The sequence below is a fragment of the Lactuca virosa genome, chromosome 5 (genome assembly GCF_052849685.1).
Source record: "Lactuca virosa cultivar CGN04683 chromosome 5, Lactuca_virosa_CGN04683_v6, whole genome shotgun sequence".
NCBI classification, from domain to species: Eukaryota; Viridiplantae; Streptophyta; class Magnoliopsida; order Asterales; family Asteraceae; genus Lactuca; species Lactuca virosa.
In genome coordinates this window covers 177,167,594-177,239,682 of record NC_136430.1, presented here as the reverse complement: position 1 = coordinate 177,239,682, position 72,089 = coordinate 177,167,594, and the positions used below count along the sequence as shown (strand labels likewise).

Genomic DNA, 72,089 nt, shown 5'->3' with positions numbered 1-72,089 from the left:
TAGCATGATTGGAGTCAACAAAAGGTATGTAGTCCTTTTATGAATTTTGATTTCTACTAGGGTTTATAAGTTTTGGTTTTTAATAGTATGTTGCTTGACTTGCTTCAATAGTGTTATGACATAGATCTATTAGGTTGCATGTACCCTTAGGAGTATAAGGATTTTTCCGATTTATTACATGTCAAACCCATCAGTGGTATCAGAGCATTTGGTTGTCTAACAATTGAATGTGCATTAGTAGAACTTGAACAACAATTGAATGTGCATTAGTAGAACTTGAACAAATTAAAGAAAATAGAATCGTCATTTTGTCGCAGCCACGACGTGGGCATCTTTCTGCCACGTCGTGGTGATCTTCTGATCCGTGTTTTTCCTTTCTGTCACGACGTGGGTTTTCCTCTGCAACGTCGTGAGGAGCATCTAATCATCAAATTTTTTTTATTTGATTAATTCAAATTGATTAGGATAATTACCTTAGTTGATATTATTTTAATTGTATACAATTTGAATATTTAACTGGATAATCAGATATCCTAAATCTTGAATTTGTGAATTGTCCTCATAATTTAACTACATTTAATTATTTGATTAATTAAAAGTTTATTATTGATTAATTTAAATGTATAACTTAATTAACATTAAACCTTGTGATTTTAAAATGTTTAAAATACACCCTTATACTTATATATTAAAAGTTTAATACTATATGTATAACATGAGTCATTCGAGTCACTAGTACACTACATTCACGAAGCCATGCTGTAAAGAGGGTATAAAGAAATGGCCTATAAAATGACCGTTGAATGAGTGTCTCTTTTACCCACCACTCTCATATGTGGTGGGGGGTCATTAGCTGAACGGGTTCGATAGGACATAACGTCATTAAAAGTGGAATGATATAAAGTACTAGAACTTTCTTTAAAATCTCACCCTAGTTACCTTAGGAAAATGTGAAATTGTATGCTAATCTCTGTAAACAAACATCAATCTTTATGAGTCGTTAGTGGAGCGTGCGTGGTTAACCAACACACTAATTTGGGACTATAAAGTTGTTATGATGGAACAACTCGAAAATTATCATTAATTGATGGAGCGTGTGTGGTTTATTGGCACATCAAATTTGAGATGTTAAAAGACTTCGAGGTTGTCAAGCGAGTTTGCATGGTTATTCACATCTTATTTGTGATCCTCGGCATCCCAGTCACAAATCGAAGAGCATAATCCGAGATTAACACGCCATTGATTGTTCCATGATCTCAATAGATCTAGGAGTTTCATTTTGATTTAAATTGGTAAAGTGCTTCACCTACCTAAAATAGATTTGTGATGTTATTACGATATCCCTCTTCATGTTACGAATCGTATTTATGGATCCTAGCCTTAATTTCAAATAGGGTTAATAATTAAGGACTAAATTGACTTTGTTGGGTATTTAGTGTTGCGTCATTGGGCTTATTAGTTAGTCCAATTTCTGTATTCGGTATTGGGCCTGTCCAAGCCATATCATTTATTAGGGTTTAAGTATTAATAGTGCATGCATGCACCGTATATCATTAACGTTTTTGATAGAGATATTCTTGTAAACCCTAGCACGCCTCTACAGTTGAAATTCTTCATCGAGTTCATCTGAGGCGTGACTTTTAATCATTCGACACTATTGTTGATTCATTCTGTGTTCTTACTTCATTTCGTGTTCATATTATACTTGTTCAGAATCTATTCGATCTATAAAGATTTTAGTCTTATCAATTGGTATCAGTGCAGGAGACTGTGTAAATCATACACATCTCTTCTGTTTGAAGAAATCATTAGGGTTTCCACTATTATCGAATCTGTTGGACCCGTCATTACTTTGTTGATGCCACTCCATGATCTTGATATTACCCTAATACGATCGTACAAGTCTGATTCTTAACATGTACGAAAATCAAGTCAACATGTCGAACGACGATTCTCAAACCAATCCAATCAACATCTCAAACAACATAGGATCACCCACAAGGATTCCAAGTCTATATCCTCATGAAGATGAAGTATGAGCTCTTCATTTTGAAGACTATGTTCTTGGCTCAGAAGATAATGGGTACTTGATCTGGGAAGCTATTACTGAGGGTCCTTTTGTTCACTCTGAAACCAAAAGAACTATTAAAACTCAGAAGGAATACAACTAGTTGCTCATTGATATGAAGGAGGTTCCTCAGGATGAGAAAGACAAACTCACCAACAATATTAAAGCAATGAGGGTTATCAGGTTCGCTCTACAGTCCGATACATTCCGCTTGGTGAGTTCTGGTGAAAATGCGAAAGAAATTTGGGATAGGCTTAAAGAGCTTTATTCCACAGATGAAGATATCGAACATTCCACCCAAACACTCTTGCTTTCGGAGTTTGGTGACTTCAATCAAAAGCCAGAAGAGAATCTTAGCCAGATGTTCAACCGATACAATCATTTTCTCAGCAAGATGATTAAGCATGGAATAGGACGAGAGGTGATCGAGCAGAAGGTCACATTCATGAATGGACTTAGACCTGAATGGATGGCAGTAGTCTCAACTGTTAAAGCACACGAACAGTTCAAGAGTTATTCATTGGCCAAACTTGTTGGAATTCTTAAGTCACATGAAAGTGTAGTGACGAAAGAAACAAAAGTTGTGTCCGGTATGGGGTCCTTAGCTCTCATTTCGAAGGGCAAGGGTGTTGCAGAGGAAGAACTAGAGACTGATCTCTCTGATAGTGATTTGACGAGCGAAGAATATGCTTTGATGGTTTCAAACCCCAAGCGGTTTGCAAGAAAGAAATTCCCTACCACAAAGAACCGAAACTGGCAGGGAAGTTACAGCTCCGAGAAAGCGAAAGAGGAGAACAAAAGCACTCCTCAAAAGGACGAAGAGAAGAAGGAAAACAAGCTGGTTGGTGACTTAGGCTATGACTGTAACTATTGTCACGAAAAAAATCATTTGGCTAAGGAATGCATGTTGAGGAGGCTCAATGAGAAGAAAGAAGGAGAGGATGATGAGGCTTACTACTTGTGTAAGCTGGAAGAGATCAAGAAGAAGAAGTCTAATGATAACTCAATGCCTGCTTTAATTGTGCAGGAAAATACAGCTGAGAATGAGTTTGGAGGAGTACAGATCTGGTCTACTGATTCGGAGGATGAAGAAGTTCGCAAGCCCACACATGGCAGGGCATTTGTTGCGAAAGAAGATGGATTGGAGTTCGCTGGAAGGTGTCTGATGGTGACCAACGGCGTGTTACAGATAAGAGGCTACACAACTGATGGTGGATATGAGGAAACGAAAGAGAGCAGAGAAGATAAGCGCTTTGCAGCAAAACCAGTCTATGAGCAGATCAATGAATGTGATCAACTGATCAAGAAGGTAAATTCCATTCTCGAATATCTTAAAATACCCATATCTAACTATGAAACAGAATTAAATGATCTAAAATTTACCTTTTCTAGCATTAGTGGTAGCTTAAAACAAACTCGTCTGACGAATTCTAACCTAACTGATCAAATCAGCAGGATATCATCCAAGAGTGAGGAGCGAAGGATGTGGATAGAAAAGAAAGAGTCAGAGATGTCTAGATTTAGGGACGAACATATTTATTTGCAACGTGATAATTTAATGCTTTTGAAACAAAGGAATATTTTTTGTTTAATTGCTAAACGGCTTTATAGTAATATTACTCAGTTGCAGTTAGATTGTGAAATTTGGAAAAAGATTCACAAAATGATCTTGCCTTTCCTTGAATTAAAGGAAGACGAGATTGATGCAGATTGTTACAATTGTGAATCTATCGTCTCTTCAGATGAAACCTTTGATGCTTATAGAATTGGTTTGGATAAAATTGAATCCTTCATTAAGTCCAAAGACCACAAGGACATGCTGAAAAACTTAATTGATGAAAATGACAGGTTGAAAATAAAGCCCGAAACCGTACAGAAATTTGACTCATTAAGTTCTAAGTTGAGTTCAGAAAAGAAAATAAATATTGAAAGTACATCTGAATTTGATGAGGACAGTGACATGAGTGAAATATCTGTAGAGGATGAGGTTGATTGTTCCGAATTTGTTAAGAATGAACCTGAACCTGTAAAAGTCCTTATCTCTGAAAATTCAGTTGAATTCGCTCGGATTTCTCAAAATCAACCAAAAACACTAAAAGCGAAAGCAACTGTTTTTCCAAAGGTCCAAACTGTACCAAATCAAGTGTTTGCCACTGGTGGACTAAACAAAAATCAAACCATCGAACTAACGTCCATCGTTAATGAAGACAACAAGGATGGCTGTGATGAATTCTTTTGGTTAGCACCAATTGATAATGCAGACGAAACGAAGGGTCTGTCTGAAAGAACCTCCTGGAGAGTTAAGCAGATATGTGGCTGAACCAATCAACAAGCCATCAAGTTTTGAGAAGGCTAGTACAAGTGGTACAAAGGAAGTTCAAAGCGAACCCACAATGGAGACAAGCGAATCTCCGTCAGTAAAGAACAAAACTCAAGCAAGTAAAGCGAAACCAAAGGTGAATATTCACAAATCCTCTAAGAAACTTGCAGAGCAAAAACGTCATAGGAATCGGAGATATCAGAAGAATCTCAACGAAAGGAAGCAGTTTTGGCAATCCCAAAACTCTAACTACATTTGCAAAGAAAAAGCTTCCAATCAAAAAGCGAAAACAAGTTCGCAAGTGAATCCCAAACAGTGTTCACACTGTCATTCGTGTGGTGTACAAAAACAAAAGGGGAGTTTCACTCACAAATCATCATCTTCTAAGAAGTTCCTTGAGAAACCCAATTCTCACCATTATCAACCAATGAAAGCTTCTGTCAAGGATGTCAAAGGAAAGGGAAAGTTGATCCTAAGTTCTGAAGTTCAAACTAAGAAGTCGACAACTAACCCTAGGAAAGATAACAAAGATCTCGTCAAAAATCAAATTAAGTAAAAACAGACTAACTCTGATAAGACAAAAATCAAAGTTTTCACAATAAATAAAAAAGACGAAACCACCCTGATTAAACGAACCTATATGCTTGATCGTTCCATTGTTTTTCCGCTTTCTGTAAAAGGCTCACCAGGACCCAAGCAACTTTGGGTTCCTAAATCTGCTTAATTTTTGCAGGTTATACGTGACGAGTAGTTCGACAACGAATGGTACATTGATAGTGGCTACTCACGTCACATGACAGGAAGGAAGGCAAAGCTGAGAGAGTTTCGGGCTCTCAAAGATGGTGGATGTGTAAAGTATGGGAATAACTCCTTTAGAACATTTAAAGGCTACGGGATGATTACAAATGGAGATTTTTCAATCCGAAAGGTGGCGTATATGGAAGGATTGCAACACAACCTAATTAGTGTTTCACAATTAGTTGTGGGGACTGGCTTGAAGGTATCCTTTGATGATGAAGGATCAGAAATAATAGAAAAGGAAACGAAAAGATTTCTGTTGAAGTCACAGCGAAATGTATCCGTTGAACTTAAATCCAATACGAGGGAAGCCTGCTATATGCCTTCTAACAAAAGCTCGCTTGGATGATAGCTGGCTGTGGAACAGAAGACTTTCACACCTCAACTTCAAAGACATCAACAAGCTTGTTCTTGGTGATCATGTGCGAGGGCTTCCTCTCTTAAAGATTGATAAGGATCATCTATGCGCCGCATGCGAAATGGGGAAGCAAAGTCGAAAAAGTAATCCAACTCTTGTAAACACAAAAATCATCGAACCTCTTGAACTTCTACACATCGATCTTTGTGGACCTTCTGCAATCGAAAGTGTCGGTGGTAGTAAGTATATTCTTGTAATTGTTGATGATTTTTCTCGTTTCACTTGGGTGTATTTTCTTAGACGGAAATCTGATGCAACTCCTAAGCTCAAGAACTTTATAAAGCAAGTGGAGATTCAAATACGAAAGCTGGTTCGTAATGTTAGAAGCGACAATGGGCTAGAATTCAAAAACAAAGAGTTTGAAGAATTTCTAGCTGAAAAGGGAGTAACACACAACTTCTCTGCTCCCTATACTCCACAACAGAATGGTGTAGTTGAAAGGCGAAACCGTTCCTTATGTGAAGCTGCACGAACCATGCTCAGTTTCGCTTGTCTGCCTCTGTATTTCTGGGTCGATGCCATTGCGACTGCTTGTTTTACCCAGAATAGATCCATCCTAAATAAGCAATTCTCTCTTACTCCATATGAAATCATTAATAATCGTAAACCTAATGTCAAGTATTTCCATGTCTTTGGTTCCAGGTGTTTCATCTTTAATTCCAAAGAAAACCGAAGCAAATTTGATGTGAAAGCTGATGAAGGTATCTTTTTGGGATATTCGCTAACCTCCAAGGCATATAGGGTTCTAAATAAACGCTTAAAGAAAATAGAAGAAACCTATTATGTCACGTTTGACAACAATTACATGAAGAAAATTCAATCAAGCGAAGGTCAATTGGAGGAAAATTTTCCTAAGACAGGTCAAGGTACTGTTCCACTCTCCAATCTGTATGAAGAGTACATGCTACTTTTTCATGAGCTAGAGAAAGCCATCACCTCTGAAGCAAGAGCAGCTGATAACAAAGTAGACGAACTGAAAAAGATAATTGATGCTGCTTCTAAAGAATTGGAAAGCGAACCTCAGAGTCCACACGAACCTCCACAAGATCGCACACCATTGCAGGGAGAGGGTTCGTCTTCATTCTCTAAACCTGATTCGCCTTTCCAGGAGGAGAACCCATCTCCAACCATGATCCACGAAAGTCCACTAGAGGGGGAGAATTCTGAACCTGATATTGAAATCGTTTCATCATTCGAGGGGGAGAATCACAATACGAATGATGATTCAGACGTTCAATCAGAATTCGAAGAAGTAAATGCTGAACTGGATCCTTCCTATGATCCAAACTACCCTCCACTGAAAAAATGGACATGAGATCATCCGAAAGTTAAAGTTATTGGTGAATCATCTGCGGGAGTTTTTACACGTTCTCAACTAAAAGCGAAGCAAACTGCTTTATTCTCTCAAGTGGAATACTGTATGTTTAATTTGTTCGTCTCCAAGATAGAACCAAAAACCGTTAAAACTGCACTTGATCATTCTGATTGGGTACATGCTATGTAAGACGAACTCAATGAGTTCGAACGAAACAAGGTTTGGAGATTGATTCCCACACCACCGGATGCATTTGTAGTCGGTCTGAAATGGGTATTTCGCAATAAGATGGATAAAGAAGGAAATGTAATAAGGAACAAGGCGAGACTTGTAGTGAAAGGATACTGTCAGGAAGAAGGGATCGACTATGAAGAGAATTCGCTCCAGTAGCAAGGTTAGAATCCGTTCGAATCTTCCTAGCATACGCAGCACACAAAAACTTTGAGGTATTTCAGATGGACGTCAAGTGCACATTTCTAAACGGAGAATTAGAAGAAACCATATACGTTGAGCAACCACCGGGTTTTGTGAACGAGAAGTATCCCAATAACTGCTATATTTTGGACAAGGCAGTTTATGGTTTAAAGCAACCGCCAAGGGCCCGGTATGAAACTCTAACTCGCTTTCTTAAAATGTCCAAATTTAAACAAGGTTCGGTTGACCCAACCTTCTTTCGCAAGAAAGAGGGTGACCACTTAATGATCGTTCAAATTTATGTCGATGACATCATCTTCGACTCTACGAATCCTAGCTTAACAACTGAATTCAGAAAGTTGATGGAGACTAAATTTGAGATGAGTTCCATGGGTCCAATTAACTTTTTCGTTGACTAAATATAAGACAGGGACTAGAAGGCATTTTCATAAATCAGGAAGCTTACACAAAGACCTTACTGACCAAGTTTGGAATGATGGGAGACTCAAGAGCGAAAGTTCCAATGGCATTCGGAACGAAACTAACACCATCTCTGGAAAAACCGGCTGCTGATATGACTCTTTATCGTCAAATGATAGGCTCATTGATGTATCTAACAGCTATTAGACCAGATATTATGGTTTCCATTTGTTATTGTGCCAGGTTTCAAGCAAATCCACGCGAACCTCACATGGTGGCTGTCAAGAACATCTTTAGATACCTGAAGCGAACCTCATCTCTTGGTATATGGTATCCAACGAAATCAGGGTTCTTCGTTCAAGCATTCTCAGACGCTGATCTTGGAGGATGTGGGTTGGATAGAAGAAGCACTACTGGCAGATGTCAATTTCTCAATGGCAAACTCGTTAGCTGGCAGTCTAAGAAACAAACATGCGTATCCTTATCCGCACCGAAGCTGAGTACATCGCTGCAGCATCATGTGCTTCACATGTTATATGGATTCAAAGTCAATTAAGAGACTACGGCCTGAACATGAAGCGAATCCCACTTTACTGTGACTCTAAAACCGCAATTCGCATATGTCACAACCCAGTGCAACACTCAAAAACGAAACACATCGCACTGAGGTATCACTTCATCAAGGATCATGTGGAAGATGGTAATGTCGAGATTCATTTCGTTCGATCTGCTGATCAGTTAGCTGACATATTCACGAAAGCCTTGCCTGAAGCAACCTTTAATAGAATACTCCAAGGATTAGGAATGATGGAAGCTGAATCAGTTCCGAAACCACATTCGCTTCCATGATTATCACTTTCGCTTTCGCTCCATAAGTTTTTATCAAGCGAAATAAGGCGAACATTCGCTCTATTTCGTTTCCGATTTTTTTTGGGACACGAAATGGAACGAACTCTCGCTCCTATTCGCTTCACTCATTCTTTATAAGCGAATGGTTGGTTAGTGACTTCACTTCTTACTCGTGGTTTGGAACTCCTGTATCTTTTGTATATTATGCATTCTAAAAGTTTGTTTCTCTTATTTTATGATTTTATTTATTTTCAGAAAATCCAAAAAGATTTTTCTTTTTGTTTTTAATTATTTTCATAAAAATAAAATACAAAAATATTTTCCTTTTGTTTTATTTTGAAAATCAAAAATACAAAAACATTTTCCTTTTGTTTTATTTAGAAAATCAAAAATACAAAAATATTTTTATTCTTTGTGTTTATCTTTACTTTTTAACTTCTTTTTACTTTTCACAAAATCTAAAAACCGAATATTCCTAGATGACTGAGTTGTTCACAAAAGTGCTTATTTGTTGCTGATCTCAATTCGCGTTATGAGGCAGATATAATTTCTTCATCTTTATACTAGCTAGGCGTCCCAAGATGCATGCTGCAACATGTTGTCTAAAGCCTCAACGACTCTAAAGTGAAGCCTTATCGATTCGATATATACAAATCGTTTCTTCCCAATCAGGCTGCTAAATTCACTTAAGTCATGAGCTACCTTACTCTTCTCACATTGAGTTAAGAGTCGTCAACGTGACCCTTGAGACTACCACTGAGGTTTACGGTTACACAACATCTGTGTTGATGATCTTAGTTTCGTTTTACCACGTGCTGAGTGAAACCCACAATCCAACACCTTTAATGAATTGACGGTGAACAATTGAATGTTCTAGTTTTTCACCAACACGCCAAAAATGACCACTTTTGTTTGGTGTTTCACGGAATCTCTTTTATTTTTGCGAGATCTTTATGAAATTGTCTAAAACTAAGACATTTCTTCCCAAAAGATCCAGTTTCGTTTTTGTTGTTGAGATTTCAAACATTTTACCAAGTCACTGAAAAATTATCAAACCTACTTGATGTTATAGGCTACACTGGCCACACAAGTACTTCATCCAACTTTCGGTCTTATATCAAGTTCGTAGTTTAGTTGAAGCGAAACACACCTCACAAGCCTGAATTTAAAAAGATGCCTTTCAATGTTTCTTAACAAACATTTGATCGTACTTCAACGAGAAACCACACAGACACTTCTTAGTCTCTCTTGACTTTGAAGGAAGAGATTCGTGCCCGGGATCCTCAGTTTCGTGTCATATATGACATCACTAAATCCCACAGATATACTTTGCTTTATTTCTTTTTCTTTGGCACAGTCTTGCACGAAGATCTTTATGATTTTCCAAAAATCTAGTTCGTGGTACTTATGGTGTTTTTCATATTCACAGTTTCGCTTCCTGATGCTATGATGGTCTTGTATTTCAAAAGACAAAAGGTGCTCAGATTATTGGAATATGAAGTGTTAGGTAAAAATATGAAGAGGCGGAGGAATGGATAAGATTTCAAACCACAAGGCGCGTGAATTTGAAACGGTTCCTATCATCACGCCGCCTGACATCTTTTTCGGAGTAAAAGTTGTCACATCGCGCTTTTTCAGGCGTCTTTTAAGAGAAAATCATGCAAACTTCATCAAAGATCTTTCTCTCTCCTAGTAAATCATATAAAAGGATTTCCCAAATCCGTTATTTGTCTTTACCACTCTCAATACTCTCAAGAAACCTAAAGGCGATTTCTCTTACGGTTCATCTTCTTCTTCACAAACCTACAACAATGGTCGATTCATCATCTGTTCAAGAACACACTGCTCAGTCTTCTTTCCTTACCATCAAGCCCAACCAGAACCTGATACTCGGCTTGGCTCCGTTCAAATATGACGCGTCCATGCTTCCCATTGTCGAGTGCTTGAAGTACTCACCTTTGGTTACTGCCTTAACCAAGGTTGAATGTGTTCCAATGTCACTGTTGTCGAAGGCCTTTTCATCTGCTAAGTATGTCAAGGAGGAGGAAAAGATCGTCTTTGAAGTTCTTGATAAGAAACACTCAGTCTCGAAGTCTAGGTTTTTCTCTCTTCTAGGGCTAAACTATGTCGATTCATTGGTGAATCCGTAGTCTATTTCTACTGCCCAAATCTTCGACATGTTCTACCAAATGGGGCATACTGATCTTCTTACCACTATCACCAAGTTCAAGAAGTCATGTCTTCCACCCCAATGGAATGGTCTATTTACTCTTCTCTTCAAGGCTTTCTCTGAGAGAGTAATTGGATCCGACTGTGCTAGCAAATCATTCATGAAAATCCTTTATGGCCTCTACCATGGGATTAACCTTGATTATGGGTCCGTTCTTTGGGCTCATTTGGTGCAGAGTATGAATTCTCATCTCTACACAGCGAGATCTCTTGCGCATGTTTTTGAACGATTGTGGTGCAGTGGGCAATGGAAAAGTTCAATGTTCCGGTGCTGACGGACTCATTAATGTCGTCGATTGCCACCTTCCACACTACGATGATTATTCTCGCTGATAATTCGAAGTTTTTATTTGTGGGGAATATTCCGGAGACTATGTACAGATGTGTTTCTGGGGCTAGCAAAATTATCACTGAGTACAAGAAGCACCCTACTTCGGGTCCTAGGGAGCTTACTTCTGAGATGCAACGCTCCATAGATGAAGCTGATAAACCCAAAAAGGGAGGCAAGAAGGGAAATAAGAATAAAGGGGTTCAAGAAGGTCAATATTCTCAAGCTCCAATTCCTAAGAAGCGAAAGGCTCAAGGTGAAGCTCCTTCGGCTCCAAAGAAGCGAAAGCTCAGAAAGGTGACACTTCAGCCTAGCTTATCTTCAATAAGCGATACTGAGTACGTTCCTTCTGATCCAACTGGAGTAGAATCAAGCGAAAGCGAAAGTTGTCAATCTGCGGGTTCGCTTCGTGGTGATTCGCCTCCACCTTCCCCACATCAAGAGGTACCTGTAAACGATTCTGTTCCAACTCCACCTCCTTCTCCTACTCACACTACTATTCCTATTACCATCGCTCCTTGCCCACCACCAATTTCATCTCAACCACAACCTGTTATTTCTAAAACAACCACCTCTACTACCCAGTCGCCACCCATCTACACTGAAACCACTACAACAACTACCACAGGAGAACCTCTCGTCAATGTCAACACATCTGATGCGGGGGCAAAGACTTCAGGTTTTTTCACTACCTCAATCCCACCTTTTTTTTCAGTCAACGTATCTGATACGGGGGCTCAAACTTCAGGCTTCTCCACTCATGTTTCGCCTCCCATTTCCCCTCTTAACCGTAATGACCCAGACATGGTCTTTTGTGATGACGAAGACGAAGATGTTGGGGGTTTTACTTACAGTCCCTTCCAAATCCGGACTGAGAGTGAAGATGAGGTGCACGTCACGAAAGGGCAACTCCAATCCCTCCATGAAAAGATTGACCAACTGATTTTCTCTAACAAATCTTCCTCTACTGATGCATACGCCAAAGCAGCTGTTGAGTCTCTCTTTGAGCGAATCATGAAGCAACACTCTGCTACTGTTGAAACATCGAGTAAAGCTGTCGCCGATTCTGCTGAGGTTTGCAAGTCCACGACCGAAAAAGTCGATAAACTAATTGCAGAAACTAAGGGGCTTTTTGATACCCATCTGACCCAAACCGAGTCAGATAAATCAGCTTTCTCGGTCAGACTTTCGTGTTTGATACGAGCTGTCTCGGTCAGCTTGTCTGGCCCAAATGCATGACTCGCTCAGCTGTGAAGATGTTGCTGACTCGCCCAAAAGACTATCCTGCCCTCTAAAATTTTTCTCGTGACCTAAAAGAGACCGCGTCCAAAATCAGACGCCTCCTCCATCGCCTCCATCGAACAGCTCATTCCCAATCGCTGCCTCCATCAACATCGAACAGCTCCCTCCCAGTCGGATCTTCGTCTTCTCCAGCAGGTAAGTTCTACAATCAAAATCGTTTGTACATAACCTTTAAAATAAAAAATTCATTGTTTATAAGCTCTAAAATCAGAATTGTTTTTGTGCTATTATTATGAAATTTGAATCCTACCCTCTAATTTCTACTTCTTTTCGATGACCTATAAGCTTTAAAATCTGAAATCTTGTAGTTCAGCCGACCAAAGCAATGAAAACAGGTAATTAATGTTTAAATTTATTATTCCTTTTTAAGGGCTATCTTATAAATTATACTATACTGTTCGTATGTGTATGAGATATTGAGATGTATATTATTCTTGTGTTTTGTGATTAGAAATTATTTTTTATATGAAGGACAAAAATCCTACCCTTGTAAAGTCTAGTCTTGATTGAGAGCCTGTAGTTTGGTGATATTTTTATTTTTTAATTAAGTACTGATGTATGAAATAGTTTAGTTTGGGTCTTCCAATTGATAATAATGGTTTTAGTATTTGTAAAAAGGTTGTAGCTTCTTGTGTGGTTTGATGGTTTTTATGAGATATAGGCAAGAGGGAACCAGAGGAGAATATTGATAAGAAAGTAGTAAATAGCAATAAACAAAAGGTAGACGAGAGTGGTGTGGCTGAGGAAAGTTGTGATGAAGAGCCACAAACTGTGAACGTATGTAGATTTCTATTTTTTGGAATTTCAGTCTTGTTTACTTATCTTATTAATTTAACCGGTAGCCTGCTGCAAAGGAACATATGTTCTCTTTTTATATCTATAGCTGATTTGCTTTTAATCTTTGATTTCCTTGATGTCCATCCGTAACCCCAAGATACTCGGTCAAAAACTTTGATTATGGCCAATCTAAGCTCTCAAAAGGAATTGGTTAGTAGGTGAAACACAAGAAGGTGATAATGCATTTAGAGATTGTAATGTTTTCATTAATGGTGATGATTGTTGAGAATTATAAGAGTGTAATCTTGGAATATTTAAACGAATTGGTTAGTGTAATCTTTGAATATTATTCGGATATATGTTGCCAATGTTGACCTTAATTGTGCTATTATTATTTAGGATGATGTTGGTTTCATTAGTAGAAAATTGTTTTATGTTTAAAATTGTTCTTGATCATGATGAAAGTTATGATAAATTACTTTAAATATTAATGTTTTAGCATGTTGGTTTAGAACGAGGGTAAAATGGTCATTTTTCATCAGTCAGCACATCCAGTCAGATGTACAATCAAACAACATGATTTCTTACTCAGTCAAGATTTCTTACCTAGACAGACCTTTCCCAGTCAGCACTTTCTCAGTCAGAAACTATCAAACATGGCCTAATTCTTTCATGGAGACTTTTCAAACCAGTTTCAATTCCAACACCACTTCAGCAAACGAAGCATTGAAGAGTCTGGATTCTTTCTTCAAGACTGAGAAGACGAAACTCCAGGAGATTCGTACTGGTATTAAAACTGATCATGAATCATTTCAAGCCAATATCTTGTCTCAGCTTTCTCAGCTTAAAGACGAACTGATGAAGGAGAGTACCTTGAAGGACTCTCTCGCTCTCAAGTCAGAAGAATCCAAGGTGTTAAGTACCAAACTTGAAGCTTCGGAGAAGCAGGTCCATGGTCTGTTATCTGAGAGGGCAGTCATGCGAAGCTGTATAACTGATGTCACTAGCATGCTCTCGGATATCATTGAGACCAAGGATTCCATGATCACCATCACCATGCGTAAGCATCTGGCAGAAAAGTTAAGGCCAGTCTTTGCCATGCTTCACCGCCTTGAAGGTGTTTCTGATCAAACCTTTAATCCGTAACAAGGGGGAGAAAGTGTGGCTGGTGGATCAAGAAAAGAAGGTCCTAAAGCTCCAGTCAAGCCTATTGTCAAGAATGAACCCAAAGGCAAGAAAAAGCTATTCCGTGACGACCCAATTCTTGATAATGAAGACGAAGAAGAGCCTACTGAAGAAGAACTAAAAACGCGAAAAGTTCGTGAAGCTGAACTAGATGAGCACCAGCGAATCATCCGTGAAGCTGAAGAAAAAGAAAGGACTGAGAAAGAAGCACATGCTACTCTTTAGAGCAAAAAGCTCTTGTTCCCCAAATGGACCCTGAAGCAAATCCAGCGTGATGCTGTTGATCTTCCAAGCCAGTATTGGTTAGAACCAGTAGTTTTGTTTAATCTTTAGAACACACGAGACTCATAACTGGATCTGCCAATTACTCCAAAAGCCTTCAGATTTCGTTCTTTTGTTAAAGTGGCCAACGCTCCATTCACAGACAGCGGAGCTGATCATATGTTGTTTTCGTTTTATCTGAAGCATATGAAGCCACAATACGAAACCTGGTCATTGAGCAAAATTACCGGTGTGAAGGTTACATGGCCAATCGAGACTGATAGCTTTCCAAACGCCAAGTTCAAAGTGGCTCAAGGATCAGCCAGCCAATGCTACGAGTTTACTCTCGTAGATATTCCATGCCTTAACCCATATGACTGATTTGTTCTTTACAACATATTACTGAAGGACAAAGAAAAATATGAACCTGTCATGTCTCATCTCAAACACATGATTAAGTGCTATATTCAGGAGATTGGGGAAATGGATGTTGAGGTTGCTGTGATCCTGAAAAAGAAGCCTTCTGCTGTACTTAAGGAAACTCCCAAGGATTTTGAAAAGTTGAAGCCAGGGAAACTTTACAGTGGAGATTGGTTCATGGTTTACTCTGCTAGGGAACGAACTGGAGTAGACTTTCGTAAATGATGTTTTTATCTTTCTGATAAGCATCTCTATACAACAACCTTCCTTGAATACATTTTGGAGCAAGTGAGCAAGTTCAAAGGCAACTAGAAAGATGATATCAAGTGCTTCTCAGATATGGTTCTATGGTACATCGAGATTCGCCAAGCAATTTATGCTATGATTCCGAAGGTGTATTATGTGCAGAAGTTAATCCAAGGCTGAAGGGTTCGGGCCTCAATTGACGCAAAGGGGGAGATTGTTGGGTATTTAGTGTTGCGTCATTGGGCTTATTAGTTAGTCCAATTTCTGTATTCGGTATTGGGCCTGTCCAAGCCGTATCATTTATTAGGGTTTAAGTATTAATAGTGCATGCATGCACCGTAGATCATTAACGTTTTTGATAGAGATATTATTGTAAACCCTAGCACGCCTCTACAGTTGAAATTCTTCATCGAGTTCATCTGAGGCGTGACTTTTAATCATTCGACACTATTGTTGATTCATTCTGTGTTCTTACTTTATTTCGTGTTCATATTATACTTGTTCAGAATCTATTCGATCTATAAAGATTTTAGTCTTATTAGACTTAATTATACTTTCTCATTTAGGTTAAATGGAATCCTCTCCCACCTCCTCACTCACCTTTTAATTCTAGCTTCTCTTTGTTCTCCCTCATGAATGGCACATTTGTTATGGGATCTTTCTCGTTTTTGATATTGGGAAAGATGTGCATAATGAGAATATCCCTTAAATCAATAATGCATCAACTTTAGATAAGTTGTTATTCCCATAAAATGAAGATTTGTCAAATAACTTCTCTTGTAACATTATGTTTATGTCCTCAATATTCCAAAAGAATTTTGTGAACATGTGAACATATGATATGAATTTGCATTTGAGTGAAATGGTTCACCAAAAGGAAAGATAAGAGTGATTTCGAAAAATCATTAAAAGTTCCTAATGACATTCGAATTGAAGAAAAGAGTTTTGTATGGAATCAATAAGAGCTACATAGACAAACTTGAGAATGGCAGTGTTACCCTTGAAAAAAGTCTTACTATAGATCTCGTGCTTGGATATTTCATTAGTTATTATGATAACATCTACTTGATTTATCATATGAATAGTATGGAGAAAACATTGATGAGATTCTGAAACCTTCTCTAAACTGAGAAAATTGGAAAGGAATTAGTTTTCTTGTCCAAATCTAGTTATCACTTTTGAATGTTGTTGGAATAAATAGAAAATGTTAGAATCCTAATTGGAAAGGAGCGGTTTCAGCTAGAACTTCCCATTATTAAGGAATGCAATTGGTGTGTCCTTTATTCCATGTAACCATGATTCAAAAGAGGCCAGTTGCAATTATTACAAAGACAAGGATCATAGGAAACAAACTTGCACTAAGTATTTTGGGATGGTAACATCAAAAGTTTAACTCTACATCAAGTAATTGTATAATTAAACTCCAATTACTTCCAATTCAAGGTCCCTTGATGCATGATGTGGTAATCACATTTGGATGACATTGTAGGATCTATAGGAACGAAGGAAGTTAAGCGTAAATAGCTAAACCTAATCATTGGAATGGACGAATGTTGCATGTGTCAATGATTGAGGATTTTGAGCTTGTGCTTGGTAATGGAGATAGGATAAATCTAGTCTCTTTCTGTTACTCTTTGGAGATGTATAGAAACCAAAATTTCATCATATGCGTTGTATAAACATGAATTTCAATTTTCATTTTATAATGAAAAGTTGACAATCCTAGTTTATAAAGATGATGGTTTTATCTCTAAAACATCTTCATGCAATTAGCATTCATGAAATTGTTATCTGTGTTTCTAATAATAGCAGTGATGACTTGGGTATTGATTCCTCTAATAGTTTAGATCGCGCTTGTGGCATGATTTCCTTGGCCACATAAGTGAGAATCGCATCACCAAGCTTCATTTGGACCAACATGGGAATAATTTGAATTTAAGTTGGATGATGTATGCGAGTCTTGTAAGTTGGCAAGACGACTAGGTTACCATTCACATGGACATGTAATGTTGATAAAGAATTATTGGATCTTGTACACACTAATGTGTGGACCCATCACATTCACCATAAGGTACGATATATACTACTATATCATATTTATTGATAGGTTCAGTAGATGTGGTTATATTTATATAATTAAGAATAAGTATGACACTTTGAAAATTTTCAAAGAGTATCAGAACAAAGTAGGGAATCAATTGGGCATGAAGATAAAGGTTCTTCAATCTGAAAGGAAAGAAGAATGCCTTAGTATCAGGTTCTACGATCATCATAGAGATTGTGGAATGATTTCCATAATTGGCTTCTCCAAGGACACCATAATGTAATGACGTTACTAAAAGGAGAATCTAATTCTATATGGTTCAATCTATGATAAATCGTGCTTTGCTACCATTCACAAAATATGGGAATATACACTTGAAATAGTAGATCATATTTTGAACCTTGTATCCAACTAAGTAGGTTTTGAAAAACACCTCATGAAATGTGGAGTTGGAAAGTTCCCTCACATTCAGATCTGGTGTTATGAGGTCTTTCGTTAGACTAGAAACCAATAACCCATTTGAATCGAGAATTATGAAGTGTTACATTATCGAGTATTCAATAAACACTTTAGATATAGCTCAAAAGGAATGTCCCTTGAGAAAAATAACAAATAGATATCAAGAAGTCAGTGGAAGTCATATTGAACTTGAAGAAATTCAATATGTGACCGATAATGAACCTATAGTTAGCACTAGATCTCAACCTGAGGTTGGAAAAACCAGTTGAGTCAAATGGCATTGCCTTGTCTAATCGCAAGATATAGTAGATTTAGAGCACCTTCCAAGTTTTATGAGTTTTATCTAACTGTGGAAGGAGATTCATTGATTTGTGATAAACCATTGATCAATCTAGATAAGCCTAATAGATACTAGGAAGCAATGGTGAGCCCTATGGCTACCATTAGAAGACTCTACGGATAACGATATTTTGTTCATGAAGGATAACTAATTTTGAAATTGGTTGATGTAAATCCAGTCTTATGATAGTGTGTTGAAATTACATCTTCAATATGAAGACTAACATGGATTGGAATATACACACATTCAAAGCTAGTATGGTAGAAATGGGTTTCGCTCAGAACTCAAGAAATAAATTATGAGAAAACATTCTCACCAGTAGCTGAGAAATGTCTATTTGGTTATTTGTTACCATTGTTACCTTCTTTGATTATAAATATGGTAAAGTGAATGTTTAAACGAATTTCATCAATAGGAAACCTTCAAAGAATATATAAAATCTTTTGAAAGGATTTAAACATACAAAGTGTCCAAATAAGGTGTGTATGCTTGATAAATATATTCATTTAGGCGAGCATCGTGTAGCAGGAATCTGTTCTTCCATGAGAAAGTCAAAGAGTATTGTATTTCTAGAAGTCCAGATGAGTCTTGAGTACATGTCAAAGCTAGTGGCAGTGTCATTGTCTTCCCAGTATTGCATGTAGATGAAAACACTTTTCATAGGAAACATTATCCTAAGTTGCAATATGCAGAAGCTCGGGAATTGTTTCGCTATAATGGACAAGGAGAAATGACATTGATACTTGGTATTTGGATCAAAAAGTATAGATCAAAATGTTTAATAGGATTCTTGTCAAAGCACAATGTGTTGAAAGGTTTCAACATAAGAAATTCCAAGAAAGGGATTGTTTATATGCTTCATAGCAAGGACTTGAGTGAATCCCAAAGTCTTATGTCTAGACATGAACTTGATGGAATGAGTCGAGTACCATATTCTTCAGATATAGGATCGATCATGAATGCTATGACATGTGCTTATTTTGATTTCTCAAATGTCTTGAGCATCGTGAGATTATATCGGAAATTTGTTTGACCAAAATGCTAGACAACTGTCAAGAACATTCTGAGGTATTGAAAGATACCAAGGAATGGTTGCTTGTAGACAAAACAAAACATGATTGAAAAGAGTTATAGTGACATGAAGTTTAGATGACTTTGAGTCATATCTAAATGGACATTCATTTTTATTTGTAGCATGAAAGGTTTCATGTAAGATATGGTGGTAGATTCGGCAATGTAGGTAAGACCACATTAGTGCAAGTGAAGTATCCAAGGAGTGTACTTGGACTAGAAAACTTCATAGTTGACCATGGACTTATTTTGAGTAACAAATTCCCATTAGAAACATTCTGTGAAAGTGCAGTCATATTGACAAGGATTCTTGAGATCACAGAAGGTCAATGCATAGAAGGAGAAAACATCCAAGAAATGTTGAGGATGGAGATATAAGTTCTGAAGTGAATATCTTTTAGATGATTCATTCACAATAAGTAATGACCAAAGGAAAACATGATTGCATTTTAAGAGAATTGGCATGAGCTTTGTTGACAAGTTTAGTTGTTAAGTCGATTTCCCAAAATATTTATACAGTGGATAAAATTTGTAATTGTTATGGTGATTAATTAATAGGGAATATTTATGTTTAAAGAATGTGAATCCATAGAACAGTTAGTTTATTATTGTATTTCACTTTGCGTGTTACTTCCTGAATATTAATATATTCAAAATGCCATAGCCAGTCACACTTTTGGGAGTAGGAATTGATTTAAGACTCTCATGAATTGATTGTAGATTGTCCATAGGGATTAGACATTGCATAGAGATTGCTGCAATATTCATGAGTACTTTGAAAATAGAGTTTTAAGTATTGGTTAAACCCACACTTAGAAATTACTTCATGGATTCAATCATGAGTAATTGTAAGACGATAATATCTTCTATTCATCAAACAAAGATATATAAGTCATGTTTTGGAAATTTGTTGTGCATTGGTTTACACCAACGCATCTCGTAACTATGTTATAAAGTGTAATTACATACATGATTTGGTGGATAAATGTATGATTATATAGTCAAAGTTTATTCGTTCCTTTTTCCCTAACAGGAAAAGCAATATATTTGGGCCCCTTGATGATTTGTTGTTGACATCTGAAGTGCTTGGTCGAGCCTAGACTAAATTGATGTGTTCAATAGGTTGTCTGAATTCAAACGTCATAAATTGGGAAAATCAAGAAACAGAATCTTGGACAATGAGATTGATTCTAATTCATGTCTCGTATCCATATTATATCATGTAGAACGAAGGGATAGTTGATCACTTATATTAGGACCAACGTTTAATCATAGTTTGGCAATGTCATTCAAAAACACGCTTTAGTGGTTATTAGGAGTTGTACTTGAAATTGTAGTTATCAACTTATCTAAGTGGGAGACTATTGGATTAAGTGTCTAAGGTCCTAACTAAATTGGTATATGTTGATGAAATAAAGTAAATCCATTTTTGAGTTGTCATCATAACCAGGAAATGGCTTAGATTGATCAAAGAAGAGAGAGATAAAATGTTTTGTTAATATAGTATGTGATTAATATATTAATTAGAAATTTTAATTTATGATTTGTTAATTTATTATATGAATAATAAATTAATTAGAAATAGGTTATAATTGATTACTTATTAATTAGAATTAATTTGGAATTAATTCAAGATTAATTGGAATTAATTAAAGGTGCAAGCGGTGAATTGTAATTATTCAATAATTGAACAAAAGAGGCAATTATAGAATCTCCCATGGCATTGACAGTTTGGAGCCTTTCCTGGGGTTTCCAAAAGCATCCTAGTTGCTAATAAGGAAAGGATTTGGGTTGTGATTAAATCTATTATTTAATCCTTCAAATCTTGCTTTGTCCCTAAGTTACATAGACTATAAATATGACCCGTGGGAACCTAATTTTCGTGGCTCTCTCATACCTAAAGGGGGAGAACGAAATTCCCCTCCCTTTCCCCTCTCTCCTTCAATCCTAGGGTTTCTTGCGTTTTGGATGTGAACCATTAGAGGCTCGCACACTATTGGAGCTAGGTTTTCCAAAGAGACAAGTAGATTTTGATTAGCATGATTGGAGTAAAAAAAGGTATGTAACCCTTTTCTAAATTTTGATTTCTACTAGGGTCTATAAGTTTCGTTGTTCAATAGTATATTGTTTCAATGGTGTTATGACACATATGTATTAGGTTGCATGTACCCTTAAGAGTATAATGATTTTTCCACATTATTTCATGTCAAACCCACCAACTAAGACATTTCGAAAGGAACTCAACAACTAGCAATAACCCCGATGCCGAAATCAGAAGATTAAGCAATTTCATGAAAGTCTTGAAGTTGAGCAATCTGGCTAAAAACTACATGTTGGCATGAAGTCTTTTCGCCACAAAATCTCCACTCTCCCGCACTTAGAATATCCAAATCATCTGAATGCATCCCAAACGAAACTAAAGCTCTAACTCGAGCCAGCTGAAGCACTACTTATTCCTTCTCCTAACGAATAACCCGAAATGGAGTAGGATAATCCTTCGAATCGCTCACTCAACTCTTAAAACCTTCATAAAAAAGAACATGTAGAGGGATCAATTTGAAAGCCCCGAGTCGAATCACCCCAACAATGCAGTCCATCGAGAACCTTGTAACACTTCCAACTCAAATGTATACACAGGTTAACATTTATCTAGAAGAAAACTTCCAAAAGAAGAACCCAATTCATAAATGCAAAAAAATAAGGAAATAAATATGAATTGAAAACATAGTCGCCACACCTGGATCCTCTGCAACAAATTGGTAGGTTCTTCCTTCAGTCCTAGACACCTCAGCCCTCCCCTGGCCTCCATCTGGCATCTGCCATGCTAAAGGTGTGGGATTATGCACTTCACCGAAAACAAGAAGGGGACAATGGGCTCTGATGTGGCCAACCTGATCGTAATGGAATCAAAACCGTACACTCTGCCTGCAATCCTTGATACACTTGCAACATGAAAAATATCGACACCTTGCATCATGAAACTTCCAACACTTATCACACCCGGAACTCCTCCACTCTATTGGTCATGTTCTCGTGTTAGCAGACATGAACCGCTTGGTCGCCTGCTGCAACCACACTGAAACTGACCTCTCCTCCTTTCTTTGGGTCTCTAACTCCATCTCTCTCCTTCTGGTATTCAACTGCAACTCAACCAATGTCTGATATTGGGTGTTCGCCATAATCTCTCTAATCTCAGTCTTGAGCATACTTAGGTATTGCGAAATTTGCGCATGCTTTGAAGCAGCATATTCTAGGCAGAAAAGAGCTCTCTCTGTAAACATCTTGGTGATCTCTGTCACCGACTCGGTTGTTTGCTTGAGTGACAGGTATTCCTGTGCCAATCTTTCTCTCTCTCCACAAATGGAACATACTCAGCACGAAACATCTCCAAAAAATGCTCCCAAATCACTACGGCTTGCTCTACTATAGAATTCTATTCATTACTGAATATGAAGGTGACCGTTATAAAAAACGATTAAGTAAATAATCAATCATTTAATAAATTAGTTGAGACATATATGTATGTAACAATTGACAGAAATGGGAATAATTGTACAATGCATTTTATTAAACATTATATAATATGAGTTTTATAAACTAAATAAGATCCCTAGGGGTTATGAGGTTTGCATCATAATTGACCCATTTTGAGGATCACATCCAAGTCTAAGAATCGAAATTTGAGTTTCGAGGTGGAATCGTATCAGAAGTAGACTGTGAGGGATTGCGATCAATCACATTTGGTCGCATCCGATCGCAACTTGATCCCTGTTCGCATCCACCACTCGTTCGCATATTGTTGTCATTATGAAGTGTTTCATATTCGCATCGGATCCACAAATGACAAGGCTGGCTTGCGAGCATTTTCACTCAGTTACATCCCTTCGCATCCATAATCATCGGACTGTGATTCGTTGCGACCGCTCGCATCGGTTCACATCCATCCAATTCTCACTCAACATCATTTCACATTTAATATCACTTTTGCATCCGATAACACTATATTGTGACTCAGTTGCATCCCTTCGCATCCCATAGCTTATTCACACTCATCAGATTATTCACATCCATTTGCATTATATATCACATTCACACTCCCTACTCCTTCTCAAAATATTTTTTTTAATGAACCACTATCTCTAACTAACTAAATATCTCCAAGTAACTAGACTTTATCCTCAGGAAACTAGACTTTCAAGTGCGATACCATTTGCAAGATATATAATATATTATCATTACTAAAGATACTTCCATCGCCATTCCTTCCCCTATAAATACCAAGCCTTCCTGTTTTTTCCCTCTTCTTTACAACCAAATCGTCTTTAAATATCCACCACAACTCAGCCAAAATTTCCCTACTTGTGAACTATCAAGACCAAAGCCAAAAACAGGGCTGCTACCCCTCAGTTTTCAGCCACCATTTTAGCAGTTTATATAGTCTTTTGTTGGTAATTTTCACTCCAAAACAACCACTGTTTTGGAAGCACTCAAGCATGGGTGGGACCAAAAACAATACGTACTCTAACCATCTAACGTTACGTGACAAGGGTGAGTTTCTAGGGCTCCTTTTTTTTAATGTTTTAAACATTTCCACGGGAGATTACACATAAACAATGGTTTAAACTTAAAATATGGCTACATAAGTTTATAGTTATATTTGATGTCACATATATATTGTGATGAATATTTGTGGTATATTCAAACTTTTATTTCAAATTATAATCATATATATAGTTGTATTTATAAAAATCATCAAATATGTCATATAAACTTTTGATTTCAAGTTTAAACATTTTATAAGAACTTATGAAAACCTTTAAATGTTTAATAGACATAAACAAGGATTTTTTTTATGATTTTATTTGTTTTTACAATTTTAGGAAATAAAAGTGTCCTTAGAATGAATAATATGTGTTGTACACAAAATGATCATAAAGTCTAGATATACATATGGTCAGACGATTTGATTAAAATCACTTACATTCGGGGTGTTGTCGAACTTTTGGTAGGAAACGGTATTGATTTTAAACAAGTTTCCAAACATAAACAATTGTTGAACCGAAATTGGAATTGTTGTGGGAGTTTTTCTCATTCATCAAAACTAAGAACACCAACTTAGTGAAGTCCTATGTAATAACCATTAATCCTTTGTGAGCGAAGAATGTTGTGTATAGATCTATACGGGTTGACACCCCTGTCCGTGTGGTTGCAAATTACAACCTTTATGTGACTAGACAAACTGGACGATAACTTCTTGTTTTTATCTTATTCTTTTCTCATGAAGTCGATGAAGCGTCGTTAGGAAAATAAGCACCACCCTATTTAGTGTGCTTCACAGAGGCGTGAACAAGTCATAGATCGGTTATTTACTCAACAAAATCTCGGATACATAAATACTAATACAAACTTCGGCAAGGTTGTATGTAGTATAAGGTTTCACTTGTAGGATGTTAAACAATTTGTTGTATTTATTTATATAAAATAAATACTTTATATTGCACCTCACGAAAAGATGTTGATTATTACTTTTGTGTTATAAGTAAGTTAACATAAATACTTGGATCGGTTTACAGGTATATACTTCTCAGTAATTATACCAATAACATTTTTGGTTTGAACATCTTTCTACAAATAATCCAAATTTTATTAAACTATTTTATATAAAATCCACAGAGTCAAAAACCTGTGGAACTCACCAACAAATATTTGTTGACTTATTTTAAATGTGTATTATCAGGTAAGTAAGAAGTTGGAGGTAATTCATCGGTTTCAAGGAAATTATATTTCCTTTCTTTTGTTATAAACTTAATTTATTTTATCGTTATGTTTGAAAAATTACGATGTTGTAATCGAAACTAAAGTTTGTAATATATTAATTTATGAATGTATATATATATGTGGTTGACTGTGGTTCCAATTGTAAACATCGCAATCCCAGCGTTTCCGTCGATGGTCGGGGTATGACAGGTTGATGTCAGAGCTAACGACTATAGAGAACTAAGTATTTTTGTTTAAAATACAACTATAGTCCAGAGCTTGCTCTAGTAGGTATAGATATACCGCTATCCTACAAAAACTTTAATATAGATTTTTTATGAAACATAAATAATAATTATTATCGATTTTATAAAGCTTCATACAAACTCATTTATGTGTGTAACGAATTATATAAAAAACTTAAAACACAAGTATTTAGATCAATTAATCAAATAGGTTTCATAATACATAGGCTTTATCATAACTAAACCTAGCTCGCGCACCTAATTTTTATTATGATTGGGCGTTGTGCATTATCCAACCTAAATGAAATAATTGATAAACTAAAAACTTGGAGTTTTAAGAAAAACTAAAACCAGTCAATAGACACGAATAATTGATAGTTTCAAATATTATATAAGTATAATATTTTTTTTTATAATTATCGATGTACCGTAGATTCTAATATTTTTCAATACCTATTTTAGATGGATTAACTGTGGAGGATGGTCCAACCCCCAGCCGACCAACCCATGTTTCATGTACTCCTTGGAGATCCATATTACCATGAATTCCCTGTGGCATACAACCCAATCCCACAAGTTGAGGAGGCAACGATACAACATGAGGAGATTGAGATCGAAGAAGAAGAGTCTGAGGAAGACATGGAGGAGGATCCAGAAGAAGACCCACGAGAACAAGAGCCTGAGGAAGATATGGAAGAGGATCCCGAAGAAGATATGGATGAGAATGATGCTGCCGAAGTGATCATGATAACTGATGCAGAATCATCTGTCACACCTCCATCCAACCAAAATTGCTCTTTCACTACAGTTCCAAGTCGACGTCCCAAGAAAACTGCCAGGATATCCATTCCAGATTGGCGACCCACAACTCTGAGGCAAAACAAGAGGTTTTCCTACACCCAAAAGAGGGTGGATCAACCTGCTTGGGAGAGTAACAAGGTGAATAAGTGGATATCTGAATGGAAGGCCGCATGAACTTTCAAGTAAGGTCAAGCATCTGGAACTGCACCCCCATCTTCCATAAACATCGATGACTTGTCTTTCCTATTTGAACAAAACACCCTCTTGCATGGACAAGTATGGTATACTAGTGATGAACTAAGTGCCATACAGGGAAAAGTAGCGCAAACGAGAGGAGGAATGACTCGTATGGAGAGTCAGCAAGAACAATACCAGATTGATCTGGATAACCTCCACCAAAGGATGAACTACCACCATAGCAACTGGATGAACTGCAATGCAAGGATGACTGCTATGGAGAATCAAAACGATATTGCTCTGTCTTGCACACGGAATAAAATAAATACATGTAGCACTCGTTGAAATCCATGAGAAACTCGAATAAAGGCATGCAACTCTCATATCATACCACACAGAACTGTTTGCAAGGCACACTGAGTTGTCCAATGCGGTGACCCAATTCATTAATTTATGGTGATAAGAAGGATCGGGTTGTAGCAGGACAAGTTGTTAAACTTGCAAAATTTTGAGTAACTCTTCAGATATGTTAAGTTATGTGAGCATCGTTAGTTTTGCTTGTTTCACTTGTATTATAGCAAAATCTAGGGATTTTGTACCCCTAAAAGTTAGGTCTTTATATTTTGTACATGTAAAGAGCAATGTAAACGGATAGTAATGTTTAAAATGAAATATATGATGTAATTAGTTTTAAAACTTTGTTGAACTATCATATGAACCATTTTGTGAACAATAATTGTTATGAAAAGGTTACAAACAAAAATAGTCATTTAATATAAATGCTTGAAATGAATAACACTAACATCGCAAACTTACAGACTGTTATAGGACGTTAATATGCCGCCAAGAAAGAGCACTCATTTAAACCCAGGCGTCCCAAAAAGGGTCGAACAAATCCAGCGGTGACCCCGGTAACAGAAACACCATCTTCTAACACACCAATGCCACCACCCCCTGAGGCAAGGCTTCCCCAAACGACCGCAAAAATGGAACAACTAATATTTGAACGCATTTCAATCGCATTGGAAACTACTACTAACCTGGACTCTGGAAGACCTATCGTGGAAGTGAATGGGCTTAGGAACGGACTCGGAAGCACTCTAAACTCAAATCCCAAAAAACCTCAAAGGACTTGTTCATACAAGGACTTCATGAATCGCAAACCAAAAAACTTTAATGGAAATGAGGGAGTCATCAGTCTAACTCGTTGGATCGAAAAGACGGAAGGAGTCTTCGAGATCTGCTACTGCCCTAAGGGCAGCAAAGTGCGGTTTGCCACATGTACCTTGATGAATGGAGCCTTAACTTGGCGGAATGATCATCTAAAAACTCTGGGAGTGTCAGTTGCAAACTCCATGTCTTGGGAAAACTTTGAGGCTCTTTTAATTCAAGAATACTGTCCACAAGATGAAGTGCAGATGTTAGAACACAAACTATGGAACCTAAAAATGAAAGGTTCTGAAATCAAAGCATATACAACTCGGTTTAACGACCTTGCACTTCTCTTCTCGGGAATGGTGACCCCTGAAAGCAAGAAAGTCGAACGTTACATTTGGGGCTTAGCACCCCAAATAAAAGGGATGCTCATTTCATCGAAACCTACAACCTATCTAAGTTCTAAGCGGCTGACACTTCAATTGACTAAGATTGAAATATATCAAGGGACGATGATAGATAAGGTTGAAACCCCAAAAACTGGCAATAATCACCACAAACGGAAGTCCAATGGAGGAAACCAGAGCCAACAAAAGAAACAACAGATTGAAAAGGCGTATGTTGTGACTTCGATCCCAATTCAAACCCAACAAAAGGCTTATGTTGGAAACAACCACTATGCACCAAATGCAACCGACACCATATTGGGGAAATTTTCCACTGTACCATATGCAACAAGAAAAGGGAATACTGTAAAAAAAATTTCGAAGCACAACACTTGTTGCGACAGTACAAGACATGGACACTAGATTAGGGTCAGGAGGAGGAGGATCTTGTTTCGAATATGGAGAAAAAGGGAATTACAAGTGACATTACCAGAAACTAAAGAAAGGCGATGGCAATGCTCATGGTCGGGCTTTTGTGATTGGAAGAAAAGATGCTATACAAGACCCCTCGGTGGTTACTGGTATGTTCCTCATCAATAACTTATATGCTATAATTCTCTTTGACTCCGGTCCTGATAGAAGTTTTATAACCCCATCATTGAAACAACTATTAAATCACGAGTCTAGTAAGTTAGATGTAGCATATGAAGTAGAAGTAGCAAACGGTCAGATAGAAAGCACCACCGAAATCCTACGTAACTGCATCCTAATTCCGAAAGACCACACATTCCAAGTCGATTTAATGCCAATGACAATAGGGAGCTTTGACATAATTATCGGTATGGATTGGCCATCTCCTCACCATGCTGAAATTCTGCATTTCAAAAAGGTTGTACGACTAACACTACCTAATGGGGAGACCATGATTATATATGGTGAAAAGTCGGGTCAAAAATTAAAGCTTATTTCTTATACTAAAGCTCTGAAATATCTATACAAGAAGTAATATGCCTTATTGGTGCATGTATTAGATAAGAAGAGCAAAAAAAAATAATAAAGACATACCTCAGGTATGTGACTATCCCGACATGTTTCTAGAAGACCTTTATGGATTACCACCAAAACGCAACGTCGAATTCAGAATCGACTTGATTCCAGGAGCAAAACCAGTAGCAAAATCCCCTACAGATTGCCTCCTTCTGAGATGCAAGAACTTTCAAGCCAACTACGGGAACTTCTTGATAAAGGTTTCATCAGACCAAACTTCTCGCCTTGGGGAGCACCGGTCTTATTTGTCAAGAAGAAATATGGATCTTTCAAGATGTGTAAAGACTACCACGAATTGAATAATTTCACGATCAAGAACCGTTATCCACTTCCCATAATAGATGACTTGTTTGATAAACTCCAGGGATCCAGCTACTACTCAAAGATATATCTAAGATCTGGATATCATCAACTGAAAGTGCTAGAAGAAGATGTTCTAAAAACTGCATTTAGGACTCGACACTGTCACTATGATTTCCTAGTTATGCCTTTCGGGTTAACCAATGCACCAGTAGTATTCATGGATATCATGAACCGCGTGTGCAAGCAATACTTAGATAAGTTCACGATAGTTTTCATTAATAACATTCTAATCTATTCACGCACTAAAGAAGAACACGGCCAACACCTGAAATTGATCTTGGAACTGTTGAGGAAGGAGAAGTTGTACGTAAAATTCTCCAAATGAGAATTTTGGATCAGAGAAGTACACTTCCTAGGGCATGTAGTATGTAAAAAAGGGATACACGTGGATCCCACAAAAGTTGAAGCAATTAAGAATTGGGAAACACCAAAGACGCTAACGGAAGTACGCCAATTCTTGGCCCTAGCAGGATACTACCAGAAGTTTATTGAAAACTTCTACAAGATAGTTAAGCCTCTCACTACATTAACACAAAAAGAAACTAAATTCGAATGAGGAGACAAGCAGGAAACTGCATTCCAGGAACTAAAACAGATGTTGTGTAATTCACTAATTATGTCCTTACCTGAAGGAACTAAAGATTTTGTTGTATACTGCGATGCGTCACTTCAGGGTTTGAGGTGCATATTCATGCAGAGCGACAGAGTCATTGCATATGCTTCATGACAACTCAAAGCCCATGAGCATAACTAAACAACCCATGACCTTGAATTGGGGGCAATAGTCTTTTTCTTGAAGATTTGGAGACACTATCTCTATTGAACCAAGTATATTATTTACACTAGATCATAAAAGTCTCCAACACAACTTTAATCAGAAAGAACTAAATATGAGGAAAATAAGACTGGTTGAGTTAATTAACGATTACGATTGCGAGATTCGATATCATCCAGATAAGGAAAATGTTGTAGCAGATGCTCTAAGTCGTAAAGAACATGCGAAACACCGACGAGTAAAGGCACTGACTATGACCATCCATTCCAACCTCAATGCAAAAATTTGTGAAGCTTAACTAGAAGCCCTGAAAGAAGAGAATGTTAAGGAAGAAACTTTGCGAGGAATGGATAAGTGTTTTGAGCTTAAGTATGATGGAACTCATTATTTTATGAACCGGATCTGGACACCAAAATTTGGCGACATCAGAAACGTAGTCTTAGATGCAGCCCACAAATCACTATATTCAATACATCATGGTTCCGAAAAGATGTATTTGGATCTGAAGAAATTGTATTGGTGGCCTAATATGAAATCTGAGATTGCCACTTATGTGGGTAAATTCCTGACATGTTATAAAGTCAAGACAGAGCATCAAAATCCCTCAAGATTACTTCAACAACCTGAGGTTCCTGAGTGGAAATAGGAACAAATGAGAATGGACTTTATCACGAAACTGCCCAAGACCGCTAGTGGTTACGATACCATTTGGGTAGTGGTAGATAGATTGACTTGTTGGATTAATGTCTAAGTCCATAACTATAATTGGTAAGACTTGACCCGACCCGGCATGGTCCATTTGGGTTGCATGGCATCATGCATTTGGATAGACTATAATGAGAGAAATAACACTTAAGGTTGGTTAATATATTATAAGTTCTAATATATTAATAAGGTTATTTAACTAGTATTAATCAAGAATTAATTTGGAATTAATTAAGTGATCAAAAGGAGACTAATTAAATATATGGGTTGATTGTGTAAATCATTCATTCTTATATATGTGGGCTTGTGATCCAAGATTCCTTATGTTGGACTAAGTCCATGGGGTGACCCATGGATACTCCATGGAGGTTAAAATCCATGGAGCATAAGGAATGGGTAAAGTTATGAGTTACATGGTGTAACCCTAATAGCCACCATATAAAAGAATCCCATGGCTCAAGAAATCGTGCACTAATGTGTGAGTGTGAGGGCTAGACGATTTCAAGGAGTGTTCAACTTTCTCTCAAGTTATTCCAAGTGTATTTGGTGTTGTGTGAACCATTTGAGGTGTCACACTTGGGGCACTAGGCACTCAAGCTTCATGAAGACATTCTACATCAAAGAGGTATGTATTCTATCTTGTTATATTTATTATTTTGTATGCTAGATTAGGATAATACCTTGGATGTTCATAATTGTATGTATAATAGAGAAAACATAGATCCAAGGTATTTAGGGTTGCATGTACACTTAGGAGTGTTAGAATGCTCATAACCCAACAGTGGTATCAGAGCCTAGGCTTGTTTTCTTGTTATACTTGCAAAAGCAGCTGAAAAATCGAGTTGGATGCATATATTCGATTGTTTTGGCTGGAATTGGACTAGGAACATTACCCTAAGATGTTTTTGGACTTATAAACTTGTTTTTGATGTGGTAATGTTCATGCTAATCCAATTTCTAAGATAATTATCATAATTTGAAGATTTGTATTAGTTTGTATGTTCATGCTAATTTCTTGAAGATTGATGATTTGAATTATCTTGTTCTTATGAGGTTCTTAGATTAATAGAAAAGTTGTGTGAAATAGTTGTTTTCAATCCATTTTAATCTAAGAGTTGATTCCAAAGTGTGTTTTTGTAACTTGTCCTCAAGTTATATGAAAAGTCACATTTAAGAATCATAAAACTCATAAAAGTTGGCAAAGGTTACAAAATGAAGAGTCTAGTTCTAATTAAATGGTTTTATGACTCCATAACTTGTCCTCAAGTTATGGAGGTTCAACAGTCTCTTCATTAAATTAAAAAAAAAAGTGTAACCTTAATTAGTTCCATAAGTTACAATAAAAAAAGTTATTTTTTTTATTAATTAGTTTAAAGTCTTCCATAACTTGTCCTCAAGTTATGGAACTTGAAGAGTTTTTTTTTTTTTTTTTTTTTTTTTAATTAAAACTACTTTAAACTCATAAGTTATGGAATTAATTAGTTTTGAATAGTTTCAAAACTTGCCCTCAAGTTTTGGAATTTGAAAAGTTTTCACTTATGAATACTTTAATTCCATGTTAGCCCTTAGAATTTTAAAAGTTAAAATTCAACCCTTATACTTTATAATATTATAAGTTAATAATATTTATATATATATATATATGTATAAGAGTAAAGTCAGTCTTACCGTTAGTAGGCCTCAGTCACGAAGCCGGTCTATAAGGGGGGTATAAGGTTACTGCCTATAAAATGGCAGTTTAATGGGTGTCCACTCTCATCCACCGCTTCCTTGACTGGTGGAGGGTCGTTAGCCGAACGGGTAGGACAAGGACTATAATTCTCCTTTCATTAAAAGTATTAATGATAAATACTAAGTAACTAAACTCTTATTAATACCCAATCTTAGTTACTTAGGAAAATGTGAATTTGGTGCTAACCCATGAAATTACACTTTGCACTTTGCTTAAGTCGTTAGTGGAGCGTGTGTGGTTAACCGGCACACTAACCTGGACTTAACAAGGTAGGCAAAGGGTAACTTAATATTTATCATAGTATCGGTGGAGCGTGTGTGGTTAACCGGCACACTGATTAAGGGGTAAATATTAAGGGTACCAAGTATATTTGCATGGTTATTCACACCTTGTTTTGTGATCCTCGGCATCCCAGTCACAAAACCTGAAGGGCACACTCGAGATTGAAACATGCCTTTGAACAGTTCAATGAATCTCAAAGATCTAGGACTTTCAAATCCAATTAAAACCTAATAAATTATTTCATTTTTCATGGTGGAAATTGGTGAATCGTCATTCACCTACCTTCAAATATTTTATAGCTTGGATTACGGCATCCCTCTTCTAAGTTATAATATAGTTTGTTGGGTCCTAGCCTTAATATTTCATATTGGGTGTCATATTAAGGACTTTAAATCAACTATCTTGAATATCTCCCAAAAAGATGTCTGGTATAGACATTTATGATCTTCCCAAATCTCTTGAAACAAGCTTTCCTAAATGAAGATGATGTCCCATGGATATCATACTTCTTTCACCTCCTCCAATTATTCTCCCTAATCCACAAGTTCCTAAAAAGTTTAAGGTCACTCAAGCCCTATTGGCAAGGCAAGGTCTAGGTGTGATCACATCTTGGAGATGTAGTCACATATTGACAAGCCGGGAGAGTTGGGTGTCAAAGTCTTGAAAAAGTTGGTGGCTCAACTACTTTCTAAGTCACATAGTGAATTCTTTTGGGAATCCTATGAAACAGACTAAGACAAGACCCTTAATGATCTTATCTATTTGCTAAGATCAACTTCCTAAAACGCTATGGACACTGACAATGATGACATTGGATATCCAGTAAAGCTCTCTCTTCCCAATGGAAAGGGATCGGCCATAGTCAACTCGGTTGACCCAATGGTAAAGAGAGAGGCGAAGTCTGAGATAGTCCCATTATCAAGGGTCCATAGGTAACTATTGCCAAAGGAAGGGGTATTGGTTACGAAGCTGCCTAAGGATGTTAAAGTCAATAAGTTTGGCTCTACTTCAGGTAAAGTCCATTGTCTAACTCTATTAAGTACATGATGATTCTGATCGCGAAGATGGATTTCAATCGCATGGTTCGGTGATCAGAATTTTGGGCTATTACTTAAGAGTTATGATATTTATATTGCTTAGGAATAGATAACAACAAGGTTTTCATATGGATTGTAAGGATAAGTTTTTCCGCAAAGTTTTAAAATAAAAGAAAAAGGTTTTGATTTTATTTATTTTAAGTATCCTTACAATGGCATTTGTGAAAAGTTGTTGCTTATAAGATTCCATTGATAGCAATATTGGAAAAATGGATTTGATTCTTTCGGTTGTGGTACTGTCTAATATTACCAAATAAGGAAAGATTCTCATCACCCAAGGTTCAATTGGACCGAAACTTGGAATCATGCAAGTTGTATAGTATGATGAATGAGAACTTTCAGCTTGGAAAATTAAGACTAATTCCTTATGTGAATAAGGAAAGGACTAAGGGATCGAGTACACATTCTTGTGCACTGGTCAAGTCCACCACAAAAGATCAAGAAGACTATTCGTCATGATTTACTTAAGTTCAGTAAATATGGTTATACTTATAAGTTTAAGTATAAGTCTGTAGCATTGGAGAAGTTTCAATGTGAGACATAACGAATAAGAAGAATCAAAGTATGGCAGAAAGATAAAAGTTTCTCAAATCTGAAAAGATGGGAGAGTACTTTAGTATCATGTTTATGATCATCTTAATGATTAAGATACCATATCACAATTGGTCCTCTAAAGTCATCTTAGTGCATTCTTATGACTAAGAAGAGGAGTCATGAATTGTTGAAATGGTTAAATCAAAAAGATGAGTCATACTTCATTCCAAAAAAATTCTTAGAGTCATACTCCAAGATTGTAACTTGAGTGACATATCTTAAAGAGGGTTTGTTAACAATAGTCAAATGTAAGAGTAAAAGGTTATCTACTCTTGTACATTTGAAATTGGTAAGTTGTGATGTTTTGGATAAAACAGAGACCAACTTAGGCCAATTGTGTAAAGTGTTAGTCTTGATAAAGAATCCGCACTATCTCTTGAATATTTGACAAGGGAGTCTTATATGTCAAGAGGACAGTGGGAGTCTTAAAGCTCTTGAAAGTTTCAAGACTTAATCAAGAATAAAACCTAAAGTCCTTCACTAGCACACGACTTGAGGTTTATAACCTATCGTGTTGAAATTTTTGTGCCTATTCAAGTTGGCTTTGCATAGGAGTTCTGAGAGTTCTCAATTGGTTGCACAACTACTTGGAAGCAATGGCAGGCACCTGAGCTGCAAAATGGCAAGAATTTAAGATTGCACAAGTTTAATCAATATGAGTTTGGATTTGTCACTAACCTTGTCTTGTGATTATGGTTTTGACAAATTCACATGGATAAGAACACATACACTATTAAATCTAAGTGTCATAAGGTTTCTCTCCGATTCATGAAAATGATGGTGAGGAAACACTTTCACTAAGTAGATTTTAGCTAGATAGCAATTGTGATATTTGCATTCTCAAAGTCGTTAGTGGAGCGTGTGTGGTTTACCGGCACACTAACATGGACTTGTGAGAAGTGGCAAAGGTCTAAACAATTGAGACTATGATTACGACATCCCTTTTCATAGTTCTAAAATTGTTTAGACACACATGTGAGCTATCTAAGAGAGGTGTATGATTTTGATAAAGTTTTATCAAAACTATCTAGTATCACAAATCTGAACTTTGGTAAGAAAGTCAGCTGATTTCTGAGTACATGTCAAAGCTAGTGGGAGCATAAGTGTTATGCTAATAATCATCATGTTAGTGGGAGCATGATAATTATGACAAAGGTTGCAAGTTAGCAATGTTAATTATAGAAAACAAAAGTTTCAATTCGTGAGGTTGCAGGGGTTGAAAAAGTTGTTTTGCTATAATTAAGGGAGAGGAAATTATACTTCATTTCAATTCTAAAAGCTTAGATTGAGATTTTTATCATATTTAATCAAGGATATATATATATATATATATATATATATATATATATATATATATATATGAATTTCATGTTGGAATGGCTCAACATAAGGAAATTCTATATATGGGTCCATTATTTGCGTTCTAAAATTCGATTATGATTACGGTATCCCTTTTCATAATCTGAATTTTGAGAACTTGGCAAATTGAAATGGAAATATTATAGCAAAAGACTGGTTTAGTCTTTATGTGAGACATCATGAATCGTGTCCCATATGCTTCGGATATAGGATCGATTACATGTGCTATATTCATCCTTTCTAAAATTTTCCAAATGCCTGGGGCATTATGAAGGGGAAAGGTCTAGAATTGGATATGACTAAAATGATTAAGCAATTGTCGAGGACAATCTAAGGTTTACCAAAGATTGGTTGCTCAAGGACAGTTGGAAGTATAATGTTAATTCTGGAAGGACCATATTGACATAATCTGTAAGGAGGCAACTCTTGTTCAGAAGTGATAGTCAAAATGGAATATGGAAATGTTTCAAAGTTAGAAATTATTCAATCTGTGTAAGATTAGGAAACTTAATGAAAGAAGGATGTTTCCAAGAAGCTGATCTCCTTTGGAATGCTCTGTAATGATTGTTGTCAAGTCTTTCTGACTTCGTGCATAATCATTAAGAGGATCAATGCATATAAGTTTAGAATCTAACAGATTTCAGTAAATGGCATGAATTTGGAATTCTTGCATTTGCAGTAAGGATTTGGGACTGTGAAAAGAGGATCATTGGAGTGATGTTCAATTGATCTATTTTACAAAGTAAAGATCATAGACAAACATAGTATGCATACTTGGTGTATGGCATGACTAGTGTTTAGAAAACATAGTGTACATGCTTGGAGCATGGGACAACTATTGTTTTAAATTCAAGTATAAAGTTGATAAAACCGAAACAATGAATAATGAGTAATCAGTATGGTGATAAATAAAAGTGTTTATTTATATTCATAGGGTTTGATACCATATTTGATTCATTTATTCTTGTGTTTCACTTTGCATGTTTTGACTTCCAGAATAACTAAGTCGCTCTTCCTGAATGATTAAGTTATTCAAACCATCCACAGTCGGTCATATGTTGGAAGTAGATATGAATCAAGACTGTCATGGGTTGGTTTGTAGAGGTCCAAGTTGGTGGACAAAGTGGTGCTACAACACTCATGAGTGCTCATAAGTTCTGAGTATTGGATTCAACCCGCGCTCATTTGAATCACTTCATGGATTTTATCACGAGTGATCATGAGACGATAATATCTTATATTCTTCAAACCTAGAGATATGAGTTGTTACTATGAGTTGGTTATACATTGATTGCATGAAAACGCATTGGTAACTCGATGTTATAAAACGTGCCTTTGTGTATGATTCAACAAGTAGTAGAACAAGCCATATGAGTCGAAGTTTATCCATTCCTTTTACCTTCGGGATAAAAACGATATATGTGGGCCCCTCGATGATTTAAAGATGATACATGTGAGTGCTTGGCCAAGCCAGGACTGATTTGATTTGTTCAATCAGTCAGTCATCATGAATCGGAAATCGGGAAACAACAAATGGACAGAGAGAATGATTGATAATCCATGTCTCAGTCCATATGATATCTAGAATGGAGGAATATATGATCCCTTATCTAATGGACAAGTCATTGACAAAGGTCAGAGTTCATCGACAAGGTCAGAGTTCGACAGAAGCTTTTGAGAGCTACGATTGCTGATCGGTTCCTAAAGTCATACGCAATAATAGTTTTAGACTTATACAAGTGGGAGACTGTTGGATTAATGTCTAAGTCCATAACTATAATTGGTAAGACTTGACCCGACCCGGCATGGTCCATTTGGGTTGCATGGCATCATGCATTTGGATAGACTATAATGAGAGAAATAACACTTAAGGTTGGTTAATATATTATAAGTTCTAATATATTAATAAGGTTATTTAATTAGTATTGATCAAGAATTAATTTGGAATTAATTAAGTGATCAAAAGGAGACTAATTAAATATATGGGTTGATTGTGTAAATCATTCATTCTTATATATGTGGGCTTGTGATCCAAGATTCCTTATGTTGGACTAAGTCCATGGGGTGACCCATGGATACTCCATGGAGGTTAAAATCCATGGAGCATAAGGAATGGGTAAAGTTATGAGTTACATGGTGTAACCCTAATAGCCACCATATAAAAGAATCCCATGGCTCAAGAAATCGTGCACTAATGTGTGAGTGTGAGGGCTAGACGATTTCAAGGAGTGTTCAACTTTCTCTCAAGTTATTCCAAGTGTATTTGGTGTTGTGTGAACCATTTGAGGTGTCACACTTGGGGCACTAGGCACTCAAGCTTCATGAAGACATTCTACATCAAAGAGGTATGTATTCTATCTTGTTATATTTATTATTTTGTATGCTAGAATAGGATAATACCTTGGATGTTCATAATTGTATGTATAATAGAGAAAACATAGATCCAAGGTATTTAGGGTTGCATGTACACTTAGGAGTGTTAGAATGCTCATAACCCAACATGACTAAGTCTGCCCATTTCCCACCAATCAAAGAAACTGACCAGATAGAAAAGTTGACGAGAACGTATCTCAAGGAAATTGTCGAACTTCACAAAATACCAATTTATATTATCTCCGGCAGAGTTAGTAGGTTCACATCGAGGTTCTAGCAATCACTACAAAAATTCCTGGGAACCCGCTTAGATATGAGTACAACTTACCATCCCCAGATTGATAGCCAAAGTGAGCAAACCATTCAGACACTAGAATATATGCTCCGGTCTTGTGTGATCGACTTTGGAAACTCTTGGGATACACACTAGCATTAAAGCTACACCATTTGAAGCTTTGTATGGATGCAAGTGTCGATCACCTATATGTTGGGCAAAGGTCGGCGATACACAATTAGCCCGAGAACATACAAATGACACTCTTCGCACTGGGCCATAAATAATCCACGAAACAACCGAGAAGATAATTCAGATTAAAAATCGACTTAAGGCTACACGTGATTGTCATAAAAGTTATGCTGATGTGAGACGTAAGCCTCTGGAGTTCCAAGTTGGATACCAAGTGATGTTAAAAGTATCACCATGGAAAGGTATGATTCGATTTGGCAAGACAGACAAAGTAAGCCCAAGATACATTGGACCTTTTGAAATCCTTAATAGAATTGGTCTCGTTGCTTATCGACTAAAGCTACTACAAGAACTAGAGAAAGTGCACGATGTCTTTCACATATCAAACCTGTAGAAATGTCTTCCTGACGATACTAATATAATACCCGTCGATGAAGTTCAACAAAACACCAAACTCCACTTCGTGGAAGAACTAGTGGAGATCATGAACCGAAAAGTCAAACGATTAAAAGAAAGTCGTACCCAATTCGTAAAAGTACGCTGGAACTCTGTGCGCGGACCATAATTCACCTGGGAACGTGAAGACGAGATGAGGCAGAAATACCCCCAATAGTTTAGCGATGTTATATTTACAAAGTGAATTTCGGGACGAAATTCTTTTTAACGGGGGGATAATGTAACAATTGGCAGAAATGGGAATAATTGTACAATGCCTTTTATTACCAATTAAATAATATGAGTTTTATAAACTAAATAAGATCCCTAGGGGTTCCGAGGTTCGCACCATAATTGACGCATTGCAAGGATCGCATCCAAGTCTAAGAATCGAAATTTGAGTTCCGAGGTGGAATCGTATCAGAAGTAGACGTAAGGGATTGCGATCGGTCGCATTCGGTCGCATCCGATCGCAAATTGATCCCTGTTCGCATCCACCACTCGTTCGCATACCACTGTCATTCTGAAGTGTTTCACTTTCGCATCATATCCACAAATGATTGTGATGGCTTGCGAGATTTCATACTCAGTTGCATCCCTTTGCATCCATAATCATCAGAATGTGATTTGTTGTGACCGTTCGCATCGGTTCACATCCATCCAAATCACACTCAACATCACTTCGCATTCAATATCACTTTCGCATCCGATAACACTTGTGACTCGGTTGCATCCATTTGCATCCCATAGCTTATTCACACTCATCAGATTATTCGCATCCATTCACATTCTATATCACATTCGCACTCCCTACTCCTTCTCAAAGTATTATTTTTTTAATCAACCACTATCTCTAACTAACTAAATATCTCCAAGTAACTAGACTTTATCCTCAGGAAACTAGACTTGCAAGTGGGATACCAATTGCAGGATATATAATATAATATAACTACTGAAGTTGCTTCCACGACCATTATTTCCCATACAAATACCAAACCTTACTTTTCTTTTTCCCCTCTTCTTTACAACCAAATCCTATCTAAATACCCACCACAACTCCCTACTCCTTCTCAAAGTATTATTTGGTAAGTAATTTCGACAACCCCTAGTGTTATTACACATTATGTTGTTAATTTCACCATATTCACACACATTTTCGTGTGTTAGCTTTTCCTAGAACACCAACCATTTCAAGGAGTTCATCAAGAGCATCTTAGTGCTTAGGCTCCAAATCTCTTCACAACACTTCAAATCATCCACCAAACCAAACCAAGGTGAGATTCATATCCCCATTTTTTCAGCTTTCATGTTTTTAGGAGGGGAGGGGGGAGGGAATACAAGTCAAAACATGTTTATCTATGGATACTTTCTAGTTTCATCTTTATTATTTGAATTTGAACTAGTACATGCATAAGATATGGTTAACACTACTTTATCTACCCAAAAATTGTGATTATGAGTTTGGTATGCAAAGATATTGAAAATATAACTCATTTTGTGTTTAACAAACATCAACAAGGAAAATATGAGTTGTATCAACTACAAGTTTTTTTTTTGGTGATTTTTACTACAAATAGCTTTTCTAGCAAAAATTGTTATATTACTAGTCACTACTATTTGGGTGGGTTAAAACCCAAGGATTCATGTTTTAGTAACATACACTAGACAAGATATGCAACTCAATATTTATATAAGTCTATATAAATGGTTTACACCAAAAGCATACAAGGCAAACTATAAATGATGTAGTTTGGGTGTCGTAAAACACATGTCATAAATCTTAATAGTATAATTATTTCATTATACAAGAAAAAGGGAGTCGGAGTTCACGTAAATCCGTTAATGCTCTAGTGAGACTTATTCACTTCACCGTACCTACCTAGCGTACACTTTAAGTCCTGCATTATAACCAGAGTCTCCTGGAGGGAGAGCGAGATAGTTGTGTATAGATCTATACGGGGATTGACAACCCCACACCTAAGCTGTTCTCTACAGCTAGACGGGCTAGTCTAGGGTGACAAATATCTTACCGATTCCGACGCCTGAAGAACGTCGTACAGGCATAAAAGTCACATTAGCATGGTTATAATAACTCAATTAGGGATTAACAATACTATCTTGGTTTACAGGAAGCTTACACTTCACCGGTTTTATTAAAATATAAAACTACATATCATTTTTCAGTACACAATCGCTTACATTTCTGGTCTTAGGGTTTAAGACTACAGTTTACTTATAAGAAAATATTGGATTTTATTGGAACATACATACACTATCATTTTGCAAAGAAAGATACAAGCGTCATACACACATTTTTCTTAGTTTTGGATATAAGACTAACAACACAGCTTATAGAAAATATCGGATTTTCTAAAACTATACGAAAACCATTTTAAACAGTTACAAATCCATTTTTATACAAAAATGCTTATGAACTCACCAACTTTCTAGTTGACGCTTTTCAAAATGTTTTATATTCTCAGGGAACCAATAACAGGTAATAAACTCTGTTTTGAGGTCAAGTGATGCAGCATTATGGAATTTTACTTTTTGTCACTTTTATGTAACTTATGAACAAGTACAATATGTAAACTATGTAAGTTTGTATTATCAATGTATGCCGCTTGGGTTGCTATGTTTTATTTATTTTTAACTGTTATGACACTATACAATGACGTCATCCGCCCCCGGACGTTTCCGCCGTCCTGGTTCGGGGGTGTGACAGATTGGTATCAGAGCATTGTTTATAGTGAACTAGTATATCTAACCATACAAGATATACAACTATAAATACAATGGGACTAAAACACTCTGAATAAAAGTATACTTTAAAAATATAAGTATTTTATAAAATTATACATACATACATGCATATTAGAAAGTAATGTTATAATAAGAAGTATTTAGAAGAGTTGGACATCGCGATTAAAGTTAGACAGTTATTTAATCATCTCTAGGGTAAATATAGCCTGATCAACTATATTTATTCAAGATATGACCAACATGTGTTTAGGAGTGGTCGAGGTGGACAATAAATCTAAAACTTACCAACTTTTAACCAAAAGGATCTAAGAACAAAACATAAACACATAAAATACTATATGAGTATTTTAACATTTTACGAATCTTTCATATGTTCTCTTGTGCTTATATTCTCGTACAGACGCCATGGTAGGTTTTCACCACCCTGGAGATCCTTACTTCCCTAAGCAGGGGAACGAAGGATGGATCATGGAGGATCCTGAGGAGGATCCCGAGGAGATCCTGGAGGATGAGTCGGAGGAGGAAGTTGAAGAGGAAGTAGAGGAAGAAGAGGAGGAGGAGGAGGATGAGTCGGACGCGGAGTCCGAAGTCATCGATCCTCCTTACATGGCTAGAGCACCTGCTCACCGTTAGGGCTATAATGGCCCTACGCCCCTGGGTATATGACCTTGAGAGATGGAGTCGGCCTCAGGGGCAACGCCCACCTTTTGGAATGAAGCGAGGATTTTATGACCATCGTCATGGAGGACACGCTGACTGAGCCCTTCCCGTCATGGTCCGGAGGATTTCGGACAATGAAGATCAGGTGCAGATGACATCGAACCGAGTCATGGAGATGAGATTTGATGTAGAGGTCACAGCGGCACACACACGAGACCTCGAGAGGGATTACTACCCTATGACCGACTCATCAAGGACGTTACTACCGCGCGAGCGAAGGTAAGGGAATACCAGGAGAGACATGCTGCTCTTGAGGAGAGAGTGCTGGTAGCCGAGCGCCGACTAGCTGAGCTACAAGGTGCTTCTACTTCATCCCAGGCACCGCAGGGGACTAACTCCCCCGATTCAAAGGAATGTGTTTGCTGCAAACCTAACAACATTCGACATCGCCAAACGCCTTGCATAAAAGCTATATGTCCATGGGGTACAAAAGGGCATGATGACTTCCGTTACTGAACCGAAGAAGGGGAATGTTAACAAGAAAAACTCGGGAAACAAGTGGAAAGGGCAACAAACTGAGGAGTTTGCAAAGAAGCAACAGATCGTGGCGGTTCATGTCGCTACCACTCCTGCCACTCCAGCACCTACCAATCCATATGCATGAAATCTTCCAAAGTGTGATAAATGCAACTTTCATCACAACGGTGCATGCCGAGAAATGCACTGTACCAACTGCAATAGGAAGGGGTACACCGCCTGATATTGCAGAACGCCAACACAACAGACCAATCAACGTATCAATGCAGGTGTAAGTCAAGCATGTTACGGGTGTGGAGAAACGGGTCTCTACAAAAGAAACTGTCCAAAGTCCAACTACAAGAACACAGGGGGAACGGGAAGAGTCCTAGCAATAGGACATGAAGAGGCAGTGAAGGATCCCGTGATAGTCACTGGTACGTTCCTCCTCAACAACATTTATGCATGCATTTTATTTGATAGTGGGGCAGAAAGAAGCTTTGTGAGTCATAGGTTTAAGCACCTACTCAACCAAAATCCTCAGGCATTAAACGAAACATTTACCATTGAATGGCTAATGGAAAAACAGAAACAACAAATGATGTATTCATAGGGTGCACACTAACTTTAAATAACCACTCCTTTCGAGTTGACTTAATGCCGGTTACGATTAGGAGTTTTGATGTGATCATCGGCATGGACTGGTTAAGCCCCCACCGTGCCGATATTATGTGCTACGAGAAGGCCGTTCGCCTTCACCTACCCGACAACGAAACCCTGGTCATATATGGCGATAAACCCGGTACGAACCTTCGTCTCATCTCGTGTATCAAGGCACAAAAGTATTTACACAAGAAGGACTATGCCTTTTTAGCTCATGTGGTTGGTAAAAAAAAAGAAGAAAAGAACATTAAACACATCTTGGAGGTGTGCGATTTTCCCGACGTGTTTCCCGAAGACCTCCCGGGAATACCTCCCAAACGACAAGTCAAATTTCGGATCGACTTGATACCCAGAGCCACACCAATCACCAAGTCACCCGATAGATTAGCTCCTACAGAGATGAAAGAGCTTTCCAGTCAATTAAGTGAATTACTAGACAAGGGGTTTATAAGGCCAAGCTTCTCACCCTGGGGAGCTCCGATCTTATTCATCAAGAAGAAGGATGGGTCGTTTCGTATGTGCATCGATTACCGTGAACTCAACAAGCTCACCGTCAAGAATCGATACCCACTTCCCCGGATCGATGATCTATTTGAACAGATACAAGGAGAAATTTACTTCTCAAAGATAGATTTAAGGTCCGGGTACCACCAACTACGGGTCCGAGAAGAAGACATCCCCAAGACTGCATTCTGAACCCGCTATGGTCACTATGAATTCGTAGTGATGCCCTTCGGTCTAACAAATGCACATGCGACATTTATGGACCTGATGAACCGATTCTGCCAACCCTACCTCGACAACTTCGATTGTTTTTATCGATGATATACTCGTCTATTCACGAAGTAAATAAGAACACAATCAACATCTGTGGCAGGTTCTGGAAACATTAAGGGTGGAAAAGTTGTATGCAAAGTTCTCCAAATGCGAGTTGTGGATTTGAAGGGTGGATTTTCTAGGCCATGTGGTCAGTCAGGAGGGAATACATGTGGCCCCTCCAAAGTTAAAGCAATTGAAGGCTGGGCAACCCCAAGAACCCCAACGGAGATCAGATAATTCTTAGGCCTCGTTGGTTACTACAGGAGGTTCATACAAAATTTCTCTAAGATCGCCAAGCCGCTCACCGCTTTAACTCAAAAGGATGTACCATTTATCTGGGAGAAGAAACAAGAGGCAGCTTTCCAGACATTGAAGCAAGCTTTATGCAGTGTTCCAATCTTATCCCTCCCAGAAGGGACAGAGGACTTCGTGGTTTATTGCGACGCATCCAATCAAGGATTAGGATGTGTACTTATGCAGCGAGGAAATGTCATAGCTTATGCATCAAGACAACCAAAGAACCATGAGCTGAACTACACCACACACGACCTTGATCTAGGAGCAGTCGTGTTCGCCCTAAAAATCTGGAGGCACTACCTCTACAGAATGAAATGCACTGTTTATATGGATCAAAAGAGCCTCCAATGTATCCTAAACCAAAAAGAGTTAATTATGAGGCAGCGGTGATGGGTCGAGTTGTTGAACGATTACGAGTGCGAGATCCGGTACCACCCGAGCAAAGCCAATGTGGTGGCTGATGCCCTAAGCTGGAAAAGAATACTCGGGTCGCCGAGTAAGAACGCTAACGATGACCATCCATTCCTACTTGTCTTCGCAAATCAAAGAGGCTCAATTAGAAGCCTTGAAACCGGAAAACGTCACAAATGAGGCTTTGCGGGGGATGGACAAGAAACTTACAATTAAAGAGGACGGAGCCTACTACCTCATGGACCGAATCTGGACCCTAAAGTTTGGTGGGTTCAGAGACGTGGTTATGAATTAAGCCCACAAGACAAAGTACTCCATCCATCCAGGTTCGGATAAAATGTACCTGGATCTCAAGCAACATTATTGGTGGCCGAATATGAAAGCCGAAATTGCTACCTACGCAAGCAAGTGCCTGACTTGCGCCAAAGTTAAGGTAGAATATCAGAAGCCCTCGGGTCTATTACAACAGCCAGAAATACCCGAGTGGAAGTGGGAACGGATAACAATGGATTTCATAACCAAGTTGCCCAAGTCAGCGGGCGGACTTGACACTATTTGGGTAATCGTCGACCGATTAACCAAATCCGTCCACTTCCTGCCAATAAAGGAAACTGATAAAATCGAGAAGTTAACCAGGACCTATATAAAAGAGATCGTGAGGTTGCACGGCGTGCCGGTATCTATTATCTCTTACAGGGATAGTATATTTACCTCTCGGTTTTGGCAGTCACTTCAGAGGTCATTAGGAACTCAGCTCGATATGCGTACTGCTTACCATCCCCAAACAGAAGGACAGAGTAAGGGGACCATCCAGACATTGGAAGATATGTTAAGAGCATGTGTGATAGACTTTGGCAAGGCGTGGGATACCCACTTGCCACTGGTCGAATTCTCATACAACAATAACTATCACACAAGCATCAAGGTCGCTCTCTTTGAGGCTCTATATGGACGTAAATTCAGATCACCTCTCTGTTAGGCTGAGGTGGGAGACACCCAACTGGAAAAGGAACTGGTACCCAACAACACTCTCACGGGTCATGAGATCATCAGGGAAACAATCGAGAAGATCGTTCAGATTAGGGAACGACTAAAGGCGTCCAGAGACCGATAAAAGAGCAACACGGATAAATGAAGGAAGCCCTTGGAATTTCATGTCGGTAATCACGTACTGTGGACGATACGCTTTGGGAAGCGTGGAAAATTAAACCCAAGATACATCGGACCATTCGAGATCCTTGCCAGGATCGGTCTGGTGGCTTATAAACTCCAGTTACCACCAGAACTCAACAATGTACACCCTATTTTCCATGTGTCAAATCTAAAGAAATGCCTATCTGACGAAACTCTCGTTGTCCCGCTTGATGAGATTGAGGTAAATGAAAACCTTTGTTTCATTGAGGAACCCATAGAAATAGTGGATAGGGAGGTGAAACGAACGAAACAAAGTCGCATCCCTGTTGTGAAGGTCCGATGGAGTGCCAAAAGATGACCTGAGTTCACCTGGGAGCGCGAAGACCAGATGAAGCAGAAGTATCCGCATCTCTTTCCTAGTTCTTGAGGGCCCACTCTAGAACTAATTTTGGGACAAAATTCCCTCTAACGGGGGGATGATGTCACAACTAGCAAATTTAGGGTCGAGATTTTATTCATGTATAAACGATTCTCTATGTAACCTTGTTGCATTAGATTATGGTACTTCAAAATGACATTCTTATTTGAGTACACATGTATGTATATTGTAAATAACAATCAGAAGACCAACATAGATCAATTAAGTATAACATAATAAAAAAGAGAGGGATACTTTAGGATTTTCGGCCATGGAAACCCCATAACCGAAATCACCTTATTAGGTGATCTATAGGACCGAAAACCCTTGTGAATGGACCATAGCCAAACAGAAAAACACTAGGAAATGGACCAATAAGGCCGAAAACTCACTAATTTAAAGATAAAGGACCGGAAACTATCCTAGAAACCTCACCTAGGCCGAAATCCTTTATGATTTCGGTCATGAAAAAGTAGTTCCAGGGAGGAGTTTTCTATTAGATTTGTTGTACGTCAAAGATTTACTTGGGAGAAGGGATTCAAATTTACATAATTTTACCCAGCAAACATCTATGCATAACATTCCAATGACCATCAAATATCAATACCCATTCTTTCCATTTAAGTCACATCCAGAGAAACATTCCTACCATTCTCCAGCATTCATTCTTCTTTGTCTCATTCTCTCTTAACACTTCATCTCCATACAACCAAAAATTCTCTCAAGAACAAGCTAAGTATTCTTCCACAATCATCATCTAAGTGGTCCTAGAAGTTTTGGTAAGTAATTTCAACAACCCTAGTGTTATTACACATTATGTTGTTAATTTCACCATATTCACACACATTTTCGTGTGTTAGCTTTTCCTAGAACACCAACCCTTTCAAGGAGTTCATCAAGAGCATCTTAGTGTTTAGGCTCCAAATCTCTTCACAACACTTCAAATCATCCACCAAACCAAACCAAGGTGAGCTTCATACCCCCATTTTTCGAGTTTTCATGTTTTTAGGGGGGGGGGGGGGGGAATACAAGTCAAAACATGTTTATCTATGGATACTTTCTAGTTTCATCTTTATTATTTGAATGTGAACTAGTACATGCATAAGATATGGTTAACACTACTTTATCTACCCAAAAATTGTGATTATGAGTTTGGTATGCAAAGATATTGAAAATATAACTCATTTTGTGTTTAACAAACATCAACAAGGAAAATATGAGTTGTATCAACTACAAGTTTTTTTTTTGGTGATTTTTACTACAAATAGCTTTTCTAGCAAAAATTGTTATATTACTAGTCACTACTATTTGGGTGGGTTAAAACCCAAGGATTCATGTTTTAGTAACATACACTAGACAAGATATGCAACTCAGTATTTATATAAGTCTATATAAATGGTTTACACCAAAAGCATACAAGGCAAACTATAAATGATGTAGTTTGGGTGTCGTAAAACACATGTCATAAATCTTAATAGTATAATTATTTCATTATACAAGAAAAAGGGAGTCGGAGTTCACGTAAATCCGTTAATGCTCTAGTGAGACTTATTCACTTCACCGTACCTACCTAGCGTACACTTTAAGTCCTGCATTATAACCAGAGTCTCCTGGAGGGAGAGCGAGATAGTTGTGTATAGATCTATACGGGGATTGACAACCCCACACCTAAGCTGTTCTCTATAGCTAGACGGGCTAGTCTAGGGTGACAAATATCTTACCGATTCCGACGCCTGAAGAACGTCGTACAGGCATAAAAGTCACATTAGCATGGTTATAATAACTCACTTAGGGATTAACAATACTATCTTGGTTTACGGGAAGCTTACACTTCACCGGTTTTATTAAAATATAAAACTACATATCATTTTTCAGTACACAATCGCTTACATTTCTGGTCTTAGGGTTTAAGACTACAGTTTACTTATAAGAAAATATTGGATTTTATTGGAACATACATACACTATCATTTTGCAAAGAAAGATACAAGCGTCATACACACATTTTTCTTGGTTTTGGATATAAGACTAACAACACAGCTTATAGAAAATATCGGATTTTCTGAAACTATACGAAAACCATTTTAAACACTTACAAATCCATTTTTATACAAAAATGCTTATGAACTCGCCAACTTTCTAGTTGACGCTTTTCAAAATGACTTGTATTCTCAGGGAACCAATAACAGGTAATAAACTCTGTTTTGAGGTCAAGTGATGCAGCATTATGGAATTTTACTTTTTGTCACTTTTATGTAACTTATGAACAAGTACAATATGTAAACTATGTAAGTTTGTATTCTCAATGTATGCCGCTTGGGTTACTATGTTTTATTTATTTTTAACTGTTATGACACTATACAATGACGTCATCCGCCCCCGGACGTTTCCGCCGTCCTGGTTCGGGGGTGTGACAGATTGGTATCAGAGCATTGTTTATAGTGAACTAGTATATCTAACCATACAAGATATACAACTATAAGTACAATGGGACTAAAACACTCTGACTAAAAGTATACTTTAAAAATATAAGTATTTTATAAAATTGTACATACATACATGCATATTAGAAAGTAATGTTATAATAAGAAGTATTTAGAAGAGTTGGACATCGCAATTAAAGTTAGACAGTTATTTAATCATATCTAGGGTAAATATAGCCTGATCAACTATATTTATTCAAGATATGACCAACATGTGTTTAGGAGTGGTCGAGGTGGACAACAAATCTAAAACTTACCAACTTTTAACCAAAAGGATCTAAGAACAAAACATAAACACATAAAATACTATATGAGTATTTTAACATTTTACGAATCTTTCATATGTTCTCTTGTGCTTATATTCTCGTACAGACGCCATGGCAGGTTTTCACCACCCTGGAGATCCTTACTTCCCTATGCAGGGGAACGAAGGATGGATCATGGAGGATCCTGAGGAGGATCCCGAGGAGATCCTGGAGGATGAGTCGTGGGAAGAAGTTGAAGAGGAAGTAGAGGAAGAGGAGGAGGAGGAGGAGGATGAGTCGGACGCGGAGTCCGAAGTCATCGATCCTCCCTACATGGCTAGAGCACCTGCTCACCGTTGGGGCTATAATGGCCCTACGCCCTGGCTATATGACCTTGAGATATGGATTCGGCATCAGGGGTAACACCCACTTTTTGGGATGAAGCGAGGATTTTATGACCATCGTCATGGAGGACACGCTGACCGATCCCTTCCCGTCATGGTCCGAAGGATTTCAGACATTGGAGATCAGGTGCAGACGACAGCTAACCGAGTCATGGAGATGAGAGTTCCTGTAGAGGTCACAGCGGCACACACACGAGACCTCGAGAGGGATTACTACCCTATGACCGACTCATCAAGGACCTTACTACCGCGCGAGCGGAGGTAAGGGAATACCAGGAAAGACATGCTGCTCTTGAGGAGAGAGTGATGGTAGCCGAGCACCGACTAGCTGAGCTACAGGGTGCTTCTACTTCATCCCAGGCACCGCAGGGGACTAACTCCCCGATTCAAGGGAATGTGATTGCTGAAAACCTAACAACATTCGACATCACCAAACGCCTTGCATAAAAGCTATATGGCCATGGGGTACAAAAAGGCATGATGACTTCCATCACTGAACCGAAGAAGGGGAATGATAACAAGAAAAACTCAGGAAACAAGAGAAAAGGGCAACAAACTCAGGAGTCTGCAAAGAAGCAACAGATCGTGGCGGTTCATGCCGCTACCACTCCTGCCACACCAGCACCTACCAAGCCATATGCGGGAAATCTTCCAAAGTGTGATAAATGCAACTTTCATAACAACGGTGCATGACGAGAAATGCACTGTACCAACCGCAATAGGAAGGGGCACACCGCCCGATATTGCAGAACGCCAACACAACAGACCAATCAACCTATCAATGCGGGTGTAAGTCAAGCATGTTACAGATTTTATTGGAACATACATACACTATCATTTTGCAAAGAAAGATACAAGCGTCATACACACATTTTTCTTAGTTTTGGATATAAGAGTAACAACACAGCTTATAGAAAATATCGGATTTTCTGAAAGTATACGAAAACCATTTTAAACAGTTATAAATCCATTTTTATACAATAATGGTTATGAACTCACCAACTTTTTAGTTGACGCTTTTCAAAATGACTTGTATTCTCAGGGAACCAGTAACAGGTAATCAACTCTGTTTTGAGATCCAGTGATGCAACATTATGGAATTTTACGTTTTGTCGTTTTTGTGTAACTTATGAACAAGTACAATATGTGAACTATGTAAGTTTGTATTTTCAATTTATGCCTCTTGGGTTGCTATGTTTCATTTATATTCAACTGTTATGATACTATACAATGACGTCATCCGCCCCCGGACGTTTTCGCCGTACTGGTTTGGGGGTGTGACAACAGTGTTGGCACCATGTATCATGTTAAGGTTTTCTGCTCAAAGTAGGTTGTTCAGAAATATAACATTTATGAATGTTATTGTTTCTGCAAGTGAAATATGATGCATGGTTACGAGATTTGATTTTGTTTTTCAACTACAAAATTTTACCAAAATTCTTTTAGTATTTTAAATATTTAATCTTCAATAAGTAATACCATTTTAGTTTCTATAAACATTAATTATCAAAGTCTAGGATCCAAGTTGTAAAACAATTAAAATGGTTAGGTGACCTTTATCTCATTCATCTGAATCCAACTAGGTAGATATCAATTATCAATTAAATACAAGTATATAATTCCTTGTTTTATAGACTTGCTAATAACAAAGTTTAATAGACATGTTTGATCTTATCTATGGATCAGATCTCTGTTGCGTAGGCAATCTTTATCACAACAAATTTCCAATCAAATCATCCGGTTTGAATAACTTGTGTAATCGGCCTATAACTAGATTATAGAAATCACGAATACATCCCGACCATCAAAATATAACACATAGTGGTTAGGTGACCTTTATCTCACTAGCGTATACAAGAGACATACGAGTGCTATTCAAATAGGATTATATAGATTTTAGGTTTATAGCGGGTCTTTGATGTTTTTATGATTCTAGTTTTAAAAGCATATCATATCATGGTTATTGCATGTAACCAATAAGTCATGGTATACTTTTAGATAAAAACAAATTTTGACACTTTGATTTAAAATCACATTTCAACAATGTTCTTTTATAAAATCCAAATTTTATATAATTGATGCGATCAAATTTTAAATTTAATTACTAGTATTAAGTTTTACCGTTTGAGCGCTTAAGAACATCTATAAACATTTTAATAAAACTTTCTTTTATAAAATAAGGTTTGGAGTTTGATAAGTTTCTAAAATCTCAATTTTAAACTTATATAATTTAATTGACGAAATTTGCGGTTACCTACCGTTAGCTAGTTTTAAATGATAAAACTTGTTCTATTTTTAATACCTTTTTTACCATCTTATGTTAAAAGGTAAATTTCATTAAAAACAAACTCTTTGTGATGTTATTTATGCTCAAAATATTTTATACATGTGGAATCCAATTTAACAATAACAACACAATATGAACATAAATTTAAACAACACAAGCATGCAAAACATATATGCATAAACCAACCATCTATTGAAATTTTTGTGAGTCATCGTAAAAATGCCAAGTCTATTCCTAAAGGGACATAAGAGACAACAAATCTTTTAATGTCTTCATGCTCCCACTTGCTTCAACACCTTGTAGCAAGTTTATAAAAATAATTTTATAAAGTTTGAGAAACTTTAATAAAATCAAGTTTATAAACTTTTGATCTTCAAAATGGTCACCATCTTCATTCTTGTTACATTTTTATAACAATAAACTATTTCTAAAATAAATCTATTACTTACAAAAATCAACAAAATGAAAACTATATATTTAATTATTACATACCATATGAAGAAATAAATATTGCAACCATTTTAATAAATCAACACAAACACATTCACAAGAGGTCAATGACTAGTTTATGCACACCATATATATATATATATATATATATATATATATATATATATATATATATATATATGTGTGTGTGTGTGTGTGTGTGTGTGTGTATGTTTGTGTGTGTATACTTAAATTTATATAAAACAAAATTTTGTTTTTCTAAGACAGGTTTTGGTGATAAAAATGCATGTAACTTTTGTCACTAAAAACTAACAATTATAAAGTTGTCATAGAAAAATATGTATGGATTTTTCTTACAAAAATAAAACCATCCATGTTTTCCAAAAACAAAGAATATAACATCTTATCAAATAATCTAACCAAGTTTGCAAAAATGACTATGATACCAATTGCTGAGTTTTATTCAAAAATAGTCTAAAATAAATATTCAAAACTACAAGTTTAGCAACGGAAGCAATTTCATGTTTGAATAAACTAAAACCATTTTACCCACCAATGATCATTTTGCAAAGCTAGAAAATATTAAAACAACCATAGAAGGGGAAAGTGTTACAACCTTTGTAGACTTTAATTTCTTTTGGTAATTAGGAAGTTGATGTAGAATGTAGAGCAAAGCTCCTTCTTATATAGGACACCAACAATAGCTAAACTTAATAAATATGTTAGTCGTGATCTTGTAGTTAAAGAAAACTCTTAAGCTTTAAGTTAATACCAAGTATTAACTCAAATAGAGCAACAAAGTACTATCTTCATTTTGCCATATCTTAACCCTTTAATATCTAGAGAGAAAGAGAGGAAGAGAGGAGCATTCTCAGTTTTTTCATAAGGAAAAATCAAGGCAAAACTAACTCATATAGCTCCTTTAAATACTTGGATATCTTCTCAACAATACCCATTAAGTCTTACTTGTAGGAGGCATGGTATAGGAGTACTTATAGAGAGAACAACAACCAACAACCAACAACCCCCACCTATATGGGTGTTCTCGGGTTTGACTCAAAAGAGAATGGAAGAGTGCCTAGCACTCTTCTTAATTTATATAAAAACCATCCTAGTTTTTATAAAAACTAATAACATTAGTTTATAGAAATGAAAATTGTTCATATAAATTACTCTAAGTGTGTTATTCGATACTTTAAATAGAAAAATATCATTTTTCATAAAATAAATAATTTTCAATTAATTACAAGAAATATAAATATTTATTAAGAAACAAATCCTTATAAATAATTTAGTGTGTGTGTGTATATATATATATATATATATATATATATATATCAAGAAACAAGTTCTTATAAATAATATATTATCATCAAGTTGTTGTTAGTGTGACCCTTTTAAGATCATATGTTATCTAACAATATCATTCTATAATGTCTCATGGGCATAAATATTTTTTATTATAATCAAAACACATATAAATATATTGTTGGATTGAAGTGTCTAAGGTTTTAACTAAATTACACGAATCGTCCCTCATGCAAGTGCCAAAAGCACATTCAGTCCCTATTTTCAAAAATTAACTCGGATCGTCCCTTATATCGGAGAAAAGTGCACGTTTCATCCCTTATAGACATAAAATGACTATATTACCCTTTTCTATTTATTTTTAATGTTTTTTCAATATTTTTAATTATTACAAAACATTTTAATTAAATTATGGGGCCCATCTTCTTCCTCCCAATCTCTCTTTTTTCCTCGTTTGTTTAGGTTACTGTATAATTCACTCACTGATCAGTGATAACAATATCCAGAATAATTGGTATGCAGGTGGGGTTTCACATAGAGGATTGATTAAAGACAAAGATAGTAGATCGGAATTCCACATAGATGGAAACTACATAAACACTAGTTTCTACTACCCAATTACAAACCTCTCCCCTGTTTTTGTCCAAGCCCCATAAGAAAAGTGTTCCTTGGATTCGCCATCGACTTCCTCGTGGGCGGTGTTTCCGTCGTTGTGTCCAAAACCACTGTTGCCCCAATCGAACACGCCAAACTTGTGATCCAAAACCAAGATGAAATGATCAAAATTGAGAATCTTTCTGAAACCTAAAAGAGAATTGGAGAATGCTTTTCAAGAACAACTAAAGAAGAAGGATTTGGTTCTTTATGGAGAGAAAACATAGCTTATTTCATTCGTTACTTCCTCTACTCAAGCACTTAACTTTGCATTCAAGGACTACTTCAAGAGGTTGTTTAACCTCAAGAAAGATCGGGATGGTTACTGCAAGTGAGTCGTTGAACCTCGGTAGTTTGTAGAGAAAAGTTTGACTGCATCCATCTCCACTCGAAACCCTAAATCTAAGGTAGTTGTCATATAGATTTGAACAAAATCGATGATCAGAACCGGAGATCTAGAAACACGAACCGAAGATCTGAAAATGTAACCGTTCGTCAACATTTTCGCTAGAGGAGATAATGGTTCCAATGGGGGGATGAGGTTCAGAAGGCGCTTTTGGGCGGCGGTAGTGGTCGTGTGATTCTGATGGTTGTCTGGAGCGGGTAAGAAAGAGGGAGATGACAATGGACGATGCCTTTAGTGGGTGTTGAGCACCGGTGATGTATTGGTGGTGGAGAACCGGCGACGCTGGTTAGGGTGATTTGGGGGTGATGATTCCTGAAAGCTTACCAGGGTGGAGTGGTAGTTTAGGGTTTTTGAAAGAAAAGAGATGAGGAAGAGGGAAAGAATGTGGGACCAGTTATTTAATAAATTTTTTAAATATAATTGATAATAATAACAACCTGAAAATAAATCAAAAATAAATTGACAAGGGCAAAATAGACATTTTATGTCTGATAAATGATTTTAGGGACAAAACGTGTAAATTTTAACGATATAAGGGACGGTCCGAGTTAATTTTTAAAAATAGGGACTAAACGCGTAATTTACCACTTGTACCAGGGACGAACCGTGTAATTTACTCAAATTGGTATAATATTGATGAATAAAAGTGAAGTCTTTTTTGGGTTGCCCTCATAACCAAGAAAATGCTTGGATTTATTAAATGAGAGAGATAAATAATTTGTTCATATATTATGAGATTAATATATTAATTAGAAATTTTATTTAATGATTTATTAATATATTATATGATTACTATACTACTTAGAAATAGATGTATTATATATTAATCATAATTAATCTGAAATTAATTTAGGATTAATTAGAATGAATTAAAAGTGCAAGGATTGAATTGTAATTGTTTAATATTTGAACAAAAGAGGCAATTCTTGAAGAGTCCATGGCATGAATGATTTTGGCAACCTCTTTAAGGTTCCAGAAGCCTCCTACTTGATGATAAGGAAATGATTTGAATTAAGATTAAATATATTATTTAAATATTCAAATATGGATTTATCTGCTAGTTACCTAGACTATAAATAGGACCCTTGGGCACCAAGATTTCGTGGATTCTCATACCTAGAAGGTAGAGAACGAAAATTGTCTCTTCTCTCCCTTATCTCCTTCAATCCTAGGGTTTCTTGAGTTTTGTGTGCGAACCATTAGAGGCGGCCTTACTTTTGGAGCTAGTTTTTCAAGGAGATTACAAAGGGTATTTGAGTAGCTTTGTTTCAAATCAAGCAAGAGGCATGTGGTTCTATACATGAATTTGATTCATAGGGTTTATAGTTTTTTTGTTTCATAAGTATGCTGCTTCTAATTGAGAAAAGACATAGATCCATTTAGGTTGCATGTACCCTTAAGAGTTAAGTGAAATACCACATGTACGATGTAATTGTAACCTAAAAACCTAATAATTGTATCAGAGCCATCCTTTTCTATTAGTAGTACATAGAAGATGAAACCAAGAAAACAAATAAAATCGACAATCTGTTGTCGCCACGACATGGGTAGCCCTCTGCCACGTCGTGGTAGCTGCCTGAAATCTGATTTCTGAATTTTCTTGCCATATTCAAAAGATAGGATAATTATTAGTTATCTAATATTATTTTAAATATCTAAAATTAGAATATAATAACTAGATAATTAGAAATCCTAATTTGAATATAAAGAAGATTTTAAATAAGGTAATTATCCAATTATAAAATAATTAGATAATATGATTATCCTTTAATAAGATTTATCTTAAATAATTAATGGTTTAATTAAAGATAATTATAAAATCTTAATTAGTTCATATATTAAGTAATCAAATAATAATGAATTAATACAATTTGAACCTTGTAATTTAAAAAGTTTAAAAATACACCCTCTACATGTGTATAAGAGTATGATACTATACGTATCATTAAAAGTCAGTCGAATATCTACTACGCTTCATTCACGAAGCCATACTATAAGAGAGATATAAGGAAACAGCTTATAAAATGACAGTTGGATGTGTGGCATTTTCACCCACCGCTTCTCTTTGTGGTGGAGGGTTGTTAGTCGAACGGGTTTGATAGGACAATAATCACATTAAAAGTATAATGTATAAAATACTAGAACTTTCTATAAAATTCCACTCTAGTTAATTTAGGGAAAATGTGAAATTGTATGCTAATCCATGAAAACTCACATCATTTCTATGTGAATTGTTAATGGAGCGTGTGTGGTTAACTGACACACTAATGTGGGACTACAAAGTTGAAATGATGGTAAATACTCAAAATTTATGGTTGTTGATTGAGTGTGTATGGTTAACCGACACGTATATGTGAGATCAGAAATGACCTCGAGGATGCCACACGAGTTTGCATGATTATTCACATTTTATTTGTGATATTCGGCATTCCAGTCACAAATCGAAGAGCGTAATCCAAGATTAACACACCATTGATATTCAATGAATCTCAAATGATTAACACGCCATTGATTGTTCGTGATGTAACTACGACATCCCTCTTCATATTAAGAATCGTATTTATGGATCCTAACTTTAATTTAAGAGTGGGTTTATATATATATATATATATATATATATATATATATATATATATATATATATATATTTGTATTTATGGATCCTAACCTTAATTTAAGATTGGGTTAACAAATATGGGATATATATATATATATATATATATATATATATATATATATATATATATATATATATATATATATATATATATAGGGTTAAGTTCATGTGAGACGTCGTAATTTTGTGAGACCGTGAGACGCAATCCTAGTCACTCATTTAGTAGATAAAAAAAAACATTTTTAAAATGCAATATAATTGAAAATTTTCGAAAAAAAAATTTCAAATATTATTTTCGGAATTTATATTTTCCAAAAGAAAAATAAATAAATAAATAAAATAAAATAAAATACATTTTTTACATATTCTAGTAGAATATTAGAATATTCTATATATCTGACAAATCTAGTACAATATTCTAACATTCTAAAAATCACATTAGAATATTTACAGTGTAATATTATATTAGAATATTTCGCGTATTTTAAAAAAAAACAGTATTTTTTTTATTTTTTTTATTTTTTTAGGTAATTAAAGTTCCGAAAATAATAATTAAAATTTTTTTTTTGGATTTTTTCTTTTATTTGCATTTTAAATAATTTTTGGATTTGGTCTCACGGTCTCACAAAATGACTATGGTATCAAATGAACTTGAATATATATATATATATATATATATATATATATATATATATATATATATATATATATATATATATATATATATATATATATATACAAAAACCTTCTAACCTTAAGGTCTATGCGTGTATTTCACGAATGGATTATTTTGGGCGCGTCAATATACGACGTGAGCCTCAGTCGCTGGTATTTTATCCTTCTCCATTGTTTTCTCCGTCAATTCATGTCTTCCACGTATAGAGACATGTGTCTCCTTCTCAGGCACCTGCACCGTTTTTCCATTGTCGGTCAACATCAGTACCGATGTTACTTCAAAATTATTTCCTTTCTCTCATTCTAATCAATTTCTCACTGCTTGATAATGTCATAGATGTCACAGATATTTCCTTTATCTCTTAAAATGTATCACCACCCCTATCGATGCTAAAACCACCACCGATTCTTCTTCTTCCTTTTTTTTCCGACTCGGATAAGACGATTATCCATGTAACGAATAGCAATGTTCCATCGGTTGGAGGGATTTCAAGTCATGAGTTCCAGATTTTGTTCTTGCGCCTTTCCCCCTGAAAATTTTGCCCCTTCTTTCTTCTTTCACGTGATTGCTTCACTCCTCACAACTATGAAGCAAAAAAATCCTAACTTTTGGCAAACGACACCTCTCTTTCTTTCCAACTTTATCTCATGATTTCCTCCAAATTCTGACAAACACAAAGGCAAGTTCGCTACCAGTTCTTCTTTGATGTGGTTTTAACAACAAAAAGAAGACGAATGGAATAAACCCTGCCATTGGCTTTAAAGTTTCTAGAAACCCTAGATTCTAGGAGACAAGAGGCGTCAGCCCGTCATCTGATTGTTTGGGCACCATTCCAAATCGATGAATATTTAATGTATCCCCAAAACGGTAACCCTTATTCAGTTCATTGTTTAATTTTGATTCACCATTCACAATACCATTCGTAAAGGCGCTGCTGGAGGATGGGACGACATGCTAATAATAACATATTCAAGTTATATATCGCCGTTGATGTGGAAATAAGCTCTCAGGGTGGAAACTCCGGCTCCACCTCCTCTTGATCTTTTACGTTTTTATTATTATTATTATGACGAGGTCACTTTTTTCTCTGTTTTAATGAGAATTATTTAAGGTTTTGACCAAATTTTGCAGGAAATTGATAGTTTTTTTATGAAAGTGCTTAGCTATGGTGGAAATAGTCCCAAGGATTCCCAAAAGATTAATCTGAAGATGAACTTGTTTGTTCTTCCTTTCTAATATATGGAACTCCCATAGCCACACAAGGGTATTACTAATTTCATTTGCCCGTTTTGTGATCTTATTTTGTTATTCCAACTTTTTATTATATTTATTACAGATTCTTTGATAATCTTTTGTTCAGGTTTTGAATCATCATTGATGATGGCCTGAAGGCGCTCCACATAATGTCCGTCCAAAAAAATATATCGGTACTGATCACTATAATCAGCAACCAAGATTCTTTTAATTTAATAAAGACCAAATTTATGTACTACAATTTTTAGCGGTTGAAGGCATAGAAAAATACGAGATCCTTAAATCCAGAAATTATGATTTTAGGATTTTTTTTAACACTTTGTATGTACAATTTTTCTTCAATTTTTCATTTTCATGAAAATAATCTTGGTGGATGAACTTATGCACAACTTTAGTTATAGGTATCATTTGTTTTTGTTAGGGAGACATACGAGAAAATATGTTATGCTTGATCCATTGAGGTATTTATTGCAAAATTATCATTTGTTCCTACAAGCTAAATAGGATTCTTTTTTTTCAAGCTTTTCTCACATTTTTCCATCGAATATTTGAGTAATGACAAATTGGGAGTAATTTTTGTGAAAATTTTAGATGTCTGGCACTCAATTGCCTGTGCCGATAAGCAAGAATGTGTTTGATCGTCAACATAGCAATTCTCTTACAGTTTCCAAACTCAGAATACTAGAATGATGGTAAACCCTTTAATTGTAATTTTTTTTTTTACGTTCTTCTTTGGGTTTTCAGGAAGTAACTCTTTGTCGTTTAGTTGATGTTTTTTTGGATAGATTTGTTATCTCATTTATTACAATTGTTTGTCATTCAGGTTGTACTCATAACAACAGAAAGTTGTGGATCAAACACTAACAAAACTGTTTTTGTTGTTGACCCCGACGAACACAGTTCAAAGATTTCATCATAAGTTAAGAGTTTATAAGATATTCTTTTGCCACTTATCCCTGCGTTTGACCAAATGTTTATTTGGATAACCACCTTTTTTGAGGGAATAAGTTGGTGGAATTACTGTTTGTTAGTTCTGACTAGAGCCGATACGAAATGAAAAAATTCCAAATAGAATTGAACTTTACATTGACCTTTTTTATTGAACAAATTATATACCATTTTCAAGAACTCACAACCCATCTCACATCTGGTATGCACCTTGCCCAATATGAGGTAACAATCTATTAATATATGAAGATTATTCCATGTATTTTGAATTTAATTTTAAACTTGTTACTTGTTCTATTTTATGCAAGTTTATTGTTATGCATTTTCTTAATTGGTTATAACATTCTGAACTCATGGAGACTTTTGTTTGATAATGCCCTGATAGGTGTCCAATGAAATTTCTTAGAGGATCACAATGTCATGGAAAAAGAGGGTAAGAGCATAAACGTTCCTCCCTTTCTTCATATTTTTCTTGTAGGTTTTGCGTGCTTTAGTTTTGGGATTTCCTGTAGATGAGGATCAATATTTGGGTGTCATCTCTAAATTTGAGATGATGACAACTTTTACCATGCGTTCTTCCTTTTTCTTTGTGAAGGTATGCTTCCTCCTTTGTAAACCATATTATTTAAAAAAAAGATGCCCAAAACACCATTAAAAGGAGTCATTAATGGTTGTAGGTCATTACCATTCGATTTACCACGGTGAGTCGGTTTGGAATGGAACGAACCACTCAAAATATGTTGTTTTGTAAATAATCTTTTTTTATAAAAGAATGACCAGAATACCCTTTTAAAGAAAAAAATTGTTTTATTATATTTCTGTATTAATAGAATTTGGTTGTGGGAATGTACTTTATAGACATGAGGATACATTTTGCATGTGTAATGGTTGTTCGTTTATAAAACTAATTGACTGCTTTCATTACCATTATGGGTAATGCACTTCATTTCTTACCTGTAATAGCAACATACTTACATTTTGAGTCGAACTCACAGGTTTAGTGTTTTATTTATTGCCATTATTTTTAGTTTACTTTAGTACTTTGTAGATTAAAATTAATTACATTGTACTTTTGTACATTTTCGAACATAATGAACATGTTCAATTTTGTTAGGTTATGTATCAATGGAAGCCAAATCCAGAGTTTAGTGTAGAAGAGTAGGCTAGGCCAACCACGATAAGGATACACAGCGGGCCACTACAATTTGAATTAATAGCCTATGCTTACCATACAAGGTAAAAGCAGAAAATTCGCTTCACCTTCAGATATTATATTAGTGAAAATGACTTTAAAATATTTTAAATTTTATATTTAAATCAGGTGAGATGGGTCATGATGGGAGGCTCATGTTCATTGGTCCTTTGTACGATTTCATGTGGAAGGGGTGATATGTTCTATGAAGTTAGATTTGATGGTCCTTGGAATTGAATTCATTTTTTTTCCGATTGTAATTGTATTTAATTTTGATTTCTGAGTGTGCTAATCGCAAGAAATAGCAATATACTTTCACTTATTTGTTTATCATGGAATTATCCTTCCATTTCTTCCTATTGCAATATCACAATGCCTTTTGAAGATTTAAAGTAACACTCAAATTACCTTTCGAGGGTCGTGCTTAGTACGACCCATAAACATTCCTAGTATATATATATATATATATATATATATATATATATATATATATATATATATATATATATATATATAACTTAAAGCATCATGAAGATGCAAAAGTGCAATTGATTTGCTCTAGTGGGTTTTGCTTCAAAAGACAATATTAATGCATTAGGTATGCAATTTAAAGAATGTAATGATATTGTCCGTCCACTATAATATAATGATGCTAGCAGGAATTTAATGGCTGAAATTCGATTAAAAGAATAAGTTAAGATAACTTTAAGAATTATATTTGTAGTTTCATGTATTTTTTTAAATTAATGATGCCACTTTTAAAAAGGACACGAACATAGAATAAGGAAAATAACCTGAATTGGGTTAAAAATGAGTTTGCACTTTTATATATATATATATATATATATATATATATATATATATATATATATATATATATATATATATATATATATATATATATATATTTTGAGAAAATAAAAAAGGTTGAGAATGGGGGAATCATTCTCAGCCACTCACTTATTTTTGCCGCAAAAGTTTCCATTGTATCATCGGAAATGGATAAAGAATACACATTTTTCCTTAAACTATGTTAATCATTACCTTAATATATACAAAAACATAGTTTTTTCGTTTTTTTAATTTTTAAGAAGCTATTTTTATCTAAAAATGATTTTAAATATACCAAAAATCATGATTTTTATTCTCTACAAATAGACATCAATATTGATATACTTTTAAAATAATTTTTTTTTAAATATTTTCAGCTATCGTTATTCATAAGTGAATAAAAATGTATCAGATTTTTGCTACAGTACATTCGTTATTCATTTATGAATAAAAATATATAATTAATTTTTTTTACAGTTTAAATATCATTTATACTATTTATTCATATATGAATAACAAATTAACTATAACAAAAATCTGATAAATGTTTTATTCATATATGAATATAAAATATGACGACAACTAATACACGTTTTATTCATATATATAAATATAATATATGACGAAAGATGATGTAAAAAATATTTTTTAAGTAAGAAAACTTTATTACGTACCATATTCATATATGAACGATACTTAAACTATAAAAAATGTTAAGCATACGTTTTATTCATAAGTGAATAACGAATGTAACGTAATAAAAATCTGATAGATTTTTATTCATTTATGAATAACGAGAGCTAAAACTCTAAAAAAAATTATTTTATCTTAAAACTATAGCAATATGGATGTCTATTTATAGAGAATAAAAAATTATGAATTTTGATATATTTAAAATAATTTTTCGATAAAAATGGCTTTCTAAAAATAAAAAAAAAACAAAAAAAGTATGTTTTGTGTATATTAAGGTAATGCTTAGTATAGTTTAATGAAACATGTTTGGTTGGAAAACACATGTTTATCCGTTATCCATTTCCGACGGTACGCCTAAGTGTTTTGTGGCAAAATAAATGTGTGGCTGAGAACGATTCCCCCATTCTTAACCTTTTTTTTCTCAATTGAACCCTCCTCTCTCTCTCTCTCTCTCTCTCTATATATATATATATATATATATATATATATATATATATATATTTTGAAACATATTTCATTCTTTAAGAATTAGGTTTCCTCTCTCTCTCTCTCTCTCTCTCTCTCTATATATATATATATATATATATATATATATATATATATATATATATATATATATATATATATATATATATATATATATATATATATATAGGGTTAAGATCAAATGTGAACTTCAAATATTGTATGAATGTATGACTAATTCTTATCCATTGAATTAAAAGAAATGAATGGTTGAGATATGAGGGAACATGTTATTAACATGTGGTAGCATTTACTACATACTTGCATTTAATTAACTGTAAAAATGGTTAAAAAGTATAAATAGAAGGTGAATTTTCATGAGATATCAGTTTAAATTTATTATTATTATTTTTATTTACATACCGTAACCGTTTCACAATACTCAAAAAACATGAAAAATATTTCATTCTTTAAGAATTAGGTTTTCTTTTTTCACCACCTATAATATTTGATTTTTTTCTTGATCATGAGAATAGTTAAAAACTAACTGTTGTGACTTATTTTATGTCATTATTATGCTTAAGAATTATAATCTTTTTAACAATTCTATGGGTTGATAAAATATTAAGAATCAATTTTTTAAAAGTAAAACTTTTTATATATCACGAAAATCATTAAGAATCGATTTATTAATTAAAACTTCATGCTTATGACAATAATGATTATGAATGACATTTTCGTAAGAAATTCTTGTAGAATAAGACATTAATTAGATGTCATAACTAGGGTTGTTAAAAAATATCCGTATCCGAAATTCCGATCCGAAATTCCGAAATTCCGAATCCGAATTATCCGAAAAATCGGATATCCGAAATTTCGGATATCCGATTTTTCGGAATCGGAATTGGATAGTGTTTTTCAGATTTTTCGGATAATTCGGATATGTGATATCCGAAAATTTTGATTTTAGTTTATACATTATATTTTATTTTAATCACATATTTCTTATAATATGAATGTTAGTAACTAAAACATATTCATAATACCCTTAATTAAATACATATATTACTTCATATGCCTTTCTAATTTAAAAATATGTTTTTCTAATATAAAAACTTTCAAATTTGAACAAAATTACAAATTTTCGGATATCCGTTTTGGTATCCGAAATTTCGGATATCCGAAATTTCGGATACGGAATCGGATACCAAAAATCAACTATCCGAAATTTCGGGTATCCGGTTATGAACACCCCTAGTCATAACTGACATTCTTGAAGAATAGTTTGACATTCTTGAAGAATAAATGATTAATTCCAAGTGCATAACCAACATTCTTGAAATAGTAAAAAAGAATATTCTTGAAGAATAAGACATGAAATAAAATAAGAACCTAAAATTCAAATATAAAAATATGACATTCTCATAAGAATGAATATAGTTTACAAGTGCAAATCTAACATTCTCATGAGAATGAAAATAAACTACAATTTCATAAACCTTATGGCTCGATGTTTGTACAATATGAGGAGCTAACTATAACAATGAAGCTGTTATATGTTTGGGTTGGCTTGCTAGAAGGTGGATAAGGGACCACATGCTGTGGAGCTCTTCTTTGTTCTATAAGAGGAGCAAGGTGAGAAGATTATATAGTGTCCTTGCTTGAAAACACATCATCCATCCTTCAGGCCCTTCACGCACCATTTATCTCTACGACCTTCAAACCCTTGATCATAACATATTGTGAGAATAAATGAGATGAAATCGAATTATATGAGGATATCATTTTATGATAATGGCTGCTGTCAAGCTTTTATCCCCTATTCATGACCTGCAAAAACAAGTGAAAAGAATAAATAAAAAAAAAGTAAATTTATCACATAAACATGATAAAAAAATCGTAACAACTTGCAATTTACTTGATTTTATAGGCAATGTTACTATATTAAAAATAAAAAGAAGTCATCAGTTTCTACTTGTTTGGCATATAGTCAACTCAAAGAACATGATGAAAGTCAAGAAGACAGTATGTACGTTTCTGAAAGAATATTGCAGCAACAAAGAGGAAGAACAAAATCACCCCTTTTATTTCGATAACATTCTCAAAGAATATTGAAAACCATTATGAAATAATATAGTAGTATGTATTCTTAAAGAAGCAGTGTATTCTTAACGAATATTGTAGTATGTATTATTAAAGAATATTGTAGTAGGTCATCATTTATTAAAATTCTCAAAGTGCTGATAAACTTATCAACATCTTCCCATATATTTGCTTCAAAGTTGTATAAATTATAAGAAACTAAGAATTAGATGACAGGTCAAGGTCTACACAACATTAAGACGAATAGAGAACACATGTATAATAAAACAGTAAAGGCAACAATATACAAATCAGGTAGCAAGATGCATAGAAACACGACCAACAAAGAAAATGTTCATCAAAGCAAAAAGCAGTGAATACAAGAAAAAGGAACAAGTAGAAAGGATATAACAACTTATATAATTTCTTGTATAGAATAAAAACACTACGGATATTGAAAGAAAGGTCCAGAATCACCCAAAACTGCAAATATTGGAAAAAAGGTACAAAATCGCCCAAAACAGGGATGAGAGGATTTTTAAATGAAGATGAGAAATCAAGTATTTTTCTTAAAACCAATGAATAAGGATCGACTTGCAGGTCTATATTCTTCTCTAATTTGAAGACATCAAATACCATGGAAAACAACTAATCTTAACCCAACTAAGTTACTGAAGAAATTTGTTGTCTTCCTCAGGTATCTACTTCGCCTAACTTACTGAAGAAATACGTACAACTCATTCTTTTCTGGAAAATTTTCATTGACGATCAACATTGATTTTAAAATTTAGAAAATGAAAAGACAAAGAACTTGAATTTACAGTTCATCTATGGTATTATTCTATTTGATTATCTAATTGTTATTCTAAACAAAGCGGTATCTAACAAAAATTAGGTATATAATAGAGCATAAAGCCACAATGTCATGAGATATTATCTATGGTGGTAATTTGGGGAAGAGTATTCTTAAAGGTACCTGTTGCTGCCTTGATTGACGATGACAAAAGAGAAGAAGTGGCGGCAACACGCGACGTGTGAGGAGGAAGAAGCAGCGACATTTGGTGTATGGAGTAAGAAGGTTCGGATGATGTGTGTTGGGAAGAAAGAACATGCCGTCTTCAAGAAATTAAAGAAAAGGGTATTTAGGCTTAATGAGTTAAACGACGAACAACTTATGCCTCCCTGGATTTGGATGCTACGGGCTGTCGTCCAAATCTCCCGGTGCCCGGGCCCAGTGGAGCTGAACTGGTCCAACGATGATGGTTTTGGCTGGTTGTGGGATTTTCTAGTCGTGGTGATGATGAACCAGGTCACGATATGGTCTAGAAGATTATAAAAGATATACAATGGGTAACTGATCCATGATTTAAGGGAATACCTATAAATATATTATTTATTTTTTAATTATTAAAATAATTATTTATAAAATTCCAAAATTACCCTTATATGTTTGATTGGTCCATAATTAGTCATACATTCACACAATACTTAGACGTTATATATATATATATATATATATATATATATATATATATATATATATATATATATATATATATATATAGGTAAAGGTTCAAATGAGAACCAAAAAAGATTATGAACCGTAGGAACTATTAAATCAGATCTATCTTTTCAAATGATAAATTCTTTCAAACTCCCCCACCATTTTTGAAGAACACGCATTCCTTATTACCACCACCACCTACCACCGCCGACACCATCGTCGCCGGCCACTTAACCTTGCCGAAATGTCAAGTCAATCATGTTTTTTTCTCTTCAGATCTGGAACTACAATAAAAAACGACATCATCGAGATGTTTCCGCTTCAGATCTACCGTCCACCGCCTGTCATCTCGGACGACATAATTCCTATGACTTTTTTTTGCTCAGATCTAACCAGATCTGAATGATTCTAATGATTTTTTCTCATCCCTGATCGTGTTTCTAGTCTAGATCTTTCGAGATGTGGTCAGATCTAGAACCTCCACTAATTGATCTGCCATCAGTTTTGCCTCCACCTTCATATCTAACATTTTTTGTCACCGGAACACTAGATCTACCACTAGATCTTCCGTACCGTTGTATAGATCTGCAAGCTCCGGTCCATAGTTACGATTTCTACCACCACCGATGTCCAGATCTGTGAGGTCCGACAATATTGAAATAGTTCAGACGAGATCTGGTGTAATGTTCTTCGAGTTGCACATTTGGTTTTGTGTTCTTCATCTCAGACCTATGAAATGTGGTTGTTTTTTTTTCCTCTGAAGATATGGATCTGTTCTTTCCGTCAAACCACTACCGTCAAACCTCTCCGGAGAAACAAACAACATCACCTGACTTCAGAGATGATGAAAATCTTATATATTTGGTCAGATATGATGTTTTATGGTGATTATGGATCTGATATATCTGGTGCACACAAAGTGTTTAATAAAATGCCTCAATGAAATGTGGTAAGTCAAGTCATTAAGTTGTGCATATGTGTTTTCTATGTATTAATTTGTCTAAGTTATTAAAGCTGTGAATGTGTATTTTTTTTTGATGTATTAAGTGTTGAATTAGTGTTTAAAATGTTGAATTAAGTTTTGAATTAGTGTTTGAAATGTTTTATTAAACAGTGAATTCTGATTTTTTTATCCAGATCTGTAACACCCATGTTTCTAGGCTAGGCATTAATGATGATGTAATAGTCTAGGTTAACCTTTGTAACCCGTTTTGAAATAATAAAAATGTATTATTGGAGTATTATGTGTTTTATGCTTAATTATTATAATTTAATAAATTAAGGATAAAAATAACCGTCGAAAATAAAATATTAGATAAACCTAATATCTATGAATGAAGTTGTAATGATCGTGACAACGATTCTGGATACATAAAGAATGCTGAAATCCGAGTTATAACGAAGAAGTTATGATCTGTCGAAGTTTCGCGACAGAACCGACACGACGCTGTATGACGTAAAAAGTGAATTTACGATAAAGTGCTTTTTAGCCTTAGCAATCTAAACGAAATTCGTAGAGTTCGTTAAACCGAGAGCGTGCATAAAAAGAACGCCCAAATTTGACTTCGTATGAGGAAGTTGTGATTTTTCTAAGTTTCGACTTAGCAGTATGCAACCCAAAATTCGAAATTTAGATCGAGTGATTTTTAGCTGAAAAATCTAAACGAGAATCGAAGATCTCGTCGATATTAGTGCAACGGTAAAAAGACAGACGAAAACGGACGTCGGATGAAGAAGTTATGAATTTTTAGACGGACATTTTTTGTCCCGGCCTGTTAAAAATATAACTTTAAAATTTAATTCAAAACTAGCCGACAGAGTCTAAACAAACGTTGTAGGGCATAGTCTCACCTTCGCGCGGATATAAAGAACGTCAAAACGGAGTTCGTATGCGAAAGTTACGAATTTTAGAAGTTTGGAAATTCGGAGTACGCCCAACGTAAATGAGTACGCCCAACGTACTCGTGTTCATGGTCTGACTTGGGCCACGAAGCCTACTCCATCGCATGAGTGCCACGAGTTCGTAGCCTTGATGCGTCCGAGTTGATCCATCATGTACGCCCAGCGTACATGTCGACGAGGCAGTACGCCCCACGTACAAGGATGTTACGCCTAACGTAACTCGAGCATTCAGCCACTATAAATAGGACTCGAAGCTAGCCGGATTTGTGTTACAAAATTTCAATCCTTCACCCCTTTTCTTTCTTTCTACTTGCAAGAAATACCCCCGAAGTCCCGGTATCATCCCGACACCCGAAGCAAGTCCCGACGCTCCGAAGATCCCGAGAAAAATAGTTTTCGACCCGAAACTCTGCCCGCGTGAAGCCCGGTTTTTGAGAAAACATCCCGGTTTCATCAAAGAATATTATTTTTAGAGCCGAAGTACTGTCCAATCGTCTTCTTAACAAGTGAGTGTGTAGTCACTTTCATCTTACACATAGATATGAAGTATTTTCTATAAAATACATGATATGTGTAATTATATTGTTTGTTTATTTGAGATGGATGTTGAATAGATGTTTTATACAAGTTTTAAATTATATATGTATTTATATCTACAAATATGTTGGGTAAAACATGGGTAGATGAAATAGTTGATGTGTGTTAAAATGATGAGAGACCTCGATGTTGTTGTTGTTGTTGTCGTAGTCATCTAGCAGAGTATAGATGACGACCACAGACCTTTCTAGACAGTCCAGTGGAACGCTAGCAGGTTCGCAACCTGTAGGTGTTGGTGAACTATATGTTCATTGGTGTACTCCATCCCCTTCATGGTTGCCTTATTTGACATAAATTGCTGAGGAATCCCTAAAGCAATATTGTCATACCGATGAAAATCCTTAGACTGGGTCCCTTATGATAGGTATTTAGGGACGTAAAGTGAGGATAACGTGAATGGGTAATCAGGGTTATTGTTGGTTGATGAAATTAATAAATTTATTTTTTGTTGATGAATTTAATAAATTTATTATTATTTGTGGGTTGAAAACCCTATTTGCTCACCAGGCTCCTAAGCCTGACCCACTCAGGTTTTTATATTATAGGTAGTGGACCCAGAGCATAGTTGGAAGATGATGAGAGATTTTTGGATTATAGGCCAGTAGATGTAAATATCTGTAGTAAGGCTTATAATGTACTGTTTATACTTTTGGTCTGTATCGGAACATGACATCCCGAGGTTTTGATATATAATGAAAATACATATTTCTTTAAGAAATGTTTTGAGAAGTTTTTATCATGTTTTGTTTTGGGGACAAATTCTGTAACATCTTTTAAAAAGATTACTCTGATTTTATTTTAAAAGCATAAACTAAATCGGTCTTTTCTGGCCGAGAAATTTGGGGATGTCATAGTTGGTATCAAAGCATTAGTTTTGGCGAACTAGGAATTTGTAGGATTTCTAAACTTAAACTTAGAATGCTAAGTGATGGTCGTGAGATGAGTGTCTACCATATTTTAGACAGGAGCACTAGTTTTTTTAGGAAAAATGCCTAAAATACTTTTATGTGCTAAGTGTTATATGCTTGCCATATATGCCATTATTTGTTCGGATCTATGGTCTGTTGCCGACCGGATTTGGAAACCTTATGTATTTAGGATTCTAAGCGTACGATTACGATATTAGAACTAGCATGTAAACGTTTTGGAGTGATAAGGAGAATTTAAAAATCTATCGTGAATAAATATCTAAATTCGCCTTATTTGGTATATAGATCAAAATGGCAAGAACCCGAAGTGGAGCTGGAAATGCAGATAGAAATCAGCAACCTCAACCCCAAGTGATGGAACAGGTGCCAATAGTAGAAGCTGCACCAGAACACATCACAATGGCTGGAGTACAAGCCATGATTCAAACAATGATGGTTGAACAAAGGGAGGAAATGAAGCAAATATTGCTGAACAACAGGAGTGAACCTTCAATTCCTGTTGAACAACCTGAATTAAATGACAGTCAGTCTGGGGAAGGAAACTACAGTAGATTTGTTGGTCAAACTGAACCGCTTGTGGTTAGGAGAAATAACCACGAGGATAGAGTGGAGAGAAATGGATGCAAGCCATAAACTTTCACTGGAAAAGAAGATCACGTTGGAGTAATGGATTGGATCTTGGAAATGGAATTGGCTTTCATGACATGTGGTTGCCAAGGCAAGTTACAAACCACATTTGCAGTGCGCCAGTTTAGAGGTAGCACTGTTCGCTGGTGGAATACTTTGGGGAATACCCTAAGCCCTAATGAGCCACTGCAACTGACATGGGCAGAGTTCTTGGTGCAATTCAAGCGCAAGTACTGCTCGACCCAAAATGTGCTTGAACTAGAAAACCAATTTCTGACATTAAAGAAGAGAAGTATGACCATTGATAAATACACCAATAACTTCACAGACAAAATGGAGTTTGCTTTGCGTTTTTTCCCAGATGAGCTGAAGAAAATAGACAGGTACACAAAGGGACTTCCATGGGAATATGCAATGCCAGTGCATCAGGCACTTACTTTGGAGGCAGCTATTTAGGCTGCCAAGTCTATTGAAGATATGATTAAGGGGAGAGCCGCCAGCAAGGCTGAAGTTTGCGAAAAGAGAAAGTTTGAAGGAACTTCAGGTTCCAATAAAAAGAACAAATTCTCGAAGACTGGTTCGAGGAAATTCGGAGGAGGAGCCGAAGCGAAGTGGTGTGACAAGTGTAAGAAGAAACATGCTGGGAAATGTAGCGAGGAAGTCACTTGTTACAAATGTGGAAAGCCTGTGCATTATGCCAATGAATGCACCTTCAATAAGAAAGTCTGCTATGGGTGCAACGAAGAAGGGCACATTTTGAAGGATTGCCCGAAAAAGAAGGATGCAGCAAAGCCCAATCTCCCACCAAAGCCAAAAGCCAGAGCTTTCCAGATGACACTGGA

At 35.8% G+C, this 72,089-nt stretch overlaps 1 protein-coding gene and 1 long non-coding RNA gene across 2 annotated transcripts; one reads left to right on the top strand and one right to left on the bottom strand.

Moving 5' to 3' along the window:
* Window positions 1-27,230: 27,230 nt before the first annotated feature.
* On the top strand, window positions 27,231-60,396 carry LOC145112069 (uncharacterized). Its single transcript, XM_079048283.1, has 6 exons — window positions 27,231-28,151; window positions 28,279-28,674; window positions 28,817-29,032; window positions 60,069-60,140; window positions 60,222-60,224; window positions 60,301-60,396. Exons 1-6 carry the CDS (start codon window positions 27,231-27,233, stop codon window positions 60,394-60,396), a joined length of 1,704 nt encoding a protein of 567 aa, XP_078904409.1.
* A 4,585-nt stretch (window positions 60,397-64,981) lies between these two features.
* On the bottom strand, window positions 64,982-67,023 carry LOC145113383 (uncharacterized). Its single transcript, XR_013710767.1, has 2 exons — window positions 66,665-67,023; window positions 64,982-65,436 (listed from the first exon to the last, which is right to left on the bottom strand). It is a non-coding gene; the product is annotated as an uncharacterized LOC145113383 (long non-coding RNA).
* Between the last annotated feature and the right edge of the window lie 5,066 nt (window positions 67,024-72,089).

Excerpts from the sequence above, each read along its gene's own strand:
- LOC145112069 (XM_079048283.1), top strand. The coding sequence starts at position 27,231 with ATGGAACAACTAATATTTGAACGCATTTCAATCGCATTGGAAACTACT. Across the intron at positions 28,152-28,278 it reads CAACAAGAAAAGGGAATACT|AAACTAAAGAAAGGCGATGG; the intron begins GTAAAAAAAATT and ends TGACATTACCAG. Across the intron at positions 28,675-28,816 it reads AAATTCTGCATTTCAAAAAG|ATAAGAAGAGCAAAAAAAAA; the intron begins GTTGTACGACTA and ends TGCATGTATTAG.